The sequence below is a fragment of the Stylophora pistillata genome, chromosome 2 (genome assembly GCF_964205215.1).
Source record: "Stylophora pistillata chromosome 2, jaStyPist1.2, whole genome shotgun sequence".
NCBI classification, from domain to species: Eukaryota; Metazoa; Cnidaria; class Anthozoa; order Scleractinia; family Pocilloporidae; genus Stylophora; species Stylophora pistillata.
The window spans coordinates 35,399,878-35,455,995 of record NC_142520.1 but is presented as its reverse complement, the minus strand read 5'-3'; the positions used below and the strand labels follow the sequence as shown (position 1 = coordinate 35,455,995).

Genomic DNA, 56,118 nt, shown 5'->3' with positions numbered 1-56,118 from the left:
AAGTGCCCAAGTGCTCTTTTTTCCAAGGAATATAATGATTGGTTTGGGTTTTTTCGCGAGCGCTTTATAAAAAGCCATCAAAATCTGAATATTTTAGTGAGAATTTACACTAATTAGCATATTGCTGCTGCGACGATAGACTAAACGTTTTTACGAAAAAGCATACAGGTGACAGGAAGTTCATAACACTTCTCCATCCGGTTGAGAAAAAGTTAGCTGATATGGGCCTGAATCAAAATCAGTGTTTTGATAAATAGAAACTATTTTGCTATTCTCCACTTCGGTTAGAATAATTGATTGCCTATGAAGGAAGGAATGAATGAATGAACTTTACTGAATTACTCCTGTACAGGCTTTTCAGCAACTATTTACAATGGTAGACAATTTACAATCACAAATGAACAACTTAAAATAGGGTAATAAATAATGGTAATTGAACTGAGTGGAGTGCAATTTGGGCTGAAGTCATATGCATTATTTCAAAATCGAACGAGCGCGCAGCGCGAGTTCAATTTGAAATCACAAGTATGATTTCAGACCAAAATTGCACGACACGAAGTTCAATTACCACTTTATTACATCCACTTTGAAATCGCCCAAATACAGGACTTGTTCAATTCAAATATTTTACTGATGCAGTGCTGAGTCGGTTTTTAAATAAAAGGTGGAACCAGAAACGCGTTTACATCTTATTTTGTATGCAAAACAGAAAGACTTTGACATCATGTGTCAAAAACTCAGTCAAGCGTAAAATGATGCGATTTAGAGCCAAAAATGGTGCGATTTGGGAATAAATCGCACCAATTAGAGCCAATCAGATTGCAGGGACCACCAGTGATTTCAAAATGGATGTAATAAAAATGAAAAAAAAAAATACATATATATATAAACACGATTTATTCCGCTGAATTTAACAGTGAAGTCCATAGACTTGACATCTATCTCATTGCATGTGCAAGTAACAAATGTCAACATGGACACCAGGTTTATCAAAGCGTCGTTTTCGCTCTAAGGGTTCTTTCTTACTAAGATTTTTAGAGCTGAATTTAACTTTTACTTCAGAAGAAAACATTCGTGATTAGAATTTGTTTTATTTTAAAATTTTCCTTGATATAAAAACGTGATCAGTATCGGTATGATAAAGAGGAAATTACATGTAAACTATATTCAAAAGAAAAACACAAACTAACGGGAAACCAATTTTGGTTCCGAGGTAACAATAGCTGAACATGCAGTCTTCTTTATTCCGTTTTGGTTTTCTTAAATAATCTCCTAAGCGGACAAAACATAGTGTCCTTAAGAAGGCGACTGGGAAGGTCTCACCAATTACTTTAGGGCTCAATTATTCTAATGATTAAGAGCTTAAATCGTTTGTGACATGACAAGATATTATGCAGTGTTGGATAAATAAAATAGCATAGTTTCATCCCTGCATAAAATTCAGACTAAATTAATGTGTACCGCTTGGGAAAAGTATCTCTGAACAAAAATGTTTCTACTTCAACAAAACCACAGCAGACAGATAGAAATTTGTCCTATTTTCTAACAATACTCCATATTTATGGCTCTTCTTTGAATTAAAACAAAGTAATCGAATGAAAGAAGAGTTTTGCAGCCATCAATAAGCCTATTTCTAAAGTTTTCAATTTTGAAAATTTGTACTTCACTACTATAACACAAACGTAGCGCATACCGAAACTCAGTACTTCTGAATAGACTACAAGGAGCTTTATTCTTGTGTAAGACTGTAGGATACTACATTTACATAGGATAAATGAGACTACATGTTCGAATCCCTGGATGAAATCCAAACTTAACTCCTTACGGTGCTCAATTTACATTATAAACTCAGTTCATAAAACCAAATTGTCTAATCAAATATGAGTTTCCATATCTTCTTGTTCAAGCTCTTCTTGCAGGCGAGCGGGATTCAGTGAAACGATTCTTAGGTCTATCTCCGGCGTTGCAGGTGCAGCCTTTCGGTTTCTTTTCTCGATTTATTCCGTCTGTATGGTTGCTCTCCTCTTCCTACAGCACGAACGCAACGCTTGCTGAAACTTAGGAAATCTTAGTGCATACACAACTACATTGACAAAAGAGTTTGAATAATTTAAAATATTCACCATGAAATAAAACTTCCATGGTATTGTTGTCTCTGTTAGATAGATTAAAAGGTTCATGATAACTAAGGGAAACCAACATAATAAAGCTAGCATGGATACGAAAAGGAAAGTTTTTGTTAAGCGTTTCCTTCGCAGAGCTCTGTTTTGATGCTGTGAGGTAACACTTTCGTGTTGAAACTTTCCCCAGATCCCGATCTTGCAGACACATATGATGATTGCTAGACCCAACCGGAGAAGTACATAGATATACAAAACAAGTTCCAATTAATTAAAAGTCGATGACAGAGTAAGCATGGAAGACAGCAAGACAGCGAGTGTCCAAAGTTTGAAAATAGCGATGTGGTATGTTATGCGGGACAGTGATCGGTGGTTAAACGGCCAGTATATGGCGTAAAATCTCTCACAGGATTATGAAGGCTACAGATAGATACGATCCGAACGCAAGAATGGAATCGATGCATTTAAAGACTAGATTGTAGCCGTATCTTGCTTTTAAAATCTGATAGTCTCCTCCAACAGAATAAATGTAACAGGGTACGGAGTAGGTTCCTAACAACAGATCAGCGAACGCCATGTTCATAACTAGAAATAAACTTTTCTTGCGAAGTGGTTTTGTAACTGCAAAGATAACAAGAGTGGGCAAGTTTCCTGCAATGATCAGGTCAGAAGATAACATGAAGACGCCGCACAATGCAATGCCTTCTGCCTTGGAAGGAAAATGTGTTGCGCATTCGGACGCATTTTTTAGGCTTTCGTTCACTGCTGACGTGTCAATCATTGTAAACTTGTCACTGAATAATTTGAGGTAAACAGTTTTATCGGAGAAAGACGAAATTTTTTAGAGGAGAAGAGTTCAGGCATCCGCAACAACACGAATCAACAACTGATGAAAAGTTATTTGATAATTTTATTCAACTGGAGTTCCTGTAGTCGAGGTAAACAATATCCCAATACATGTCCGTTGATCAAACAAACGGTATAATCTGCTCATTCATTTTTCTGTAAAATTTTAACACTTAATAGGGTTTACCAAATTTTTTGCTTGGCTCAAAACTTCTTCACAAGCCGACTAGGGCGTTATTAGTTCACAATAAGAGTTAATCTTCATTTGAAGGAGAAGTGTAATAACTACTCAGGATAACTTGTTCTGGACACATGACACCATATACATGACATAGATTGATCGAATCCCTCGATGTGATCCAAACTTCACTTTCTGCAAATTCGAATCCATTTTTGGACTTTTGTCCTCTGCCGACGTTCAATTACTATAAACTTATAACTGAAAGATTTATTGGGAACACTTCTTTCTTTTTTTTTTTAGTAAAAGACGAGGCGTTTCAAAGGAGAAGAGCGCAAAGTTTTGCAAGTTGAAACAAGATCAGCTGAAAAGTTATTATTTCATGGTAATTTTTTTTTTCGAGGTAGTCATGTGGTCGAGATAGCGGAAAAACATTTTAAGCTAATGCAGTGCCACGTAGAGCCCTTCATGTCACGATATTGGTCTGTTCATCAACTAACGTGACAGCTGTTGATGTTTTTCTGTTAACACATGTAGAACTGAAAAGATGTCTGGTAAGGTTACCAAATATTTCTCGCCTGGATCAAATCTCTTTACAAGCGAGGGCGTTAACATTTTACAGTGAGACGAAGACCTCGTGTGTTTCTTGTATTTCCTTTTACTTAAATCTTAATTTTTTTTTTTGGAACAGAGGGGCTACTAGCATTATCATTTTTCAAATGTTGCATAAATTAAAACGCTTATAATTATCAATGGAGGCCAACATAGTAAAGCACGTAAGTGTAAAAAAGAAGGGTCTCTTAAGCGTCTGCTTCGCGACGCTCTTTTTTGCTGTCGTACGTAAGGCAACACTTTTAAGTTAAAATTTTCTCCAGATTCTTATGTCACACACGGACACATATGATGATTATTAGACTTAACAGAATAGGAAAAGCTACATACAAAGCAGATTTACAAGAAATAAAAATGATAGCAAAGTTGATATTGTGCACTGAAAGACGACGGAGTTCCAGAGTATGAAATTGTGATGCGTTATGTTTTGATAGATAATCATGCCTTACTAGGCTCCATGCCGGATACGGTTTAACTTAAATCTCTAGCATGCGGGTGACAGCAAATTCATAACATTCCTCCATCCAGTCGAGAAAAACTTTAACTGACTTGGGCTTGAATGAAAGTCAGTGTTTTGATAAAGAGAAACTATTTTCCTATTCTCCACTTTATTTGGAATATTTTATTGCCTATAAACACGTTTTATTCCGCTAATTTTAACTGTGTCGTCCATAAACCTGACATTCTATCTCATTGCACCTGCAGATAACAAATGTCATCATAGCCACCGGGTTTATTAGTGTCATTTTCATTTTAAGCGAAGAGTTATTTCTTATTAACATTGTTAGAGATGAATTTCACTTTTATTTCAGAAGAAAAACATTCGTGATGAGAACTTGTTTTATTTTAAAATTGTTCTTGATATAAAAACCTAATCGGTATCATTGAAATGAAGAGGAAATTACATGTTTAAACTATATTAAAAAAAAAAAAATTAAAGACTAGCGGGAAACTAATTTTGGTTCCGAGGCTGCGATAGCTGAAATTTCTTCTTTATTCTGTTTCACTTTTTTTAAAATAATATTCTAAGCGGCGAGAGCATGGTGTCCTTAAGAAGGCGACTGGGAAGGTGTAAGCAATAACTTTAGGGCTATAATTATTTTAATGATGAAGAGATTAAATCGTATGTGACATGACAAAATATCATACAGTGTTGGACAAATAAAATAGCATGTTTTCATCTCTGCAAAAAGTCAGACTTAATTTGTGTGTACCACCGGGGGAAAGTATCTCTACAGAAAAATGTTCTAACAAAACCATAACAAACTGATAGAAAATTGTCCTATCTTCTAACAATACTCCATACTTATGGCTCTTCTCCGAATCAAAATAAAGTAATTGAATGGAAGAAGAGTTTTGCAGCCATCATGTTAATTAAGCCTCTACATTCTAAAATTTCCGCTTTTTGAAAATTTGTACTTCGTTACTCAGTATCAACGCCGATGTTCCTCTTGCCTCAGTTAATTAAAACTTAGTTTCTATATCTTCTTGATCAATCTCTTCTCGCAGGCGACTGGGATTGATTTTTATATTCTTAGCTCTATCTCCGGCGTTTTCAGTGCAGCCGATCGGTTTATACTTTTGATTTGTTTCATCTTCATTGCTGGCCTCTTCTTGGTGCAGCACAAATGAAGCGCCTCCCGAGACTCAGTGGTTCTTAAGCTACAAAGAGTTTTAGACTTTTCTTAAATGGCAAGATGATAATTGACGCCTACGAATCCTTAGACCAAACCTGTTACTGCCAAAAGGCGAGTCTTTTCGTGGCAGCTTACAGCAGTGATTACAAACGCTCTATCGGGGAGGGAGAGGTTTGAACTAATGAAGAACCACCAAAAATACAAGCTTACAGAAGGCGGCTAAAGCGAACGCGATGAACATAATAACTAGGAACTTACATTGTACCGGCGCTGTAGGCCGCGAAAAGGCAACTCTAAACCAGATGTTCTCTCGATGAAATCAACGATGAAACTAAAAAGCTAAAATATTAACAACAGGTAAATTATAGCGAACGCGGGAAAGAAGAACAAAACATATTCCCTAAGGAACGCTAATGGACTGAAATAAAATGCAGAGAATGCTAAATTCTACAAAACCTTACTCCTTACGGTGGAAATTTAAATATTCAGCTCAGTTCATAAAACGACATTGTCTAATTGCAAATGAGTTTCCATATGTTTGTGTTCAAACTCTTCTTGCAATTGAGTGGGACTGACTGAGAGGATTCTCAGCGCTTTCTCCGGCGTTGTAGGTGCAGCCGTTCGGTTTCTATTTCCGGTCTGTTCCGTCTCAGTAGCCGCTATCCTCTTCTTGCAGCACGAACGCAACGCTTGCTGAAACTCAGGAATTCTCAATACATAAACAACTATATTGACAAAAGAGTTCGAATAATTTAAAATGTTCACCAGGTAATAAAACTTCCATGGTATTGTTGTCTTTGTTAGAACTTTTAAAACGTTAGTGATAAATAAGGGTAGCCAAGATAGTAAAGCCAGCAGGGATACAAAAAGTAAAGTCTTTGTTAAGCGTTTCCTTCGCAGAGCTCTGAATTGATGATGTGAGGTAACCCTTTGGTGTTGAAGATCTCTCCAGATCCCGATATTGCAGACACACATGATGATTGTTATACTTAACAAGACGGGGATAAAAACATACAAACCAGATTCAAATGAAATAAGAAACCTCAGCAAAGTTATTATAGTGGACAGAGAGACAGCAAGTGTCCAAAGAATAAAAATGGTGATGCGGTATGTTCTGGTGGATAATGATAGGTGTTTAAATGGCCAATATACGGCATGGAATCTCTCAATGGACATAAAGGCTGTAGATAGATACGAGCCGAGCACAAACGTGGTATCAAAACCTGTGAAGAATATTTGAAAGGCCAGGTGATCATATTTTGCTGTCCAAAGCTGATAGAATTCTCCGACTGAGTAAATGTAACAGGGCAAGGCAAAGGCTCCGAGCATCAAATCAGCGAACGCCATATTCGTGACTAGGAAGAAACTTTTCTTACGAAGTGCTTTTCTAACTGCAAAGAGAACGAGAGTGAGCAAGTTTCCTGCAATGATAAAGACAGATGATATTATGAAGGCACTGCACAATGCAATGCCTTCTGCCTTAGAAGGAATACTTCTTGCGAATTCGGACGCATTCTTCAGGCTTGCGCTCACTGGCGACATGTCAATCCTGGTAAACTTATAATTAAGGGACTTAGGAAGAAGAGGTTTATCGGGAAAGATTCGGTGTTACAAAGAAGAGGAACTCAACCGTTGTGCACCAACACGTAATATGAACAGCTGAAAAGTTGTTTATATGTCATGTTAATTTTATTCAACGTTTTCATACAATTAAGGTGGTCAATGTATTTCGAACTAATAATTTACCACGTAGTAATCTTCAGGTCACAAAACCGTCCATTCATTAAAAAACATGACGATCATTCATGTATTTTTCTGTTAAACCACCAATGGCAGGGAATTATCATTGCGAGAAGCGCCAACCATCGATAGAGTTTAGATGTGACTTTTTTTAAATAAAAATAACAAAACACTTGAAACCTTTGACAAAGAAATAATAGACCTTTTATTAGCTTCATAATAATAATAGTAATAATAATAATAATGGTCTTTATTAAAAGCAATAATGCATCAACCGTGTCATTATTTACAAAGAATGAAATGTAAAACAGATTAAGATAGAAAATACAACAAAATATTAATGGCATACAATGCGTCATAGATTGGTTTTGTGGTCAGGAATGAGTAACTAACAGCCGCGGCTATAGCAAAGTAACTGTAAAGTGTAGAGAATAGTTCAGTTTTGCCGCGTCTATAACCACCACAATGTTTCCATGAATTCGATTTGTCTTTTCATAAATACCCTGACGATTCCAAATCTAGGGCCCAGTTGTATCAAGGGTGGAAAACGCTATCCAACGGATATATGATAGATGGCTCTCCAGCTGATAAGCGATAGCAAAACGTACTGCATTACCCGCTGGATAAAGATTTATCCGCTTAATAGTGTTATCCAACCTTTGAACAATTGGGGCTGGAAGTTAAGTATCCATGCTATATTTCTTCAACTTCTGGCCGCACGAATATGTGTTTTAATCTGCATGAGTAAATGGTCAGAAACCCGAAAAAGTAATTTTGTCTCATCTCGATATCTAAATGTCATGGTTGCTTTGAGTTTTTAGTTAAACAGAAATGAACTTTAAGAGAGCAAGATCAAAATATAGCCTTAAGAGTGACATCCGGTACCAAAATGTACTCTGAACATTTTCGGCGAAGACGAGGATTTTAAGTTTGCAGACAGCCAAACTAGGAGACTAAACGCGGATGGCACCTGTCCTTCATCGTTTTTAATTTAAAAAAAAAGTTATTTAAAATTCAAATACTCTTTCGTTTCCAGTATGCTAATGTTAGGGATAGTTGTCGCATGTTGGGAAAATTCAGACTAAAATGAGTTTCTTCGTGGAGTGGGAAAAATCGGGGAATTTCACTTTGAGTCACGGAAAATTGACATCTGTAAAAGAAAGTAGGGAGAGTGAAATTTCAAGTCAATATGAAGTTGTTCATCTTGTCTTGGCCCTCTTCGTGATGACAGAAGTTGATCATTTACGTTGTTCATTGTCTTTGCTGTCAACTTTGACAGTACATTTTAATTGAATACCACTTAAAATTCAGCGTCCTCTTGCGTCACGTCTTTTCATCAAATTACGAACAGCCGTTCATTCGTTTTTTGTTAACGGACTCGGAGCCTGAAAGTTTAACAGTCTCGTCAGGTCTGTTTTTACTAAAGGCTCTTTCTTAGTCATCGTTGTCTAAATTACCTAACCCGTAAACCGGCATCATTAATGAGCAGGAAGATATCATTTTCCTTAGATTTTCATGAAAAAACGATAGTTATCCGTGCAGCGAGTGTGTGCTTCACGCATGCGAAATTCGATGCACTGCTCTATTTTAGTTACTTTTACACAAACCTGTTATATGCTGACAAGGACTTGAAATCCCTGGAAACCGTAGTTAGTAATGAGCTAAAAAATGTTTGTGACTGGCTTAATGCTAATAAACTAACCATTAACGCGAAGAAATCAAATTTTGTCGTTTTTAGGCCAGCACAAAAAAGAATTAATCATCAGCTATGCATCAAAATTCCGGATAATAACAACAATGGATTCACACTTCTTGAATGCAAAGATTATGTAAAATTTTTGGGTGTACTAATTGACAAGAACTTAAACTGGAGGCTTCATATTGATCGTATTGCTTCGAATGTTAGTAAAATAGTCGGCATAATCGCTAGGCTTTGACATCATGTACCTTTAAGTGCCCTTCTTCAAATTTACAGCTCGCTGATTTTTCCCCGCGCGCTCTACGGTATAGCTACTGGGGATCAGGCAGTTCAGAGTGATTTAAAAAAGATTCTCACCTTACAAAAGCGTGCACGCCGCCTGATTTTCTTTTCCAGCAAAATATCTCACGCTATCCCTCTTTTTATAACCTCGAGTATCCCACCTATTAATATGCTCTATTTCGAAACCGTTTCCGCCATAATGCATGATGTTTCTACTAGCTCTACACCAAGGAATATTCGTAAACTTTTTATTAATTAATCTGAAGTCCATACATAGAATACGCGTTTCTCTGCCACAGAGAATTTTTATGTACAGAAATCTAGATTGCATGTGAAATTTATGTCTTTCTCTGCGTTTGGTACGAGGTTATTGAACAGTTTAAACCCTGACTTGCGTAAGCTCACGAAAAGAGCATTTAAAAGGAAAATTCATAAGTTGCTTTTGACTATACTTGGGATTGAGGACTATTATGTTGACGCCCATTCACTAATATTGAAATTTAATACAATTATTATCAAATATTATAACTGTAGAACTTCGCTCACATCCGTATGTCACAATTCTCCCCTCTCTACTTTCCAGTCTGCTCTGCCTGTATTTGATTCTTATGTCTTGTTTAACTTACTAGTAATTTTATTGTATTTAATTTGTATGACGACTGTACGTATCTTTTAGCTTATAGTGTATTAAACTAATCCATAGCCTATGACTGCAGTAATATTGTAGTAGTAATGAAATTTCTTTAGCTTACAAGGTGTAGTATTTACTTATTTATTACCAATACCCGCCAAGAGTAGCTAATGCCATATACGGGTTGTGGAAATTGGCTTTTAATGTTTCATGAAATAATAATAAAAACAGCAACAATGATAATACCCATTTTTATTTTTTATCGCTTGATCTCTCAAAACTGAATTTAGACACATTTTGCTCGAGGGAGAGGAGAGATCTTGAGTGCCTCTGCGTCTGGAAATATGAAATTAATAATTCAATTATGGGCTTTTATAGATTGACTACAGTTGCGTTGAAAGACCTCTCTTTCCTGTTTAGAAATAAGAACTTTTATTTCCTAGTCTTCACTTATGATATAAGATCGGTTCCTAATATTCTTAGTTCTATCTCTGGCGTTCTAAGTGCAGGCGTTCGGCTTCTTCTTTCGACTTATTCCATCTTTATGGCTTGTCTCCTCTTCGTGCAACACATACGTAGCGCTTGTTGAAACTCAGGAATTATGAATACATACACCATCGGATTGATAAAAGAGTTAAAATAATTCACCATGAAATAAAACTTCTTTGATATTGACGTCCTAGATGTAGAGATTAAAGTGTCCAAGGTAATTAAGGGAAGCCAACTTAGTAAGGCCAGCATGGATGCAGAGCATGAGTAAGGTCTTTGTGAAGCGTTTCCATCGCAAGCCTATCTCTTGCTTTTGTGAAGTATCACCACCGGGTTGAAATGTTTTCCATATCGCGATATCATAGACGCAAATGATGACTGTAAGACTTACCAGGACAGAGAAAGTGACATGCACAGCACAACCAAATGAACTAAAAAACGTCAGCAGAAATAAATATTGTACGAAGTAGGACAGCGCATGTTTACACTACGAAAAAGGCGACGCTGTATGTTCTGGTTGACAATGATCGGTGTTTAAACGGCCAATATACGGTGTACAATCTCTCGCAGGATATGAAGGTTGCAGACAGATAAGGGCAGATCACACACAGAGTATCGAGACCTCTGAAAAATAGCGCAAAGGCCAGATGATCAAAGTCATGCTTAGCCGCTTTCCAATGCTGATTAAATTCTCCAACACTGTAAACATAAAAGGGTAGAGATAGGGTTCCTAACATTTAATTCAGCAAATGAGGAGTAAAACTTTCCCTCGAGGGGCTTTGGTAACTGCAAAGAGAACCAGTGTGAGGAAGTTTCCTGCAATTCTCAGAACAGAAGGAAACAATTACGCGCTGCAAAATGCGATCCCATCTGCCTTGGAAGGGAAACTTCTTGCAAATTCGGACCCATTCTTTAGGCTTTTTCTCTGCCGACGTGTCAATCATCCGAAAGTTATAACTAAAAGATTTAGGATGAACAGTTGTTGTTGTTGTGTTTTTTTTTTTTTTGTTTTAGTAAAAGATGCAGAGTTTCAAAGGAGAAGAGCACAAAGTTTGCAATACGAAATAACAACAGCTCGGTGAAAAGTTACTTATATCTCGTGGCAATTTTTTTCAAGGTATTCATGTTGTCGAGATACACAAAACATTTTAAGCTAATGTAGTGCCGCGTAGAACCCTTCATGTCACGATATAAGCCTGTTCATCGAATGACGTGACAACTGTCAATGTTTTTTTTTTGTGAAAACACCCAGAGCAGCAAATGTGTATGGTAAGGCTACCAAAAGTTTCTTGCCTGGCCTAAATTTCTTCACAAGCTAACGAGGCCCTTTTCACAATGAGACACAATGTTCATTAAATAATGAACGAACAGTGTAATAACACTTACGGATGATTTGTTCTAAACACACGCTACTTGGATCTTAAAAGTTAATTTTTGGAACGGAGGGGCTTCTAGCGTAACTATTTTTTAAATGTTGAACGGAATGTACAGGAACACTCCTTGGATATTTTGCCTTCAACGTATGCTACCCAATGCTTTGTCATAAATTCAAATTGACCTGGCAAAAAAAATTATTCTACATCGTTGAATTATGCTGAGAGAGGGGGAGAGATCTCTGGGGCCTAAGCAGCTAGAAATGAGAATTAAAGAGTTATCGTTTTGTTTAAAATAAAACTTCAAAATTGAAGTAAACTGAATGATAATGATTTGCATGTTCAGTGGAGCGTAGTAAAGAATTAGAATTAATTATTGTAATTGCGAATTCGCCTCGACTACGCGCGGCGGGAAAATTAGGTCATGTGACTTATACCGTAAAAGAAACAATTTATGCTGTAACGACATTCGAAGCTGCTCATCAACGGTCGTAAAGTAAGCATCAAGATAAAGCATCGAGAGAGCGAATCAAGGGATCCAACTGTTCAGAAACACAAATTGTAACTTACGTAACCGTTTGTCGCTTCGACTAAGAATATTGTAAATAATAATATATCTCGAAATTATTTAATTTTCAGTTGACTACGACGTAACCACGGATGTAACAAGTCGTGTTCCCTCTAGTACAAATAAAACCTGACAACGTTGATCCCTGGTGGGCTAATCTTCAAAACAAGTAGCACCTTCAACTATAGGAGCGAATCAGATAAATAGTAATAGGCAGTAAACGAGTGCCAATTTTAAATTTCGCTGTTCGTTCCCTCGCGTTTCTTGTATTCACGTATGCAATTTTTCTTTCTCTTCCCTTAGTAACAGAGCAAGTTTTCGCCAATGTTTAATTCTCATTCCCATATGTTTAGGTGCCAGATCTGTCCCCTTCTCTTTGCTTAATTCATCGCTGTAGGATGACTGTTTAATAATCTCTTGTGAAATATTTAAAACAAATAAAAATCCTTCAAGCAGCATCTATTGATGAACATTCTGAGGTATTCTTACTAGCTCTTTTTCGAGCTAAATGTGCATTCAATTAGAATTCCTACGTATCAACGCCAGTGGTACTCTTATGTGAGCTGATTTAAAATTTTCCTCTACAAACTCTGTTTTCAGGCGAGTGGGATTGGTGCGTAGCATTCTTAGCTCTATTTTGTATCTCCTTCGACTTCGCACCTTGGTCATCATTTTGTTCGTTATGGTAATTTGCCTCGATGTCTTACTTACTTGAAGAACGATTTCCTCAAAATTCGCTCAAGGGGTGGCGATTTAAAACCAAGCTCTGAATTACTGGCTCGACTAAAGAATGCTTCCTTACTCAGATATCGTGGAAATCGATCTGGTAAGAGGAAGAATAAATGTCTTAATTCTTCGATTACCGTGTTAATCGGTCGTCGTTGCGTAACACCTTTACGTCCTCCTAGACCGCGGATTCAAACTTTGATCCCTGTTTCATTATCTGCGGATATTGAAAGTCCAATCAAATCATGAACTCAGCGTTCTGTGGCTTTTTCACTTCTCAATGCACGATGTTAAGAACAAGCGCATTTTGATCAAAGATTGGGTTGTTGATAACGACAATGATATTTTGGCCTTAACTGAAACTTGGCTTCAACCTGTCAATTTGGATGACCACATTATTGGTGATGTTACATACAACGACTGGTTACTCATTTTATCACTCTCCTAGAAGAACCAGAGGCGGCATTGTTGGTGTTTTAATAAAGGATGGCTTCGACATATCCAGATCCACTATTTCTACACAACAATTCCAAACGTTTGAGTTTATCGATATGCAAATTAAAACCTCTTTGTCTAGAAGTGTTTGCATCGTCATTATTTATCGACCTCCTTTGTCGTCAAATCGTGACACCACCACCAATAATTTTATAGTCGAAATCGGAAGTCTTCTGGAACAGTATGTCACAGATTCATCTAGCCTTTTGATAACTGGTGACTTCAATCTTCACGTTGACAATAATCTGGATAAATCTTTACAAGATTTTCTAGCTCTCATTGCCTCGTTTAACTTGGTGCAACATGTGTGTTCTCCCACTCACCGTGCTGGTCACAGATTAGATTTCCTCATAACAAGAAATGATGATCAATTAGTTGCATCTGTTTCTATTCATGACGCCGCTTTCTCTGACCATTTTGTTGTCAATTATGCTTTGTCCATGGAGAAGCCTTGGTTTACAAAGACGCAATTTGTCTACCGTAGTTATAAGAGTTTTGATATTGATCTTCTCTTCAGCGACACGCGAGGCTCTTCCCTCATCAGTGATCCGCCAAATGAACTTGATGACCTAGTTGCACTATATGATTCTAAACTATCTGGAATTTTTAGCAGACATGTTCCTATTAAGAAGCGGACTATTACCATTCGCCCAGCGGCTCCTTGGTACTCAGAGGAATTAATGTCTGGAAAGAGAGAAACTGACGGCTTGGGCGACGGTGGCGTGCTTCCCGTTCTATGCGTGATCGCGAAGCTTACAAGCGTCAATGTAAAGTTCTTAAGGATTTGCTATCTTCATCAAGAGGTAACTATTATTCAGATCTAGTTGCTGAGAATCAGTCTAATATGAGATCGCTTTTCTCAGTTTTTAGTAAATTACTTCGTCGATTTCGTGAGGCGAAGTACCCAAAGCATCATTCATCGTCATCCTTGGCTAATGATTTTGTTCTATTCTTTAGTGACAAGATCAGGAAAATCCGTCATGAACTTGATCAAGTCCCACTTTTGGATATTGCTGTTGACAACAGGACTACAGACTGTCAACTGAACGTGTTTTCGAATGTTCCACCTGATGAACTCTTGAGTATCATCGGCTCAACTACCCTTAAATCCTGTGATTTATATCCTGCTCCTGGTCTTGTACTCAAATATCTGTTTCCTTATATTCTACCAGTAATACATAAGATGGTCAAACCTTCATTGGAAACTGGTCGGATGCCTGAAATACTTAAACAAGCTATAATTAAGCCTCTGCTCAGAAAGCCTTCGTTGGATTTGAACGACTTTAAGAACTATAGACCTATTTCTAATCTTCGTTTCATATCTAAAACTATTGAAAAATGTGTTGCTAAACAGCTGATTCAATACTTAGATATTAACGACCTTGGTGAATTATATCAATCAGCCGATAAAAGTAATCATAGTTTTGAGACGGCTCTTATTAGAATTCACAGTGACATAGCTATGGCGATAGATCAACATAATTCAGTTATCCTAGTACTCCTCGATCTTTCGGCTGCATTTGATACTGTCGATCATGGTCTTCTCCTCTCGCGACTGTCCAATCGCTTTGAAATTACTGGAACTGTACTGGAATGGTTTCGATCATATCTTTCCGATCGTACACAGTTTGTGCAGGTTAATGACGCATGCTCAAGTCAAGTCAAGTCAAGTCAATCAAGTTTATTGTCTTTACGTGAGGCATGGATACACATTTGCCCGAGCCAGAGGCTCATGTATGAAACGTGAGACAACACTCACTCATCCCACCCCAGGGGAGGATATCCACTACACATTAATCTCGTGCGTGGGAAATTAACGTCTACTACCCCCAACCCTGCAGGAGACGGGGCCTACGGTTTATTCGTCCTTATCCGAGAAGACTAGAATACCTATCCATTTATTGATATTATAGAAAGGTATCAAATTCTCCTCAGTTATTTTAAGACCATAAGTATTAGTCCGGCCGAGGCTCGAACCCTCGACCTCCTGGTGAACACAAACCGGCGCTCTAAATAGCCAGTTGAGCTAACCGGGGAGCGCTTGAGTCTGGTGTACCGCAGCGATCCGTTCTCGGCCCGTTGTTATATTCATTGTACATATTTCCTCTAGTCGAGATTCCTCGACAACATCAAATGTTCTATCACTTTTATGCCGATGACACTTACCTATATATTACGTTCAGGACGTCGTCTGTTTCAGATATGAATCTGAGTAACACCAAATTGGTAAACTATGTTCGGGAAATGGATGAATGGATGCTTTCCAACAAGGTGAAATCTAATAAAGATAAGTCTGAAGTTCTCGTAATATCCTCTTCCCATCGACCTCGGCCGCCACTGTCTTCTGTTGATATATTAAATGAGACCGTATCCTGCTCCTCCAGCCAGTACACGAAATATTGGTGTTATCTTTGATTAATTCGCTTTGTATGGTACCTCATGTCAATGCAGTCTGTAAATCGTCGTTCTTCCATCTTCGAAAAAAAATGGCTTCATACACAAATATCTTACGTATGATGCACCGAAGATCATTATTCATGCCTTCTTAATTTCTAAACTTGATTATTGTAATTCTTTATTGTACGGCCTACCATCCTTTCTTATTTGAAAGCTTCAATATGTTTAAAATTCTGCCGCTCGCCTTGTCAACCAACGTCCAAGATTTTGTTATATTACTCCAGTCCTGAGAGAACTTCACTGGCTCCCTGTTTCCCTTCGCATTGAATTTAAAACTATGTTAATTACCTACAAAGTGCTACATATTCGCGCTCCTATCTATATACAGGAACTCCTTCAATTGTATTCACCCAATCGCAATCTTAGATCCTCTAATAAAAATCTATTAGTTAAACCCTTTTTAAATCTCAATTTATATGGTAAACGAGCTTTTTCTGCTGCTGCGCCGGAACTTTGGAATAACATACCTGAGGATATTAAATGTGCAAACTCAATTGACGATTTCAACTGAACGCAAACTTAAAACATTTCCTTTCATTCGAGCTTATGAATCGTGATGTTTATGAATCGATAAATAGTTTCTATCTATCGTGTACATTTATCTATTGTGTGGTAGTTAGCGCATAGTTTTAATTTCAATTTCTTGTGATTATTTTTACTTTCTAGCTTTACCAGTTTTGGTAAACAGCGCCTTTGGATCTTGTAGAAAAGACGCTATATAAATCGATTATTATTATTATTATTATTATTATTATGATGATGATCATTGAGCAAAGCGGACACGCTTTGTACATGTCCTCGGTTTAAACGTCATTTTGTGCTTGGATTGAATTCTTCTTTGAATCAATCAATGGGGAGCTCCTTTTAATTGTTCAAGGCTATGTTTTGTTCACGGTTTTTGTTCGTTTTACTCGCTGGTGTGGTCTGTACGTTCTGCGGCAAGGATTTTGTCTCGCTGGGCCGCCATGCGTGGCGCTGTTAACATAGAATTACTCGAGCGGAGCGTCCTTCTGCTGGAATGGATGAAGATGCGAATGAGTCAGTCACTGCAGATCCTTCCCCTCGTATTTGTCTCGTGAAGTGCTGCAGTGGTAGACTCTGCAAGGGTAACAGAGGATTGAAGATGCATCAACGGCGTTGTAGAGTTGTTTTGGATTTAGATTATCAACTTCGTGCTGACCTCGATAATGCCACACTTACCGATCAAGAATCTGGCGATGTAGATGTTCCTTCTATTGCCTCTAGTGTGCCTTCCCCTCAACCTCAAGATCATTGCTTTCCCAATATTAAAAAGGGAGTAAATCTACCTAAATCTGAGGAACAATGGTTAACGGCAAACGAATATTTTAAATCCAAATTATCTCTGAATCCTCCAATCACTGTCCAGAATCTCAACTCAAGTGTTGAACTTCTGAACGACACTGTTTATGACTACTTCTCTGATACTTTAGGTCAAGTTGCACAAGCGCCTAATGGAAACCTGTTAAGGAAATAAGAAGTAAAATCTAAAAGTGATCTTGAGAAATCCCTTAAAATCTTGAAGCAAACTGCTAACGCCGACATCACAGAAAATAAATACGTATCTCACTTATTGCGTGACAAACTGCGAGACAACACGTCGCGTCAACTCAACACTAACCTGATGAATCATGATCATTCCATCTCCAAAAATTTTTGGGGATATGTCAAAAGGATCTTCAACAGAAAAGACGAGATCTTCCCTTCGTTTTCCATGAACGAGTGCTTTGATTACTTTACAAGAACTCTCTCGTCTGTAAATCCGACTAAAGTTTACAATCTTCCAAGCTGGATACCTACTTTATCAGAATCCGTAATTCCGTTTAACCTTGAACCTCCAACATATCAACAGATCTCAAATGTGATAAGAAAAATGAAGGCGTCTGGTTCTCCTTGTCCCCTAGATCAACTGTCAATAATTTGTTTCAAACGATGTCCTTTTCTCCGCACTTACTTATCTGAAATCATACGCACAGCTTGGTCTACTGGCTCCGTCCCAAGCGAATGCAAGCGAGCCTGCACAATCGTTACCCATAAAAAGGAAGACACCAATGACCCTGCTAACTTTTGTCCTGTTACTTTACAATCTGTGCCTTTAAAGGTTTTGACCTCGTGTCTTCGTAATGCCATTTTCAACTTCCTCGCCGCTAACAACTACATTGAACAGGAAATTAAAAAAGGCTTTACACCAGGTCTTTCTGGAGTTTTTTAGCATACTGCTCAAATGGCTGATATCATTAACAAAGCTCGTGCCAAACAGCGTTCACTCGTCATTACTCTTTTGGATCTTAAAAACGCTTTTGGTGAAGTTCATCACAACTTGATCCAAACCGCTCCTGATTACCACCACATTCCCGATCATATTAAATCACTGGTGATAAGTCTTTACACGGACTTCACAACCTCTATTCTTACAAATGAATTTTGCACTCCGTTTATATCTGTCAGTCGTGGTGTACTCCAAGGTGATTGCCTTAGCCCACTTCTCTTTAACTTGTGTTTTAATACGTTTCTACAGCATATTAAATCTGAAAAATACCGCCAGTTTGGCTTTTCCCTCGAGTTCTTAAATCCCATTCACTGAATTCAGTTCGCCGACGATGCCGCTGTCATAAGCGGTCAAGAATCAGAAAATCAACACCTAATTAATCGCTTCATATTATGGTGTAATTGGTCGAAGATGACGATCAGAGTTGACAAATGTTCTACTTTTGGAATACCGAAACTGTGCACTAAATCTGTCCAATATTTACCCAAGCTGTTGATCAATGGAGTTCTAATTCCCTGTGTGGAAATGGGTGAATCATTTCGTTGCTTAGGCCGCTTCTTTGACCTCAACATGTATAATAACCAACACAAATCTGAATTGTCTTCTCTTGTACAAATCTTGATAAAAGTCATCGATATAAAGCCACTGCATCCTAAACACAAACTTCTTCTGTACAGCCGCTATGTCCTATCGAAGTTTTCATGGCATTTCACCATAGCAAATATATCCAAAACGTGGATAACGCAACATCTCCACTCTGTATTGAATGGCTACATCCGAAAATGGCTTGATATTCCGATATCTGGAACACTGAGCAATGTTTTCCTAAAAAGCAATAAATTTGGTCTTAATATTTTTCCTCCCTCTATCAAATTTACTCAGTGCCACTCAGTTCTCCGAAATTCATTAAAAGAGTCCCCAAATGATTCCTTGAAAGCTCTCTGGAAATCGTCAAGCTGTGACACTAATATTCAATATAATGTGTACAAATCCACTAAGGAAGTTCTTAAGGATTTCCGTTCTAATCGAGAGGATAAACTGCAACACCACCTAACATCTCAAGCTTTCTTCTTCTTAAATATTATCCAGTTTTCATTGTCATCTGTTAATTCTATTTGGTCAGTGGCCCAGTCCCATCTACCGAAGAACATTTACAACTTTACCATCCGCTACATCAACAACTCTCTTCCTACACGTAAGAATTTGGTAAGATGGGGATTATCACAAAGTCCCAATTGTTCCTTTTACCTTAATCCTGAGTCACTCCTTCATGTTGTCGCTGGTTGTCAACAATGCCTTAATCGCTTTACCTGGAGAAACGACTCAATCCTTAACTTCATTGCCAAGTCCCTTCAACCTGTAATTAATGTTAGCTCCTCAATCTATGCAGATGTTACTGGTTTTCTAAATCCCTCAATAATAACTGGTGAAAATTATCGCCCAGATCTTCTTTTCCTGACCCAGTCCAAGTGCCTATATGTTCTAGAATTAACAGTTGGTTTCGAATCTAACTTGTACAACAATGCAGTACGTAAAAAAGAAAAACATCGGAATTTGATTAACGAAATGAGTAGAAGTTTCAGGTGTGTGAAATTTGTAAATCTCTCCATGAGCTCCCTTGGCGTATTCTCAGATGAGTGCCCTACGTTCTTAGGCATGATGAATGACATAGGCATTGCCAAAAAGCGGCAACTTTACATAATCAAGAAAATGATAAATATAGCTATTAGGGCAACATATTACGTCTTTTTTTTTATAGAAATAGGAATTGTGACAACCCAGATTTAATGAAATTTTGATTTTTGTGTGTGTTGAATAAGCCAATCTCGAGCAGCATTTGTAAATTGCCTATACGAAGTGAGATTTATAATTGTACATTTCAAAACACAAATAAAGTTTCCATTATTATCCTCATCTCCGGCGTTCTATGTGCAGCCGTTCGGTTTCTTTTCTCGATTTGGCTGCTCTCCTCCTCGTGTAGCACGAACGTAGCGCTTGCTGAATCTCCGAAATTTTAGTAAACTGAGAAACTATTTTTCCTTTACTCCACTTCAGTTTGGAATATTTGATTACCTATCATCATGATTTATTCCGCTAATTTTAACTGTGCCGTCCATAGACCTGACATCTATCTCATTGCACGTGCAGATAACAAATGTCATCATACGTATGATGCACGATCCTCGCAGTAGATAGCGATATCTATGCAATAGCGAAAATCAGACCTGAAAAAAATCAGGCCTGTACGGGACTCGAACCACTGACCTCTGCGATACTAGTGCAGCGCTCTACCAATTGAGCTAACAAGCCAACTGGGAGCAGGCCGTTAAGTTGATTCGTAATAAACCCGTGAAAGTGATAAATGAGATACAATGAATATATGAAGTTCAGATATTTTGAACTGCGGTATTAGATACGCATGATGCACGATCCTACGTATAGATACGTATGATGCAGGATCGTGCATCATACGTATCTAATACCGCAGTTCAAAATATATGAACTTCATATATTCATTGTATCTCATTTATCACTTTCACGGGTTTATTACGAATCAAATTAACGACCTGCTCCCAGTTGGCTTGTTAGCTCAATTGGTAGAGCGCTGCACTAGTATCGCAGAGGTCAGTGGTTCGAGTCCCGTACAGGCCTGATTTTTTTTTCAGGTCTGATTTTCGCTATTGTATAAATAGCGCTATCTACTGCGAGGATCGTGCATCATACGTATCTAATACCGCAGTTCAAAATATATGAACTTCATATATTCATTATATATCAAATGTCATCATGCCCACCGGGTTTATTAAAGTGTTGTTTTTACTATAAATGAAGAGTTATTTCTTACTAACAATTTTAGAGCTGAATTTAACTTTTATTTCAAAAGTAAAAATTCATGATGTGAGCTTGTTTTCTTTTAAATTTGTCCTGAATATAAAAACGTGATCGGTATCATTATGATAAAGAGGAAAAAAATATATCACAGAGAAAAACAAAGACTCACGGGAAACTAATTTTGGTTCCGAGGCGGCAATAGCAGAGCACTCGTCTTTATTCTGTTTCACTTTTTTGACATTAAGTCTTAAGTGGACAGAGCATAGTGTCTTTAAGAAAGCGACTAGGAAGATCTGATCAATAGCTTAAGGGCTACAATTATTATAATGATGAAGACTTTAATTCCTTGTGACATGACAAGATATCATACTGGGTTGGATAAATAAAATAGCATATTTTCATCCATGCACAAAATTCTAACTTAGTTTGTGTGTACTACTAGGGGAAAGTATATCTACACAAACACTTTCTACTTCAACAAGACCATACCAAACGGGTAGAAAATTGTCCTATTTTCTAAAAATACTCCATATTTATGGCTTTTCTCTAAATCAAAAAAAAGTAATTGAATGGAAGGAGAGTTTTGCAGCCATAATTTCAAGCATGCCTGTATTTCCTAAAACTTTCAGTTTTTGAAAATTTGTACTTTACTGCTCAGTATTAACGCCGATGGTCCTCTTGCCTCAGCTAATTAAACCTTAATTTCTATATCTTTTTGTTCAACCTCTATTCAGAGGCGAGTGGGGTTAGTTGTTATAATCTTAGCTCTGGCCTTACAAGTGCAGACGATAAGTTTCTTCTTTCGATCTGTCCCGTCTTCCCGCCTGGTCTCTTCTTGGTGTATAACACAAACGTAGCGCCTACCGAATCTCAGTACCTTTAAAGAGGTTACAAGCAGTTTATTCTTGCGCAAAATTGCAGAATACTACACTTGCATTGGATGAATGAAACTACATGTTGGAATCACGGGATGAAATCCAAACTGAATTCGTTACAGTGCCCAATTTACATTATCTACTAGGTTCATAAAACCAAATTGTGTAATCAAAAATGAGTTTCAATATCTTCTTGTTTAAACTCCCCTTGCAGGTGAGTTAGACTGACTGAAATTATTCTCAGTTCTATCTCCAGCGTTGCAGGTGCAGCCGTTCGGTTTCTTTTTTGGATTCGTTCCGTCTGTACGTTTGCTATCCACTTCCTCCAGCGAAAAGGTAACACTTGCTGAAACTCAGGAATTCTCAGTGCATATACAACTGGATCGACAAAAGAGTTCGAATGTTTGAAAATGTTCACCATCAAATAAAACTTCCATGGTATTGTTGTCTATGTTAGATGTTTTAAAACGTTCATGATAGCTAAGGGAAGCCAACACAGTAAAACTAGCATGGATACAATGGATAAAAACTATAAACTCTTTCTTAAGCGTTTCCTTCGCAGAGCTCTGTTTTGATGCTGTGAGGTAACTCTTTCGTTATCATCATTATCACCAATCGTATTCATGCCTCGTGGTACATAAGGTCTTCAAAGAGCTTTTCCACTCCTCTCGATTGGTTGCTGCTGTCCGCACCTCCTCCCACGACCTCCAACCTGACTCTTGCCTTTCTTTCTCTACTGTACGTCTCCAAGTTGTTTTTGCTCTTCTCCTTCCCTTTTTACCTTCTGGCGCCCAGCTCATACCAACATTGCAATCATTATTAAGATCTTTCCTAAGAATATGACCAATCATTTTCCATCGACGAGACATCACTTCCGCACTCAGTGGCTTCATGCATGCCCATTCCGGTAGCTATTTGGTGGTGACATTGTCTTGCTATCGGATTCGGAGGATCCTTCGTAGGCACCTATTACGGAATACATTCACTGCTTTATCATATCCTTTGCTCATCTTCCATGTCTCAAATCCATAGAGTAACACTGGCACTACTAGAGTTTTCTACAGCCTCAGTTTTGTATTCCTCAAGACGTTATTAGCGATCCAGATCTTCTTTAGTTTGTTAAAGGCACCTCTGGCTTTTGATAACCTGTTCTTCAAATCCTTCATACCACCACCTTCTCTACAAACTTTGGCCCCCAAGTACACGAACTCATCGACCTCAGGTAACTCTCTAGTGTTGAAGATTTCTCTAGATACCGATATTGCACACACATACGATGATCGTTGGACCCAACAGGAGAAGGGCATAGACATACAAATCAGGTTCCAACAAACTAAAACCCTATGACAGAGTAAGCATTGAAGACAGCAGGACAGCGAATATCCAAAATATGAAAACAGCGATGAAGTATGTTCTGGTTGACAATGATCGGTGGTTAAACGGTCAATATACGGCATAAAATCTTTCACGGGATATGATGGCTGCAGATAAAATTGTGCCGAACGCAAGAATGGCATCGATGTATGTGAAGACCAGATAAAAGCAGTGCCTCGCTGTCCAAAGCTGATATTCTCCTCCAACCCAATAAATGTAAAAGGGTACGGAGTAGGCTCATAACATCATATCAGCGAACGTCGTATTCATAACTAGAACTAAACTTTTCCTACGAAGTGGTTTGGTAAGATAACAAGAGTGAGCAAGTTTCCTACAACGATCAGGACAGAAGATAACATGAAGGCGCCGCACAATGCAATGCCTTCAGCCTTGAAAGAAAAATGTTTTCCGAATTTACAAATATTTTTCAGGCTTTCGTTCACTGCCGACGTATCAACCATTGTAAACTTATAACTAAATAATTTGAGGTAAACGATTTTATTGCAAAAAGACGAAATTCTTAAAGGAGATGAGCTCAGGCCTTTGCACCGACACGAATCAACAACAGGTAAAAGTTATTTGATAACTTTATTCAAGTAATTTCTGTAGTCGAGGTAAACAATGTCCCAAATTAATTCCGTTGATCAAACAAACGGTATCAACCACTCATTCATTTTCCTCTAAAATTTTAAAACTCAGCAAGGTTTAACAACTTTTTTGCTTGGTTCAAAACTTCTTTACGAGCTGACTAGGGCGTTATTAGTTCACAATAAGGCATAGTCCTCATTTGAATGAGAATTGTAATAGCTCTTCAGGATAACATGTTCTGGACACATGACACTTGATGCCATATCCAATTTCTATTTTATGCATTAAACAGTCGTTCTACATCGTTGAATACACGTGATTCATGAAAATAAGAGAGGGAAATACCAATAAATTTTTATCTCAAGCAAAGTACATTAACATCATTCATTCGTTCGAGGAAACTTTGGGTCTTCTTCTTCTTGGATCTTAAAAGTATTTATTATAAATTTATGTTTGAGGCTGAAGTAGCTTTCATACGGGCTGAGCTCGCGTGCAGGTGTTTTCCGTGTCCAGTACTCGTAATATAAAATGCGTTTTAAAATTGTCTTTGATCTAAGAACATGATCCTTATTTTTATGATTCAACTGCGCCTCAAAAGAAATTAAAAACGAACTAAGGGTGGATTAAGTTTTCTTTCAAGGCAGTGTGACCGTTTAGTACCTCCCCTCTTAGATTTCATTTCTTTGAATAGTATCTTGTGGAGTTTTGAAAGCGTGCCTTCTATAAGCAGACAATTAGGAAGGTCTGGAAGCCTAACATAGGGGTGTAACTTTGAGCAATGACACTAGCACCACAAAGAGTTTTATTCTTATGTAAATTGGCAACATTGTACACTTACAGAGGATAAATGAAATAGCATGATCGAGTCCCTCGATGAGATCCAAACTTAACTTTCTGCAAATTCGGACCCATTCTTTGACTTTTATTCTCTGCCGACGTTCAATCATCATAAACTTATAACTGAAAGATTTACGGTGAACAGTGTCTTTTTTTTTTTGTAAAAGAAGTGACGTTTCAAAGGAGGAGAGCGCAAAGTTTTACAACTTGAAATAAGATCAGGTGAAAAATTATTATTATTTCATGGTAATTTTTTCGAGGTAGTCATGTTGTCGAGATAGGAAAAACATTTTTAGCTAATGCAGTGCCACGTAGAACCCTTCATGTCACGATATGGGCCTGTTCATCAAATAACGTGACAACTGTTGATGTTTTCTGTTAACACATGTTAGAACTGAAAAGTTGTCTGATTAGGTTACCAAATACTTCCCACCTGGATCAAATTTCTTTACAAGCGAGGGCGTTAACATTTTACAGAGAGACGAAGACCTCGTGTGTTTCGTGTATTTCCTTCTACTTGAATCTTAAATTTTTTTTTTGGAACAGAGGGGCTACTAGCGTTGTTTTTTTTCAAATGTTGTATAAATTAAAACGCTTATAATGATCAAGGGAGGCCAACATAGTAAAGCAAGTAAGTGTAAAAAAAGAAGGGTCTGTTAAGTGTCTGCTTCGCGACGCTCTTTTTCGCTGTCGTACGTAATGCAACACTTTTAAGTTGAAATGTTCTCTAGACTCCTATGTTACACTCGGACACATATGATGATTGTTAGACTTAAAAGAACAGGAAAAGCTAGATACAAAGCAGATTTACACGAACTAAAAACGATAGCAAAGTTGATATGGTTCACTGCAAGACGACGGAGTTCCAGAGTATGAAATTGTGATGCGTTATGTTTTGATAGATAATGATGCTTTACTAGGCTCCATGCCGGATACGGTTTAACGTAACTCTCTAGCATGCAGGTGACAGCAACTTCATAAGACTCCTCCATCCAGTCGAGAAAAACTTTAACTGACTTGGGCTTGAATGAAAGTCATTGTTTTGATAAAGAAAAACTATTTTCCTATTCTCCACTTTATTTGGAACATTTTATTGCCTATAAACGCGATTTGTTCCGCTAATTTTAACTATGTCGTCCATAGACCTGAAATTCTCTCTCATTACACCTGCAGATAACAAATGTCATCATAGCCACTGGGTTTATCAGTGTCATTTTCATTTTAAACGAAGAGTTATTTCTTACTAACATCTTTAGAGCTGAATTTCACTTTTATTTCAGAAGAAAACATTCGTGATGAGGACTTGTTTCATTTAAAATTGTTCTTGATATAAAAACCTGATCGGTATCAAAGCTTTCCTTTGATGTCTAGTTTGTTATGTTTTTCATGAAACCAGCGCACGTACGAATTTTTTCCCGAAGGGTACTTGCAAAGGTGGACTGAAAAACGACAGCAAAGTCGACATTGTGCACAGAAAGACGACGGAGTTCCAAAGTATGAAATGGTGATGCGGTACGTTTTTGTTGATAATGATACTTTGCTGGTCTCCATGCCGGATACAGTGAAATCGCGGGCACGGTGAAATCACGGCCACGGCCAAAACTGAAAACTATCTTAATTTTCAATTTTTACGTAGCTATTAACGAGTTTTCAAAGGTTTCGGGTCTTATTTTTCAAAGTACCACGGAATTACGGAAATGTTTGAGAAAATCGATTTCGTGCTCTCCATGGCCAAAAATAGCTTTACTATAAGCAAAATGAGCATTCGCAAGAACGTCCTCGCGTCTTTGGTGAAAGACAGAACATCGAAAATTAATGATCCACGTCAAAAGTAGAAGTATTAAGTACTAACCTCCCGGTTAGCTCAATTGGTTAGAGCGCTGGACTGTTGTGCGGGAGGTCGTGGTCGATGGTTCGAGCCCCGGCCGGACCAACACTCAAGGTCTTAAAATAACTGAGGAGAATGCGCTACCTTTCTATGATATCAAGAAATGGATAGAAATTCTAGTCTTCTCGGATAAGGACGAATAAACCGTAGGCCCCGTCTCCTGGATCTAGTAATTAGTTAATTTGGTTAGGCAGGGGACGTTAAAGAACCCACTCATGAGATTACTGTGATGTGGTCTGGCCTGTTTACTGGGAATTGGGGGGAGGGGGCATCTTCAAATAAGTTTCCTTCGATTGTTTGTAAACTGCTGATGCAGTCCGGCCAAAGTCCCCCGAAAAGTGTTGGGATGCGCATTTGATCATATCCACATGTTAATTTGCGCAATATAAGTATTAAATTATTATTATTACTATTATTATTATTATTATCATTATTATTTATTAATGCCTGTTTTTTGGTTGTTGGGTATACTTCTCCCAACGAAAAGCACAATCTTTAAAGTGTATATGACACGAAATTTTTTCTCTTGTTTCTTCTTGTTGGATATCTATAGAAAACATTTCGTAGCTTTAAAAGTGCTGGAAAAATGTAAAAGGCAGTTTTTTTTGGTTTCAAAATAAGCCAATTTCCCTTCAAATTTGTCCTGGAGACTAGAACCTAGTTTATCGCCGTCTAAATTATTCGTAACGTCACATTGTGTACCTTTGCCGCGAAGGTCTGTTGCCACTAAGAGGATTCTGTAGCATTTCGTAGTAGATAGTGCATTCAAAGGCAAAGATGTCCAGTGATTCAATGCGACGCAGCGTTTTCCTCCTATCGGTTTCTTTCCCTATTCCGCCATATTTGATGTTGCATTGAGGTACACAATGCGACGTCGCGTTACGATATCACGTGCGATTTTGGTCGCGCGATGACCGTGACAAATTTGAAGGCAAATTGCGCGTATTTTGAAAGCAAAAAAAGATGCTTTTAGATTTTTCCAGCACTTTTAAAGCTTCGAAACGTTTTCTATAGATATTCAACTACAAGAAACAAGATAAAAATATATCACGTCATAAGCACTTTAATGGCGATTTGACAATAGCCTGAGTAATCATAGTTTTACCGTTTAATTACAAACTGAAATTTCGATATGTGGCTATTCCCCAGTTGGGTTCATCTTGTGGCTATTAAGTGCCTAAGTGCTCTTCTTTCAAGAAATATAATGATTGGTTTGGGTTTTTTCGCGAGTGCTTTATAAAAAGCCATCAAAATCTGAATATTTTAGTGAGAATTTACACTAATTAGCATATTGCTGCTGTTGATAGACTTAGCGTATCTTACGGAAAAGCATACAGGTGGCAGGAAGTTCATAACACTTCTCCATCCAGTCGAGAAAAAATTAGCTGACATGGGCTTGAATGAAAGTCAGAGTTTTGATAAAGAGAAACTATTTTGCTATTCTCCACTTCGGTTGGAATATTTTTATTGCCTATAAACACGATTTATTGCGCTAAATTTAACAGTGACGTCTATAGACCTGACATCTACCTCACTACATGTGCAGATAACAAATGTCAACATGGACACCGGATTTATCAAAGCGTCGTTTTCACTTTAAACGAAGGGTTATTTTTTTAGTAACATTTTTAGAGCTGAATTTAACTTTTACTTCAGAAGAAAACATTCGTGATGAGAATTTGTTTTATTTTTAAATTTTTCCTTGATATATAAACGTGATCGGTATCATTATGATAAAGAGGAAATTACATGTAAACTATATTCAAAAGAAAAACATAAACAAACGGGAAACTAATTTTAGTTCCGAGGTAGCGATAGCTGAATAGTCTTCTTTATTCCTTTTCGCTTTTTTAAAGAATGTCCTAGGCGGACAAAGCATAGTCTTCTTAAGAAGGCGACTTAGAAGGTCTTACCAATACCTTTAAAGCTACAATTATCCTAATGATGAAGAGTTTAAATCGTTTGTGACATGACAAGATATTATACAGTTTTGGATAGATAAAATAACACATTTTCATATACTTGCATAAAATTCAGACCTAATTTATGTGTATCGCTTGGGGAAAGTATCTCTGAAAAGAAATGTTTCTACTTCAACAAAACCACAACAGACAGATAGAAAATTGTCCTATTTTCTAACAATACTCCATATTTATGGCTTTTCTTTGAATTAAAACAAAGAAATTGGATGAAAGAAGAGCTTTGCAGCCATCAATAAGCTTCTATTTCTAAAGTTTTCAATTTTGAAAATTTGTACTTCACTACTATAACACAAACGTAGCGCGTACCGAAACTCAGTACTTCTGAATAGGCTACAAGGAGTTTTATTCTTGTGGAAGACTGTAGGATACTACACTTACATAGGATAAATGAAACTACATGTTTGAATCCCTGGATGAGATCCAAACTTAACTCCTTACGGTGCCCAGTTTACATTATAAACTCAGTTTATAACACCAAATTGTCTGATCAAAAACAAGTTTCCATATCTTCTTGTTTAAGCTCTTCTTTAAGCGGGATTCCGTGGAACGATTCTTAGGTCTATCTCTGGCGTTCCAGGTGCAGCCGTTCGGTTTGTTTTCTCGATTTTTCCGTCTGTATGGTTGCTATCCTCTTCCTACAGCACGAACGCAACGCTTGCTGAGACTCAGGAATTCTTAATGCATACAGAATTGGATTGAATAAAGAGTTTGAATAATTTAAAATGTTCACCATGAAATAAATCTTCCATGGTATTGTGGTCTCTGTTAGATAGATTAAAATGTTCATGATAACTAAGGGAAGCCAACATAATAAAGCTAGCATGGATACAAAAAGTAAAGTCTTTGTTAAGCGTTTCCTTCGCAGAGCTCTGTTTTGATGCTGTGAGGTAACACTTTCGTGTTGAAACTTTACCCAGATCCCGATGTTGCAGACACATACGATGGTTGTTAGATCCAACATGAGAAGGACATGGATGCACAAAACAGGTTCCAATAAATTAAAAGTGGGTGAGAGAGTAAGCATTGAGGACAGCAAGACAGCGAGTGTCCAAAGTACGAAAATAGCGATGTGGTATGTTCTGGCGGACAGTGATCCGTGGTTAGACGGCCAGTATACTGCGTAAAATCTCTCACAGGATATGAAGGCTACTGATAGATACGAGCCCAACACAAGAATGGAATCGATGCATTTAAAGACTAAATTGTAGCCGTATCTTGCTGTCCAAAGCTGATAGTCTCCTCCAACAGAATAAATGTAAAAGGGTATGGAGTAGGCTCCTAACATCAGATCAGCGAACGCCATGTTCCTAACTAGAAATAAACTTTTCCTGCGAATTTGTTTGGTAACTGCAAAGATAACAAGAGTGAGCGAGTTTCCTGCAATGATCAGGACAGACGATAACATGGAGGCGCTGCACAATGCGATGCCTTCTGCCTTGGAAGGAAAATTTTTTGCGTATTCGGACGCATTTTTCAGGCTTTCGCTCACTGCTGACGTTTCAATCATTGTAAACTTGTAACTGAATAATTTGAGGTAAACAGTTGTATCGGAGAAAGACGAAAATTTTCAGAGGAGAAGAGCTCAGGCCTCTGCAACAACACGAATCAACAACAGATGAAAAGTTATTTGATAATATTATTCAAGGAGTTCCTGAGGTCGAGGTAAACGATATCATAATAATAACAAAAATCATCCATTTTTTATTAGGCGCAAATTAACATCTGAATATGATCGAATGCGCCTTACCACTATAACTACCTGTAATAATTACAATAAAGTATACTTAAGAATACCTATAGTTTATACTCTAAAATTTATCAAACTAAATATAACAGGCAAAAGCCTTCCTAAATAAATAAGTCTTTATATTGTTCATTTAAAAACCAAAACGTTATCCATGTCTCTGACACTTGCAGGTGGACTGTTCCACAGTGCAGGGGCAGCTATTTGGAATGATCTGTCACCCAGAGTAGGACGGCGCAAGTTGATATTTTACTTTAAAAGTTAAAACTAAGATTTTCAACTCGATACGGTTTGCAACGGGTAGCCAATGCAAACAAAATAAGACTTGTGTAATATTATTAAACCTTGGAGTTGAGCATACGAGCCGGGCAGCACTATATATTTTGAATACGTTTTAACTTACTCACGTATACCGCAGGAACTTTATAAAGAAGACTATTGAAATAATCTAAGCGGCCTATAAAAATGGAGTTAACAAGCGTTTGTGTGGCATCAGTTTTTAGGTACTTTCTGATCGGCCTTAGATCACTTGTAGCTATGAAAAGACGCAGCTTTATATATCTTATTTATGTGTAGTATAGTACTCTGGTTCTGGTGAAACCATGATCCCAAGTTCCTAACTTAAGTTATAGGAGCTATAATGCTCTCACCGATACTAAGACCATTAATGTTCACTTTAGCCAGTTGCCTATAATCATGAACTCCGTCTTATTATCATTCAATCGTAGTTTGTCCTTGATCATCCACGATCGTATAGCCTGTATACATTGGGTGCTCCATTGCCTCAACTGCATCGTTTTGCGAACAAGCCGAGTCAGTATTGAATGACAGATACAACTAAGTATCGTCTGCGTATGCGTGCGATTGTGGTTGATAGTTCTTAATAACCTAAAAAAGCTTACTCGCATAGATGATGAACAGCAATGGACCTAGGCATGATCTCTGAGGAACGCCGCATTGCAAATTGAGCTTCTCCGATAAATTATGGTCAAAAGACACTCATTGCAATCTGTTGAGAAGGCAGGATGTAAACCACTGCATGCAATGCCGATGCCCTAACTCCAAAGCTCGTACTGAGGCGATTCAATAAAACTCCATGGCCAACTGTGTCAAACGCTGAACTCAATCTGGTAATACTAGGTCTAAGAAATTATACCCGTCCAGGTTCAACTCCGCTCTTACAGCAGCATCATCCTCCTTAAGCCAAGTTTCCATTGCTGCGTATAGGTCAGCTTTGCAATCGCATAGGTACTCCATAAGCACCGTTGACTTAGTCCTCTCTGACCTGGCGTTAAAAAACTCAGGAAAATGGACCCAGCCGGCGAGGACTTAAATACAAAGGGCGTCCAGGACATTGTACGTACTTAAGGTTCAGGGAGTTACGTGTCGATCTCTTTTCTAGCCTCGTGTCAGCACGCATCGTCAACATTGTTGGTATTTGGCTGCGATCCACCGGACCAGGATTTAACTTGAAAATTAGTTCACTGCTTGACGTGAAATGGAATGTCGCGAACGAATTTGCGTAATAGGCACATGGCTGCCTGTGTCTTCTAATCCTCGGTCTGCGTTTGTCGACCTACTGTCGCACCTCAGACAAACAAACGTCAGGCAAATCTATGGTACTGTAGTTAACGCGTTGTATTCCTGATAACAATAGATAATTACATCCGTTGTCAGGAAATCAAACGGATAGTAAATCTATGGCATTGTAGTTAACACATAGCCGTCCGGAAAACAATAACGGTAACTGCATCCATTGTTGGCAAGGCAAACAGCGTTCGCTAGATTTCCAAAATACAGCGATGGCGAATCCATATGATATCCTTTTCTCGGACCACAGACGATCTTGGCAGACCACAGCAACCACAGTTACTCGATATTGAGTTAGGAAATATCACAATAAATGTCCGTTGATTAAAAGAAACGGTAACAGCTGCTCATTCATTTATCTGCAAAGTTTTACGACTTGGTAAACAACTTTCTTGCCTGCCTCAAAACTTCTTCACAAGCCGACTAAGGGGTTATCATTTCACAATAAGGGATAATCTTAGTTTGAATGAGAAGTGTAATAACTCTTCAGGATAACTTATCCTGGACAGATGACACTTGATGCCATATTCAACTTCTAATTTTTCAACAATACCATAGAAGTTTTATTTCATGGGTAATATCTTAAATTATAAAAACTCTTTTGTCAATCCAGTCGTGTATGTACTGAGAAAAGAGGACCACAGGCGTTGATACTGAGTAATTAGATTCATTAGAAGAGCCATAAATATGGAATATTGTCAGATAATGAATAATTTTCTACCCGTTCGTTAAGATTTTGTTGCAGTAGAGCCTTTTTGTTTGGAGATATTTCCCTTATTAGTTGTACACAAAAATTATATCTGAATTTCATGAAAGGATGAAAATATACTATTTATTTATCCTACACTGTATCATATCTTGACATGACACAAACGAATTAAAATCTTTATCAATATAATAACTGTAGCCCTAAAGCTATTGCTCTAATTCCCACACCTTTACTCCTTTGTAGTTGTCACACCTTCCTCGTCGCCTCCTTAAGGACACACTATCTGCTTAAGACATTATATATAAGCTGCCTCGGAACCAAAATAGTTTCCCCTTAGATTGTTTTTCGTTTGAATACAGTTGAAACAAATAATTTCCTCTTTATCATAATGATAACGAGCACGTATTTATATCAAAGACAATTTTAAAACACATTCAAAGAGCACAGAATGCCATAAACACCTGCTGGTAAATTCAGCCCGTATGAAAGCTACTTCAATTTAGAAATGGACAAAACAAAATCTCTTTGTGATTCCTGTCGCACTTTGTAAGAACACTTGTCACACTTTGTAATAACACTTGTCGCACTTTGTAATAACACTTGTTGTAATTTGTAAACCTGTCATACCTTGATAATATAAATTTGTTCTGTTGTCTCACGACAAGGTTACTGGATGTAGAACGCAACGTTTCGACTGCTTACTGCGAGTCTTCTTCAGGCGATGGGGTCGACTGGTTGCGGCGCAGCATTATATATCATGGTGGTCTGTTGTGATTGGTGCGTCAAGGACCGCCTACCGCCACGATGAACAACAACCTATTTCATAACACTAACCTGTCATACTTTGTAATAAAACCTTTCGCATATAGTATCAAAAAAAAAGCTATCGCACTTTTTAAGTAGCTTGGTATAGAGTACAGAGTGTGACAGAACGCTCGCATAAAAGTCATGGTTTTGATCCTTCCACAGATTATGTGCTGCATGTATTGCAGTTCTATATAACGAGCTATTTCTAAAGGTATTTTCCTTCAACAATGTTGAAATTTTTGTTTTTGTTTTGGTTGATGTCCTTAAACAGGATCAGAAACATTTTGGTATAGAGAGATTTGAAATGCCCCAGCATTTGGAAAAAAAGAAATCAATAATAAGAGCATGGTTTGATAGGTTAATCAAAGCGGAGACCGAGCAGGCAACGCGCAGGCGACAGGAAATCTCGTAAGAGTTGTTCATCCGGTCGAGGAAACGTTAACCAAGCAACCTTGACGGTGAATTAAAACTAATTTTGAATCGATGAGTTATTGCTATTCCTATTTGTTACCATTTAGAATTTTACTGCGTATGAACACAATCCATGCTCCAGTGTCCGTGAAACTGAGATTATTCATGACCAAGAAACGCTTACACTTCAGACCAAAACATAGAATCTAGAGAACTTTGTTCTGACGCGAAATGCCCTGGATGCTCGTACAGAGGACGTAACAACTTTGTGGGTCTGGTTTTGTTAACAAAAAATTACATTAACCCGAATGTTTTCCGGAATTTTTGATAAACAGACATGAGGTCGAAGAAGTCTGAATTGTTGATATATTCAAAAATGCATTTTACAATGATCATACAATGACGCACGTACATAAATGAGTCTGAATCGTTTAGAATTTTCCCTTCAGTGCCAGAAGGCGTCGCATTGTGCAAATTGTCTTCTATCTTCCGCCGGATAATTACGGGGAATTCTCTTTCTCTTGTTCTCGTTTTAGTAAACAAAGCATTTTAAGTTTCCTTACTGATAGATATGTTATTGCTGATGTTGTAATGAGCTGAGTGGTCACTCTGCCTGAATTACACTTATTAAATAAATAAATAAACTTTAAAAATTAAACTTAATACCTAACACAATATCTGGTAACCCAGTAGTTTACATTGTGGGCTGTATTAAGAAGAATTATAAAACCAGATTATCAAGAACAGCATGCACATAAATATATTCAAAACGTTCTAGAGATAGTAAAATGTTCACGATCTGAATTACCTTGTAAAAAATTGTTCACGAAAAGTTTCTTAAAGTTGCTTTCATCTGTAATCATTTTGAATTTGTCGTCCAGACGGTTCCATAAGTAAGTGGCACTCGCATGAAATGCTCGAAAGCCTGCGTTGGAGCGACATTTCGGCACGCCCAAATGATCATGAAAAGAAGCTCGCGTATTATAAGAATTGGGTTTTTTTTTACATAAGTTCTATAGCTTGTATAATAATGCGGACACTTTCCGTTCACAATTTTGAACATCATGCACAATTTCTTCATGCGCATTACATCATGAATTGGCATCCACTGTAGTTTCTTGAACATTTGAATCGAGTTATCGTGGAAACTAACATCTGATATTAACCTACTACAACGTTTCTGCACTGTAAGTATTCTCAGCAGTTGATCGTTAGGGGCGTTACCAAAAACCGAACAGCAATATTCAAAGACAGGCTTAATAAGCAAATTAAATAACAATTTTCTGCAGTGGTGGTCAAGGTAGGCATTCGCTCTTTTTAGCAGATAAATCCTAGTGTTCAGCTTTCCAATTAAATATTCGATGTGGTTGTGCCAGCTAATGCGCTTGTCGATCTTGACGCCTAAGAGTTTTTCATCCTTGGCTTCTTCTATGCTGTTGCCATTTATGTAAAGATCTAAGGTTGGGTTGTTAGCGTATTTCAATTTCTGTCGTGTAGCTATGAGTAGATGTTTCGTCTTCTTTGTGTTAGGTACCATTTTGTTTAACTTGAACTAATTGCTAGCATTGTTTAAGCTGACTTGCAGATTCTGTTGGATATGATCTGCTGTCAGACACTGGCGCACTATCTTTGTCGATTACCACAATCTGTCCAGTTTTAATGCCGACCTAAATTGATGTTTATAGAAAGTGGCTGTGATAAGATTTCACAGGTAGCACCAGTTTATTGGTATTCAGTTCGGGACCAAAATGAAGTTTACGGTCGTGAATTCTTTTCAAGCGGAGAAACAAATGGACTCGTTGACTGAATGCTTGCGAATGTAAGGAATGCGATGGGACGGACAGGGCAATTTAAAAAGTAACTCGTGCACTGTTTATTGTTGTTGCTCATTCAGTCATAAAACAGTACTCAGCAAAAGTTTTTTACTTCTACTTAACGTACATCGAGGCCTAAAATACAATTTTACAAGCGAAAAAACGTAACTCTTTTCGCAGGCGAAAAAAGAACAAAAAAACAGCACAATAATGGTGAAATTGGATACCTGTTGGAGTCGACTACCCAGTAAGTCACGAATCAATTTGTCTAATTTGTCGAATGTCGTTCCCTGACCGATAGCTTTAGTGAAGGGGAAAATAAACTATGTGCACTAACCAATAAATTTTCCTCCCTATTTATTTACTAAAAATGTCTTGAAAAACGCAGGAAAAGGAAGTTTTGAGACCCTAAGTTTCAAATTTTGATAACTACTCTGGGAGGATTCTGTCACACTTTGTGACCAAGTTTATTACAGGTGCTACAGCTTTTTTATAACAAAATGCGGAAAAAGTCATTACAAAGTTTGACAGGTGTTACGTGGATATCTTCTTTTATATGTCTGAATTGAAGTAGCTTTTCTACAAGCTGAGTTCGCTTACAGGTACTTTCTGAACTCTGTGCTCTTAAAATGTGTTTTAAAATTGTTTCAACTATACTTCAAAAGGAGGAACACGAACTAACCCTTAATTATTAAAATATTTAAAAATGATTCATTTCTATGTTCTAACAATAATCCATATTCATGGGTATTTTAGTGAATCTCACTACTCAGTATCAATGCCGATGGTCCTCTTGCCTCAGCTAATTAAACCTTAGTTTTCATATCTTCTTGTTCAACTTCTACTCGTAGGTGTGTGGGATCGGCTGTAAAAATCTTATTTCTATCTCCGATGTTAAAAGTGGAGCCCCATTGTTTTCTCCTTTCAATTTGTCCCGTCTTCATGGCTGGCCTCTTCTTGGTGTATAACACAAACGTAGCGCCTGCCAAAATGCAGTAGTCCTGAACGGGCTATAACGAGTTTTGTTCTTGTGTAAAATGGTAACATACTACGATTAAACAGAATGCATGAAATAACATGTTCGAATCCTTTGGATGAAATACAAACTTTTAAGTTGAAACTCCTTACGGTGCTCAATTTATATTATCAACTCAGTTCATAAAACTAAATTGTCTAATTAAAAATGAGTTTCTTGTAAATTATGTAGAATTAACTGTTTCAAAATATTCTTTTTTTAATAATGTAATTAGTCATTCGAATAATTTACCTCAGTATAATGTTGTTGAAGCCGGTAGCCTAGAACTTTTTAAATGTAAACTTAAATCCTTTTTAAAGCTATAAATTTATGCTTTTTTTTGTTTGTTGTAGTTTTTAGGAGAGTTTTAACCTCTTGACTCTCCCTTTCAAATTTATGTAGTTGTATATGAGTTTGAATAAACATGTATGTTATGTTATGTTATGTTCTTGTTCAAACTCTTCCTGCCGGAGGGTACGATTCAGTGCGTGGATTCTTATCTCCGACGGTGTCGTTCTTTTCTCGATTTGTTCCGTCGGTATGGCTGCCATCCTCTTCTACAGCACGAACGCAACGCTTGACTGGATTGACAAAAGAGATTGAATCATTTAAAATGTTCAACATGAAATAAAACTTCCATGGTATTGTTGTCTTAGTTAGATCTTTTAAAGAGTTCATGATAAGTCAGGGTAGCCAACATAGTATAGCCAGCAGCGATACAAAAAGTGAAGTCTTTGTTAAGCGTTTCTTTTGCAGAACTCTGTTTTGAAGCTGTGAGGTAGCTCTTTCGATTTGAAGATTCCTCCAGATCCCGATGTTGCAGACACACATGATGACTGTTAAATTTAACAAGACGGGGATAAAAACATACAGACTAGATTCATATGAACTAAGAAACGACAACAGAGTTAGTATTGTGGACAGAGAGCCGGCGAGTGTCCAAAGTCTAAAAATAGTGACGCGGCATGTTCTGTTGGATTATGATCGGTGATTAAATGGCCAATATACGGCATGGAATCTCTCACAGGATATAAAGACTGCAGATAGGTACGAGCCTAACACAACGAGTTATCTAAAATTCTATAAAATATTAAGAGGGTCAGGAGATCATATTTTGCTGTCCAAAGCTGAAAGAATTCTCCGCCAACTAAGAAAAGGTAAGAAGGCAAGGCAAAGGCTCCCAGCATCAAATCAGTAAACGCAATATTCATGTCTGGGAAGAAACCTTTCTTATGGATTGCCTTTCTAACTACAAAGAGAACGAGGATAAGCAAGTTTCCTGCAATGATAAAGACAAATGATAATATAAAGGCGCTAAACAATGCGATGCCTTCTGCTTTAGAAGGAAGACTTCTTGCGAATTCAGATGCATTATCCAGGCTTTTGCGCAGTGCCGACTTGTCAATCGTTGTAAACTTTTAACTGACCGACTGATTTAGGAAGAACGGTTTTATCGGGAGATATCCTGTGTTTTAAAGGAGGGAACTCAGCCGTTCTGCAACAACATGAAGTAACAACAGCTGAAAAGTCATGATAATTTTATTCAACGTTTTCATGCAATTGAGGCAGACAATACATATTGAACTAATAATTTACCACGTAGTAATCTTCATGTCACGAAACTGTCCGTTCATAAAAAAACACCACAATTATTCATGTACTTTTTAATAAACCCACCCCTAACTTTGAAGTATCACTGCGGGAGGTGCAAACCATCGATAGAGTTTAGATGCGACGTATTTAACAAAAAACAAATTGCCACTTGGAACCAATTGCAAAGAATTAATACAACTTTTATTACCTTCATACGTCATAAATTGGTCATTTGGTCTGGAATTAGAGACTAACAGTCGCGGCTATGGAAAATCAACTGCAAAGTGTAGTTCCCTTTCGTTGCGTCCGTAACCACCACAATGTGAATATATGCAGAGGATAATAGAGATAACTACCGACTAGCAGTAAACATTATCCTATCACAGATGTACATGGATGACATTATGACCTCATTAGAGACGGATGATCAAGCGATTGAAGCTCGAGATCAGCTTAGAGAGCTACTTGGCAAGGCAGGCTTTAAAGTACAGCTTTGGTGTAGTAACAGGTTAGAGGTACTTAGAGATGTTCCTGTGGAAGATCGTGTGGCGAATGTTAGCATTGAGGAGTCTGAACTACCTCGCATGAAGGAGATAGGAGTGTAATGGAATGCTGAGACGGATATGTTTACTTTCAAACTGGAACCCCCTCAGGATCTTCTCTATACCAATGAGAGGGTTTTTAAATAAACTCGCCATACTGTTTGACCCATTACAGATGCTAGCACCATTTACAGTTAGGGCTAGGATGGCTATGCAGGAGACGTGGTTACTGGGTTTAGGTTGGGACGATGACTTTCTCAGTGACTTAAAGTAGACGTGTCAAGAATGGTTCAGTCAGTTAGCTGAACTTTCTGGAGTCCAAGTTCTAAGGTGCAATCGTGTTGCTTAGAAAATTGTTGAAGACACCTCTATCCATACTTTGGTGGATACATCGTTGTTAGCCAATGCAGCTGTAAATTATGTGCTGCAGAAATATGAAGATGGAGAAGTGACTGTGCGATTTATTGCAGCGAAAGCGAAGGTCGCACCTACGAAGGTGACATAATAATAATAATAAACTTATTTGAAGATGCCCCCTCCCCCCAAATTCCCAGTAAACAGGCCAGACCATATCACAGTAATCTCCTGAGCGGGTTCTTTAACGTCCCCTGCCTAACCAAATTAACTAATTAATAGATGCAGGAGATGGGACCTACGGTTTATTCGTCCTTATCCGAGAAGACTAGAATGTCTATCCATTTCTTGATATCAAAGGAAGGTAGCGCATTCTCCTCAATTATTTTAAGACCTTGAGTGTTGGTCCGGCCGGGGCTCGAACCCTCAACCTCCACCTCCCGCACAACAGTCCAGCGCTCTAACCAATTGAGCTAACCGGGAGGCTAGAACTAATGGCGGCAGTGTTCGGTCTTAGACTGGCAAGAAAGGTGTCAAAGCTGTTACAGATACCTTTTGAGAACTGTAAACTAAGGACAGACAGTAAGGACGTCATTCTCTGGATTTAGGGTCAGTCGAGAACATATAAGACTTTTGTTGCCAACCGAAAATCAGAGATCCATCAGAGGTCTAGTCCCAGACAGTGGCGACATGTCCCCACTGATTTAAACTATGCGGATGATGCAACTCGAGGGCTACACGCGAAGGTGTTAACAAGTAAATATCGCTGGTTTAGTGGACCTAAATTCCTAAGTGAGCACGAAGATGTCTGGCCTCAAGGAAAATGCCGTGTTTGAAAAACTGTTAGAAGAATGTCCAGGTGAGATAGTTAAACCGAAGATGACCTTTGCAATAGAGATTTCACAGCCATTGATGAATCCACTAAAGTATTCCAGTTGGAACCGACTTAGAAGAGTCACAGCATGGGTGAGAAGTTTTGCTGATTTGTTGTTGGCCAAAGTGAAGAAACAAGGCAAACCTTTAGGTGTTCTAGCCAGGAGCGGACTTACATTGACGCCAATTGAAATAGACAGAGATGGAAAAGTGTGGGTGAAACAAGCACACGAGGAAAGACTTCCTGGAGAGATAAAAGACCTGATTGCAGGAAAAGAAGTCAGAAGACAGAGCCATTCGAAACTTCTTACCCCTATTGGGGATGAGCTAGGTATATTGTGAGTCGGAGGGCGATTGGACCAAGCAGAACTATCTTATGAGGCAGACCACCCCATGATCTTGCCAAAGAAACACCCCATCACCCAATTAATTGTTGCAGACGTTTATAACCGTTGCCGACATGCGGGCATCAACCACGTCAGTGCTAGCTCAGGTACGAAAACGATACTTTGTTATAGATGGTCGACAAGAGGTGAAGAATTGGGACAAAGAATGTAAGGTGTATGAGAGAAGGCGTGTAAAGTCAATACATCAGTGTAGATCATGGCACCGCTTCAAAGGACAAGAGTTGGAACAACGATGAGAGCGTTTACAAAGTGCTGTGTTGATTACGCTGGCCCTTTCACGACCAAGATTACTCGAAGAGGTTATGCTTAAAGGTATTTGTGCCTGTTTACGTGCGCAGCAACCAGAGCGCTGCATCTAGAAATGACATGTTCATTGAGCAACACACATTTCCTGAATGCGTTCAGCTGAATGGTAGCCACCAGGGGAAGACCGGAAGAAATTGCAAGTGATAATGGGACAAACTTTCTAGGAGCAGAGAGAGAGCTCAGAGAGCTTGTTCAAGCAATAGACCAGGAACAGATCGCGGGTAATGTTGCCAATGACAGGATCAAATGGAATTGGAAGCCTCCCCTGGGGTCGCACTTTAGAGGGGTGTTTAAGTCGCTGGTTAAAGTGGCTAAGAAAACTTTGAAAGGAATGGTTGGAAATGCTGGGTAAACCCATGACGAGCTGCAGACTGCTATCAAGGAAGTAGAAGCATTGATGAAATCGAGGCCATTGACGTATGAAGGAGCTGACCCGCCAGACGAGTCAGTGTTGACACCTAACCTCTTCTTAGTTGCGCAGCTAAGAGGACAACTAGCACCTCAAGTTGCCGATGACATCGCGTTTAATCCCAGGAACCAATGGAGACTGATTCAGAACCTGGTGAGGGTGTTCTGGAAGCGCTGGAGGGAGGAGTATCTGTCAATACTTAACACGCGAAAGAAATGGAGAGAGGCCAAAGAAAACCTAGAGGTTGGGGAAGTAGTACTTGTTCTTGATCAGAATGCTCCACGCGGTCAGTGGCATCTGGGTGGAGTAGAAGAAGTGTTCCCAGGTGAAGATGGACAGGTGCGCGTCGTCCAAGTGAGCACAAGAGGCCAGAAGTTTATACGTCCGATAACTAGACTATGCCCGTTGAACGTTGCAGGCCAGCCAGAGTACAAGAGCTGAGGATTCGGAGCCGTTCTTCGGGGGAGGGGGAAGGATGGACACGCGATTTCTTATTTGTTTGTTTTTTGTAAGTGCCAGGCGCCACCCCCGTGTGGAGGACCGGAACTAATATTAAAAGTTGTTGTTGTGAGCAGATGGAATATGTCTGAAGTGATTTTTTTTTTTAAACCGGGACTTATAGAATTTCCAACGCCTAGGAATCTTCATTTGTTACACATTCAGTTCATCATTCGAAAGAAGATTATCCCTCATCAAGAAATAATAACTCCCTAGTTGACTTACGAAGAAAATTTGAGCTGGGCAAGTAACCTGCTAACAATTTAACTCGCATTAAAGTTTTTTTTTTCTTAGTTCGTGCGCGAACGGTATTCCACAAATCTTGCGAACTGATTGGTTCCAAGAGCGGACAGTGTTTTCTCATCCGGCGGTATCCTTTTTGTGTTCAGTCTCTATGGACAACATCTCTAGCTTTGTTGCAATTTTTCATAAATATATTTTGTTTTATTGGTAGGGCAGCAATTTGAAGCAAAGACCAGTCATGACCTTTGACGATCAATTACATTAATTTTCCTTCTCTCTCTTTAGTAAATTTGGTTTTTTCGCAAAAATTCATTTCGAAATAGATTTTGTTGTACTAAATTTGTTATCTCAGACGATTGAAGCGCCACCTAAAAGCTATTTGTAATTTAGGTTAAATTAGTTATCCTTCACAAAAAGTGCTCAAAAAGTTAAAACGAGAGGTATTTGCATATGAAAAATTTCGTTAATCAATTTGACTTTCATTCATTTTAACTCTCCAAAACAGTTTGTTCGTTTGTAAACTTTGAGCGAAGTTTTGAGATCTTCTATAAATACATATTTCGCTTATTCTTTAAAAGTCTCTTGGATTTGGATATTTCTATAGTAGATTCTAGAATAGAAACAGAAGGAATTCGATGATTGAAAGTGGCACTAAATCCTCTTTTGTCTGGCTAGGAAAACCGTTTCATTTGACTTCAGTTTTTGGTTTTTGGTGGAAGAAAGACAAGATTTACATACACCATTGCAGAAAAAAACAAGCAGGCTCTCACACCTCCAAAATACATTTGCATTCACTTAAAGTTTGACTTTCCGTGAAAGAAAAAGGACATGAACAACTAACACGTTTTTTGATAAAAGGGCATTTATTGTGACAAGAAGGGTCTTAAGTCGCATGATATTGATTTAAAAAGGACTGTCTACTTTAACTATATGAACACCTGGAGTAAAATTACCATGACATGCAAATAGCTTTTCAGTTGTTCTTATTTCTTGTCGTTGCCAAAGGTTGTGCTCTTCTTCTTTGAAGCATTGATTCCGGCCTTCCCCGATAACACTGATCATGATAGACACGTCGACAGTGAACGAAAGCCTGAAAAATGGGTCCGAACTCCCAAAACGTTTTTCTTCCAAGGTAGAAGGCATCACATTGTGCAGCGCCTTCATTTTATCGTCCGTCCTAATTATTGTAGGAAACTTGCTCACTCTTGTCATCTTTGTAGTTACCAAACAACTTCGCAGGAAAAGTTTTTTCTTAGTTATGAACATGGCGTTTGCTGATTTGATGTTAGGAAGCTGCTCCGTACCCATCTATATTTATTATGTTGGAGAAGCCTATCAGCTTTGGACAGCAAATTATGGCTTTCATCTGGTCTTCAGATTTACCGATACCATTTTTTCGTTCGGCTCATATCTATCTACGGTTTATATATCCTGTGAGAGATTTTACGCCGTATATTGGCCGTTTAAACATCGATCACTGTCAAACAGAACATACCGCATCGCCATTTTCATACTTTGGACACTCGCTGTCTTGCTTTCTACAATACTAAATTTGTTATATGTTTTTAGTGCATTTCAAACTACTCATTATATGAGAGTCCCCGTTGTGTTGTGTCTAACAATCATTTTATTTGTGTGTAACATTGGGATCTGGCGAAATTTTCAACGGGGAAGGGTTCCTTCACAACAGCAAAACAGAGTCTCGCAAAGCAAACGCTTAACAAAGACCCTTTTTTATGTATCAATGTTAGCTTTAATAAGTTGGCTCCCCTTGCTTATCATAAACGTTTTAGTCTTTATAACTGTTATAAAGAATAAGGTTTTTCTCGCGGTGAAAATTTTAAATTTTTCTAACTCTTTTTTAAATCCAGTTGTCTATGCACTGAGAATTCCTGAGTTTCAGCGAGTGCTACGTTTGTGTTGCACTAAGAAGAGAAGAGCCATGAAGACGGGACAAATCGATAGAATATACCGAACTGCTGTACTTAGAACGCCGGAGATAGAGCTAAGAATATGTAGCACTGATCCCACTCGGCTGCAATCAGGGTTTGAACAAAAAGATATGGAAACTCATTTTTAATTAGTTGAGACAAGAGAACCATCGGCTTTCATAATGAATAGTGAGGTGCATTAAAAGCAATATTCGTTAATGATAGCTTATTGCCAAAAAACACGATGATTTCTGACCTCAATTTCTACCTAGGAGTCATTTAGTCGTTTAGGATATCTTTTTACAACAGCAGTGAACTCGTAATTCCAATAAAAGAAATGAAATCAGATTACGAGGAATGTTCAGTCGCAACGTTTTTATCATTTTGCGTTCTTTTTCTTTCCCTTCGCAGTGGCCTAAAGTTACGTAGGATCATTTCACGTTCCTTTAAGCTTGCCCTCCTTAATAAAAGAATTACAACGCGCAATTCATTTTTCTTTAAGGTAAATTAAACATCTGCAATCTTTATTTTGATCCTATCCCATTACAAATGATGTCGACTGTGAGCTTCATCTCTGTATCTTCAAATTGGAATCTAAAATATTTCATCTTTATCTAAATTTTTGAGATAAAATAAATATATGTTATTGACCAGCCGGGAGTTCCGTATTGGGAAAAACTGTGCCCTCTGACTTGGATACCGCCCTCGGCCTACGGCCTCGGGTGGTACTCAAGACAGAGGGCACAGTTTTTCTCAATACGGACCGACCTACGCTGGTGAATAACATTTCATTTTTTTCTAACACATAAAAAAAGTGATTTCCAAAAGAACCCGAATGATTTAGGCTACAATTACGTGTTTAATCACGGGAAAATCCTCTATAAACATAACATTTTGTTAGCGAGTGGATAACAAAGAAAACAGAAATTATTCAAACTAAAGAGAAAGCTTTCACCTAAACAATTTTAATTGTAAAGGTAACTTAAAAGGCTTCCGAGTAAACTTTGAAACATATTTTGATAAGTAAATGTCACGATGTGACACTTGTCAATTGAAGAGGAAAAAAGCGTACGCTTTTGAATAAACAACAGTACTGTTGGGATGTTACTAAAACTAGTAATGGAGAACGAAGAACGGGGAACGGGGAACGGGGAATGAGGAACGGGGAACGGGGAACAGGGAACGGGGAACGGGTGTACAGCGGTAACCCGCCTGAGATTTCAAAATGGCGGAGTCTGTTGGCTTGACTTCGCGAGCGAAGATTAAAAAGGTTGTCCGCGTTGACATCGGCTGCAGGCACGTTCGTGGCTGACCAGACCGATGCGGCAAAGGCAGATCCGCGGGCGGAGTAAAGGGAACTAAAAGGGTCTGGCAACTAGTTTTGAGCACGTGCTCTTCAAACGCGATCGTCGAAGCGAAAAGCATGGACGGTAAGTGTAGGTTTTATTGAAGGATTTTTCTTTGAAATGTTGAGTGCTTCATAAATTTAGATTTTGTCTGGCACACATTGCAGGTTGCATAGAAGTCAAGTCCTATAAGAGGTAAGTATCTTACAATTTATCGTATATGTGCACGATCCTTCGCAGTAAAGCACTATTTGAGCAATAGTGAAAATCAGACCTGAAAAAAATTTCACGCCTGTACGGGATTCGAACCACTGACCTCTGCGATACTAGTGCAGCGCTCTACCAATTGAGCTAACAAGCCAACTGGGAGCAGGCCATCAAATTAATTCGACATAAACCCGTAGATGATAAATCAAACAACAACAAACATATGAAACATATGTATAAACTGCGGTTATGAAACGTATATGTGCACGATCCTTCGCAGTAAAGCACTATTTGAGCAATAGTGAAAATCAGACCTGAAAAAAATTTCAGGCCTGTACGGGATTCGAACCACTGACCTCTGCGATACTAGTGCAGCGCTCTACCAATTGTGCAGTTCATACATATGTTTCATATGTTTTTTGTTGTTTGATTTATCATCTACGGGTTTATGTCGAATTAATTTGATGGCCTGCTCCCAGTTGGCTTGTTAGCTCAATTGGTAGAGCGCTGCACTAGTATCGCAGAGGTCAGTGGTTCGAATCCCGTACAGGCCTGAAATTTTTTTCAGGTCTGATTTTCACTATTGCTCAAATAGTGCTTTACTGCGAAGGATCGTGCACATATACGTTTCATAACCGCAGTTCATACATATGTTTCATATGTTTATTGTTGTTTGATTTATCATCTACGGTTTTATGTCGAATTAATTTGATGGCCTGCTCCCAGTTGGCTTGTTAGCTCAATTGGTAGAGCGCTGCACTAGTATCGCAGAGGTCAGTGGTTCGAATCCCGTACAGGCCTGAAATTTTTTACAGGTCTGATTTTCACTATTGCTCAAATAGTGCTTTACTGCGAAGGATCGTGCACATATACGTTTCATAACCGCAGTTCATACATATGTTTCATATGTTTGTTGTTGTTTCATCTTACAATTCATGCTCAACATTTGAACAATCAACTCATATAACTATAAGCTCGCGGCATTTATTCTTATATTCATAGAGTAATTGTACTACAAGGTAATGAAGTTTACCTCCAATATCTTCACCGTTACAACCTAGCAATATCAATAATGTTGTAAAGCAAACAGCTGAATGACTTTCACGCCCATTATGAGAATCACTTTCTCTTGAATATGATCAATGCAGTGTAAATATTATTTTAAGCATTAGCATGAATGTGAATTTATACACCTACATTCTTGAAGACATAACTCATGTTTTCCTGTTAAATTAAATGTTATTAAAAGTTCTGTCAATGTTTGATTTCTCTATTGTTTACATGGAAGTTTATGGGTCGATAGAAAGCTGTGTTCCTGATGTTATTTTGCGGTAAAGTAAGCAGATATCTGCATGCAGTAAGTTTAATAACTAGGCTGGTTATTACGTTTCCTAGCTCATTTCTGTTAATCTAAGATATTGCCTCCTTGCTACTTATCTGCAAAAAATGCTCTTGGGCAATGCAAACAACCAACATACCCAAACTCTGCCAAAAGATGCAGATTTCAGGAAGGAAAAACAAAGAGAGACGTCAGAACAAATGGTGGCAGCCATTGCAGAAACGTTGACTTCGAATCCTCGCCTCGGAATACTAAGCTTCGTGGCTTCGCCTGGGCAATAGTTAAATAAAAGCGAGTCGTCTAATTTCGCTGCAAGCGGCGACCTAGCGATAAAATCAGTGTTTGTAAACATCGTTTACTCCGCCATTTTGAATTCTCAGGTGGGTTACTGCTGTACACCCGTTCCCCGTTCTCCGTTCCCCGTTACTAATTTTAGTAACATCCATACTGATATGACAAACACACAAACAGTTAAATGACCGTGCAACGGTTTTCGCGTACAAAGAAAAACACTCGGAGATCTTACTGAAAGTACTGTTCATTACCAACGACGATTAATCTTCGAAGATTTATCTCTGTTCCTTTTTAAAATGTCACGGAAAAGTCAAATTGTAAGAGAATGCAAACGTGTGTTTTGGAGTTGTTAGTCTGCGTATTTGTTTTCTTCGATTTTCTGCAATGGTTTGTGTAAATCGGTTTTTCTTCCACCGAAAAGCTTAAAGGATCCCTTCCAACCACAATACCCTGCGCGCCTCTATTATTGTTTTGATGCCAGTAGCGTGACTCGCAAACGGCGTGACGTGACGAAAGGTCAAGAGATCGACGTCAATTGCGCCAAAAATGGAAGAAACAGACCACGAGACAAGCAGGAATATCGATGTTGAAGGTCCATCGACACCCGTAAATGTGTACGGTTCGCCTGTGGCACCACGCGGCCGAGGAAACGAGGAATCCATCGTATCAACATCTCACGTTGTCCCTTTGCCTTTGGCGATCGTGAATCTAGTGGTAAGCTCAATACTACATTTTCTGCGTGATAGTACAAGACCAGAAATCCTTTCTTGAAATTCATCGATTTACAATAGCAAGTATTTTCTCCTGTCCTAGACCTGTTCCTGTAAGAATTCATGTAGCCGCAAAAAGACGGCTAAAACTCCTGGCTGTCCATGCCAAAATGCGTCGATAAAATTCTCCAGCAGCTGCACGTGTGGAACTAAGAGAGCGGCGTGCAAGAACAAGGCGGTCGAAGTTGTGGTGAATAGAAACCCCAGTGCTTTTTCTCGTCATCAAGAGCAAGCCGCTACTGCACAAAGGGAAATACAAGTAAGTTTAGTTTTAAGATATGTGTCCACGCCATCGTTGTCTTCGGTGGTTACATTTCCCAACAAAGCAATCACACATTCACTGTAAACTCGGCAACTTTAAAATCGAATTTGTTTCAAAATAACCCGAAATTTTTTTCTCGGTGAAAGCATGCTACTGTCTTTCAAGTTCACTCAATCATTTTTCATTCTCTCCACAAGGAATTTATTTAAACCCTGGCCACGGATGAAAAAGACCACATCCTTCTAAGAGTTCTCAGGCAAGGCAAGGGAAGTCTGGATTATGCGAAAAACATCCGAGCAGAAATCAGCGACTCTGCAGCACACTCTGCTGATCCTTATCCTGATCGAGATGATGTTCCTGAATGGTGTGATTGTTCAGTTTGTAGACCAATGCCTCTAGATTTGGAGAATGTTTGTTGTAGAAAGAGAACTTGTGCCACTTCATACGCCATGTTTCAAAACATCCGCCTTGACCAGGAAGTATTGACGTTAGCTATCCGGGCTAGGTTCGACATACTGGCCGAAGAACCGGATTATTCTACAAATTCCTTTAGAAAGGCAGCCTACAGACAGTAATTTTTATGGAAATATGGGAAACTGAGAAAGGGAAACCGACTTGTTTTGCCTTCATGCGTTGTTCTCACAATAAGGAGATTCTATCCTGCTCCAGATGGCATTTATATGGGATATAGGCAATCCTAGTTGCTGAATAAGCATTTTGTTATTTATTGTTCTTGATGAACTGTTGTAATTTTGCGAAAATTTTTGCAAAGTGTACCACATTGGTAAGCTACTAGTAATTGTTACTCCTCTCGTTCAAATATCTGATGAAATGTTTTTGAGTTTGTTTTTGAGTTTATGTTTCTTGGTTTGGGAAAAACGATTTCCCCTTTCTCTTTCCCGAGTTTATGAATGAGAGTTGTTAGACAAAGGCCAACTATGATTTATAAAAATTCTGATTATAACTTCGAAAAACGGACGGGTTTTTTAGAAAATTTTCGATCTATGTTTACACATTTATCAGCAATTATGAGTTGGCCAAGGATAAAAACATTTTATTAGAGCTTATATATTGTCCTGTTTTTGAAAGTTCCTCAACCATTTTTAAACTAATTGTAAGAACATTCAAAAGTTCATAAAGCAATGATTAATCATCCTCCCACTTCTTCATCATGACAATTGTCACCATGTGGGTTTACTAAGATTTCTGTTTCTGCTGTTTGAATCTTGACAATCTTGCAGCGACCAAATCTCCAGTAGTTGGTGACTCCCTCATGGCTATGGTTGGGGCAAGGTGCTGTGGATTTGTTGGGGAGACAGTTACATGTCTTGCTGCAGTTTCCAGATCCTCGGCTCTCTTACACAATATTTCTGCAAATAGTGCTGGCCAGTAGCTATAGCTCTTGTCCTCTTTCACTGCTTCTGCTCTCCAGTTTCCAGACCGCTTCGAGTACAATTTCTTGAATTTTCCACTGACTGTCTTCCGGAAAAGATGGAAGTTGTGATCCAGCACAGCCAACAAACACCTTCCGGTGAAGACTTCATATCTAAGAATAGATAAAATCATTGATTCTCTAATTAGCAGGTTCTTAAATGAGGCAGTGTATGGCAATTTTTTTTTCTTTTCTTTTTTTTTTTTTTGTGCTATCTCAAATTAACCTCGAAATAATTATGTTGTCCAGTAAAAAGGGGGGGGGGGGGATTAACAAACATTAAAAAAAATTGAAATATATGTGCATGAATAATGATTGCTACTTACGAAAATGCAATTCGTTTGGAAGCATATTTCAGGCACATAGAGTTAAAGTTCTCCAGTTTACTTGTGTGCCTAGAGGAGTGAAAACAAGCAAAACAACCATTTATCAACCTTTCCAATACTAGGAGTGCCCCAAATCAAAAGTTATAATTTCCAAAATTTTAAAATTTAGAAGGGAAAGATTATAAAACGTGAAGGATTAAATTAACAAATGTTGTAATGTTTGGATAATTTTGCAACAAAACCTGAGTGAGAATTTCTCATGGTAGGTTACATATGTCAAATATCTTGTTACTGTTTTCAACTAGCAGCAATTGCTACTCTGCAAGTCTGAATGTAAAATAAAGTTTCTGGTATGGCATGGTAGGCTTTGATGATTCCAACTTCATTCTTGTAATCTGATAATTGAACATCTATTTTTTGATACAACTCATTCATAACGGTAACTAGGGACAAATGTATGTTGTGTGTTCTGCATCCAGACAGGAAGAACATACCTAAATCTCACATAGTGTTGTAGAGACTTCAACCATTCAGCGTCAAATACTATTTTCCGCAACTCCTCTGCTGCTTTTGAGTCTTTAGCTAAAATCTCCTTACCCTCTTCTACATCAGTCAACTGTCCATGGGAGCACTCACCATTCTCCCACTCGTGCTCTCCACAGACATGGTGGATTACTCCGATCCACATTTCCTGCAAGAATATTACCAATTTAATTCACTACTTGCCTGTAAATAACTGTCATCTGAAGCACAGTTGGATGACACTGCAACTGTTGCTTGCCAGTCGTTTACTGTTAGAACACACTTCTCAGAAAAACCCATTTTTACGTAAAATTGTGTTACATTTATGACTACTTAACAATGTGTACATGCATAGCAGCCTACTGATTATGATAGACCTACCTTTAGTTTACTCAAATCCCCATCACAGGTTTCAGTGCAGTGCCAAAAGTGGTTTCTTATTGGCTCGATCCACTGTGCCAAAGCTTCACACCCCTTTGTTTTTGAGGCCTATGGAAGAAATGATTTTACTTCAGGTGGCCTGTAAATCAGAAACCTACTTTGGTATCTGAATTAGGATCCAGATTGAGATTAAGTTATACAGTAGGAATCATAGTCCAAGAAAGATACCTACACATTTGTGTTGTCCCAATATCATTTTGAGGGCCTTCTCCTTGCTTGAAATGCAGTAGAATTAATGCCTTACCAATAGGAGGCGCAGCACCCACCCTGAAGTCACACCTTTGCAAATCTATATCCAATACCTAAAAAATTATACTTACAGCAGACACCTTTGCTGTCAGCTTGACAGATTTGTGCCACACATCTAGCGAATGAAAAAAGTGCTCCAGCACTTCACAATTCTGACCTGTCAGAAAGCACATACATTAAGATTACAGTGAATAATAATAGAAGAGAATGAAATTTGAATCACTATATATAACAATTGAAATTCAACTGTGAATGCAAACCCGATATTTTTCACCTCTATGGAAAGAATTGGAAGAAAAAAATTGAAAAAAGTTGAGAGATGAACAACAAATAGAAAGCAACAACAACAAATAAAACATCAATGAAAAGAAACCATCACATATTCAACTGGCATAAACAGAAAAAAAAAAAATTCATGAATTTTAGCCTATGTTTTGAAGGAGGTAACAAAGCACGTGGGGCCAAGTATAGAAAATCAAATTGAAAAAATTTACTAAAACATTACTTTTTAGTTCTCTGACCATCTTCATTATAACACTAGATGCATCAGTCACCAACTCTTGAAGATTTAATATTCCCACCATTCTCTCAAGGATCCTCTTGCAGCCCATCTTTTCCATGAGTGAAGAGGTGCCACTTGCCTCTCTCTAGTCCACTACCTCAGCATCAACAATTAAATCTAGGAAGTGGTCCATCATGGTGTACAAACAATACTTTGCACTAAAACCAGGGTAGTCCATTCGCCCATCACCACAAAGAACCAAATGGTCCTTTTCAAATAGATTCCAAATTTTTCCTTTCATTTCAGCCCATAGTTCCTTGATGCTTGGAACAACATAAAATGTCTGAATACGATGGAAAGTCGTTGATGAGATGAAATTCATGTTCAAAGAAGATGCAAAGAGGCTGATTTTTTCAAAGTTATTTCCAGTAATCAATGTTGCTGCTGCCAAGAGAGTTGATGAAACAAACACTTTCTGCCCACCTTTGATTGAAAGAACTTTGGATGAGTGCCAGACACAACGATGGCCATTTTTGCACTGGTATATAACTGTCAACACACCAGCTTCAAGCTTTTGCTCCACAACTTCATTTTTTTCTCCACAACTTTTCTTCCCACATGGAACCTCAAACAATGGCAAAATTTTCTCCACATCCACCATCACTCGTGCACCTTCATACAGGGCTTGATATTTTAATGATGAACTTTTGCCCTTCATAAGTTCCTTAAAATCCTTCTGAATAGTTTCCTGTAACATTTTCTTGTGCTCTTTACAAGTACGAGATACCATTTCTGGTAGAACATCAGAACAGGTATTTACAGGTTCTTCTTGATGCCCTTGAACCACTGACTTTCCTTCAGCAATAGGGCATGATTCAATAGCTGTCAGAGTTGCACTTTCATCTACTGAATGCTCATAGGAGCTACAATGCAATAAATTAGTTGAAATCATCAAAATTTATATTATTTCAAATTCTTGCAGCATATGGGCAGTTTTACATTTGACTGCCAAAATAATCCTCCTTAATCTCATACCTCAGGATTTCACCTTACAATCCCTAGAATAAGTACAAGATGTTTCTTTTTCATCAATTTGATATTTACTGACCTGAAAGACAGAGGCTGATACAGGTCATCTTCTTCACGTTCACCTTCACTGGACAGGGCATCGGAAGATTCATAATCAGACAAAGAACTGTCAATGGACTCATCACTTGAAACAGGACCAGAACTAGGAACAAAGGACAAAACAATGAAAGCTTAAATATTGTTTGTTATTGACATTAGAAATAATCATGAGGGACATCTTGAACATGAAAAGATGTTGTGTTCAATGCACTCAACAGTGGAGGATCAAGATATATAACCAAAACATGATCCTAAATTTGCAGTAAAGTTAAATCAATTAATACACATGTACATACCCCATACTATCATCCACAAAAGGATCTCCTCTGAGACTCCCAAATTCAGGATTGAGGGTAGCCATACCCTGCACAAGTGACACTGCAGACACTGAGATTTCTTGAGCCAGAAAATCATCTTTTTTTGGTTCTTGCCCAACGGATACCCCAGTTATATCGACACTGAGAGGAAAATAAAGATAACAATGTTCAAAATTACAATGCAGTGGTAATTCAAAACACGATTTGTGTGAATGTTCAGGGCTAGAAAACTGAGGAAAAGTAATAAAGTATAATAATTAAAAATTAAAGAATTACGATATCATCATCCTCCTCCTCATCATCATCATAGCAATAAAAAGACAACTGAAACATTACCACAAGAAGTTGGCCAAGGTTTGTTTGTGTAAAACAAATCATATTAGAAACTCCCTGGAAGCACTGGTGTCGTATGCAATAAGAATGATATTTATGTTTATTCGCATGTCAATTTGATGGAAAGCAGGTCAGAATAATACTTTCAGCTATACATTCATCCAGCCTACCATTAGTTTGAAGCTAAAAGTTCAGTGAAACTGATGTAAAACGTGTGTACTCACAGTGTATTTGTGTCCTCTTCGTTTCTGCCCGGAACTACAGGAGATACATCAATTTCGATCCTTGCTCTTTTGCTCAAAGGGGTAGATTGGAAGAGCTCACGTCTACCTATACAGAACATCATTTATAAATGAGTCGACCAAAATCAAACTCAATGCTAAAAAGTGGAAAATAGTTTTTGTTTACTGGATTTAGATAACACAGTTTGAAAAAATCAAAATGAAAGTGCACCAGCCTTGAAGAGAAATAGACTGATGAACGGAACTCAAATCTTACTTGAGTTGGGTCCGTTGTCGATAGAGGTTTCAGCTGGCAGTTCTTGACAGGAACTGCTCCTCAGCGTCCTCGCACGAAGCTCCTCAATGTTTTGATGGAGCAAAATCTCGGCAAATTGGCTGTTACTTAGCCCCTTGATATTCAACATTTCTTTCCTTTCATTCCACAGGCGAAAAGTTGACTCTCGAAGGATAATTCTTTTTGTTCCCTCGGTTGCCTGTGGTCGTCCGCGGTGAGGAACATGAAAGGCGATCGAAGACCTCCGGTTTACCCGATAAATTTGCCCCCAAACAGAAAAAATAATTAAGAAATAACTAGTCAAATAGAAAGAACAATAAATTTGGAACGCGATTGAGGAAATTCAAGACCTCAGTGAGGCAAATGTACTCGGATGAACGAGGATTTCTTTCCACTTCACGACTTGTCCAATACCGGAGGGCAGAGAAAATGGCGGATTTCACTTATCACGCGCGCAATGTATTGTGGTTGGAAGGGATCCTTTAAAGTGCACCTAGACCCAAAATTTTTTTTTCGCTTAACGAAATAAGCTTATTTTTTGGAGTATTTCTGTGCAAAATTTTTTTAATTTGGTCAAATCTTTAATTTTCTATGCCCAGTCAAAATACGGAAAATCGGCCGCCATCTTGCCCCACGACCGAGTTTAAAGAAGAATGGCTCTAGCGGGTAATGTGCCGTCAAATCGAGAACGCGAAAGTCTGCATCTCACACATTTTCACTTGTTTGGGAAGATTGTCGTCGATATTGTCCGAAATATGCCGACTAGGTGTGTTGTATGAAGAATGTATGAAGCGCGATACCCTCTTGCAAATTTCGCACGTTGCTACATCCTTCTACAACACACTTAGTCGGCATATTTTCGGACAATTATCGACTACATCCTTCCCAAACAAGTGAAAATGTGTGAAATGCAGACTTTCGTGTTCTCGATTTGACGTCACATTACCCACTAGAGCCATTCCTCTTTAAACTCGGTCGTGGGGCAAGATGGCGGCCGATTTTCCGTATTTTGACTGGGCATAGAAAATTGAAGATTTGAGCAAATAAAAAAATTTTTGCGCAGAAATACTCAAAATAATAAGCTTCCTTCGTTAAGCGAAAAAAATTTTTTGGGTATAGGTGCACTTTAAGTTAGTCAGACTCTTTCCAGCGAGACACAAGGGAATTTAATGCGACTTTTATTCATCGAACTCCTTTGGTTACTGTTGTGAAATTTACTGCAGAAATGTCCAAATTCAAGAGACTTGCAAACAATAGGCGAAACTGTATTTATAGAAGAACTCAAAACTTCGCTCAGCGTTTCACAAACGAACAAATTGTGTTGAACAATTCAGATATTAACGAATGAGAGTCAGACCGATTCAGTGTAATTGTTAACTGCAACTACGTCTCTTAACTTTCTGAGTTACTTTTTGCGAAGTATTACAGAATAAAAAATTGATTTTAAGCCGCGTTTGAATCTTTTTAAAAACAAACGTAGTACAACGAAATTTATTTCGAAATCAACTTTCGCTGAAAAACCAAAGTGATTTGAGAGCAGGAGAGAAGAAAGAATTAATATCATTTATCGCCAAAAGGTCGCGACCAAAGTCTTTGCTCAAAAATTCTGCCCAGCCGGCAAAATAACATATTAATTTTGGGAAAAATTGTAACGAAGCTTGAGATGTTCTTCAAAATGACTCAAGCGAAACGAATACCGCCCGCTGTGAGCGGGCCGGATGGGGAGAATACTGCCCGCTCTCGGAACCGATCAGATTGCAGGATCTGTAGAATGCCGCCCGCTCACGAACTGAGAAAAAAATAAATTGGTTTTAACAGCTGTGTCAATAATGTTAGTTGGTGACTGTGAATGCTTCTAAAGTGAGTTTATAATGTAAATGGGCCGCGGAAAGGACTTCTAAAGCTGTTTCGAACGTTGGCCCATTGTTAGAGCTAATGTTCTGAAATAAGTTTCAACCGTTTGAGTCGCACCACGCTTTCCGGTAAACTTGCTGAATCATTGTTTGCATCTGTGAAAACTTTACTAATTACATGCGACTTTTTTGTATCCATGTTAGCTTTACTAAGTTGGCTTCCCTTGCTTATCTTAAACTTTTTAATCTTTATAATTGAGGAATCGTCGCCATTGAAAGTTTATTTCATGGTGAACATTTTAAATTATTCAAACTCTTTTTTCAATCCAGTTGTCTATGCACTGAGAATTCCTAAGTTTCAGCTAGCGCTACGTTTGTGTTGCACTAAGAAGAGAAGAGCCATAAAGACGGGACAAATCGATAGAATATAGCGAACGGCTGTACTTAGAACGTAGGAGATAGAGCTAAGAATATAAAGCACTGATCCCACTCAGCTGCAATTGGAGTTTGAACAAGAAG

General features: G+C 38.2%; 2 protein-coding genes and 4 pseudogenes across 4 annotated transcripts; 1 reads left to right on the top strand and 5 right to left on the bottom strand.

Moving 5' to 3' along the window:
- Nucleotides 1–1,080: 1,080 nt before the first annotated feature.
- Nucleotides 1,081–3,043, bottom strand: LOC148739271 (uncharacterized; annotated as a pseudogene).
- Nucleotides 3,044–4,385: 1,342 nt separating this feature from the next.
- On the bottom strand, nt 4,386–7,175 carry LOC111347257 (beta-1 adrenergic receptor-like). Its single transcript, XM_088751300.1, has one exon. The coding sequence runs from the start codon at nt 6,933–6,935 to the stop codon at nt 5,889–5,891; it is 1,047 nt and encodes a 348-aa protein (XP_088607426.1). The 5' UTR covers nt 6,936–7,175; the 3' UTR covers nt 4,386–5,888.
- A 16,013-nt stretch (nt 7,176–23,188) lies between these two features.
- Nucleotides 23,189–23,682, bottom strand: LOC148739270 (uncharacterized; annotated as a pseudogene).
- A 4,517-nt stretch (nt 23,683–28,199) lies between these two features.
- On the bottom strand, nt 28,200–31,491 carry LOC148739269 (trace amine-associated receptor 4-like). The gene has a single exon (XM_088751294.1). It carries the CDS (start codon nt 30,021–30,023, stop codon nt 29,076–29,078), a length of 948 nt encoding a protein of 315 aa, XP_088607420.1. The 5' UTR covers nt 30,024–31,491; the 3' UTR covers nt 28,200–29,075.
- Nucleotides 31,492–47,375: 15,884 nt separating this feature from the next.
- LOC148739268 (uncharacterized) lies at nt 47,376–48,833 on the top strand (annotated as a pseudogene). The gene is made up of 2 exons (XR_015997279.1): nt 47,376–47,977; nt 48,178–48,833. The product of XR_015997279.1 is annotated as an uncharacterized LOC148739268 (transcript).
- A 228-nt stretch (nt 48,834–49,061) lies between these two features.
- On the bottom strand, nt 49,062–54,216 carry LOC148739267 (uncharacterized; annotated as a pseudogene). Its single transcript, XR_015997278.1, has 10 exons — nt 53,729–54,216; nt 53,455–53,560; nt 52,877–53,038; nt 52,561–52,683; nt 51,456–52,375; nt 51,022–51,107; nt 50,642–50,749; nt 50,233–50,429; nt 49,739–49,807; nt 49,062–49,526 (listed from the first exon to the last, which is right to left on the bottom strand). The product of XR_015997278.1 is annotated as an uncharacterized LOC148739267 (transcript).
- Between the last annotated feature and the right edge of the window lie 1,902 nt (nt 54,217–56,118).

Excerpts from the sequence above, each read along its gene's own strand:
- LOC111347257 (XM_088751300.1), bottom strand. The coding sequence starts at position 6,935 with ATGTCGCCAGTGAGCGCAAGCCTGAAGAATGCGTCCGAATTCGCAAGA.
- LOC148739269 (XM_088751294.1), bottom strand. The coding sequence starts at position 30,023 with ATGATTGAAACGTCAGCAGTGAGCGAAAGCCTGAAAAATGCGTCCGAA.